At 36.2% G+C, this 72,089-nt stretch overlaps 4 protein-coding genes across 12 annotated transcripts; 2 read left to right on the top strand and 2 right to left on the bottom strand.

Annotated features, from left to right (window-relative positions):
- Window positions 1-6,706: 6,706 nt before the first annotated feature.
- On the top strand, window positions 6,707-10,773 carry LOC131151701 (probable protein phosphatase 2C 47). Its single transcript, XM_058103065.1, has 3 exons — window positions 6,707-7,115; window positions 8,786-9,219; window positions 9,875-10,773. Exons 1-3 carry the CDS (start codon window positions 6,945-6,947, stop codon window positions 10,437-10,439), a joined length of 1,170 nt encoding a protein of 389 aa, XP_057959048.1. The 5' UTR covers window positions 6,707-6,944; the 3' UTR covers window positions 10,440-10,773.
- A 1,270-nt stretch (window positions 10,774-12,043) lies between these two features.
- On the top strand, window positions 12,044-16,270 carry LOC131151702 (dihydrolipoyl dehydrogenase 1, mitochondrial). Its single transcript, XM_058103067.1, has 2 exons — window positions 12,044-12,452; window positions 14,799-16,270. Exons 1-2 carry the CDS (start codon window positions 12,180-12,182, stop codon window positions 16,047-16,049), a joined length of 1,524 nt encoding a protein of 507 aa, XP_057959050.1. The 5' UTR covers window positions 12,044-12,179; the 3' UTR covers window positions 16,050-16,270.
- A 722-nt stretch (window positions 16,271-16,992) lies between these two features.
- Window positions 16,993-30,557, bottom strand: LOC131151703 (uncharacterized). Of its 9 annotated transcripts, none has more exons than XM_058103069.1 (8): window positions 30,383-30,556; window positions 29,921-30,062; window positions 28,515-28,568; window positions 28,239-28,397; window positions 18,484-18,570; window positions 18,199-18,323; window positions 17,926-18,108; window positions 16,993-17,821 (listed from the first exon to the last, which is right to left on the bottom strand). In XM_058103069.1, exons 4-8 carry the CDS (start codon window positions 28,267-28,269, stop codon window positions 17,453-17,455), a joined length of 795 nt encoding a protein of 264 aa, XP_057959052.1. In that variant the 5' UTR covers window positions 28,270-28,397; window positions 28,515-28,568; window positions 29,921-30,062; window positions 30,383-30,556; the 3' UTR covers window positions 16,993-17,452. The 9 variants fall into 9 exon arrangements, with proteins under 9 accessions (XP_057959052.1, XP_057959053.1, XP_057959058.1 ...); XM_058103070.1 differs by having other exon boundaries at window positions 28,489-28,568; XM_058103075.1 differs by lacking the exon at window positions 29,921-30,062.
- Window positions 30,558-32,572: 2,015 nt separating this feature from the next.
- On the bottom strand, window positions 32,573-53,163 carry LOC131151704 (stress-response A/B barrel domain-containing protein HS1). Its single transcript, XM_058103079.1, has 2 exons — window positions 52,905-53,163; window positions 32,573-33,048 (listed from the first exon to the last, which is right to left on the bottom strand). The coding sequence occupies exons 1-2, from the start codon at window positions 53,042-53,044 to the stop codon at window positions 32,859-32,861; spliced, it is 330 nt and encodes a 109-aa protein (XP_057959062.1). The 5' UTR covers window positions 53,045-53,163; the 3' UTR covers window positions 32,573-32,858.
- Between the last annotated feature and the right edge of the window lie 18,926 nt (window positions 53,164-72,089).

The following is a 72,089-nucleotide window of genomic DNA, read 5'->3' on the forward strand; positions in this document are numbered from 1 at the left end:
TTAAAAAAAATATATGTGAAAAAGGAGCATGTCGTTACATTTACATTCAACTGTACATGTTTCTTAGTTACCCAACATTTTAAACCATAAAGCATAACTGGTCTTATAATCATCTTATCGAACTTTCCTTTTAATTTTAAGGACATTCTACGATCATGTAACACACCAGACTCACTTCTCCATTTTACCCAATTTGTTTTAATTTTATGTACTATGTGACGCCCCGAACTCGAGAGTTGGCCTGCAGTGTTAATTAAAAATAAAAACTCTCTAATACCATAAATACCACAACCCGTCATAACAAGGGAAAACCGGGTGATCCTGTTAATACTGAAAATAAACCATACAGTAGAAGGAAAACACCTCAATTACATTACCAGAGTTCTAAGTGTTCCCAAGTACACTTATACAACTATCTGTCAATATACTACAACCCAAAAATGACAAACATAATTGCTGGTGTCTCACTAGCTCTATCTACCACTCTCAAAAGTCTACTCCCAGCCCCGTAGTAAGCTAGGCATTGTTTCCTATAGGACTTGAAAATGAGATGGATAATAGGGTGAGACACTTCTCAGTAAGATGGAGTAAATTATTATCAGTGTGTGGTCAGCATGAGTTTTCGTGTGAACATACTTCTTTCATTATTTGACTGTATCTGAAATGGCATTTAAAAATGTACTGAACTGTATATATGAAAATACATAAAGTCTGAATAATATACTGTTGGCTCAATATAGTTTATTCATAGTAAATTTGCCCATATATGCATAAAAGAAATATCATGTACTGTAAAACTAGCATCGTCATGCTTTCTCATCGATATGCTTTCCTAATGACATGTTCCCCCCCTCCCCCCATGACGGGTTATGTGACTCGAAAGCTGGAATTAGCATATGGTCGGTCGACCATTACTAAGCCAGAAAAAGGTAGTAAGTATGATTGTGCCTACCCTATACTCGGAACTGCATCGGGAGGGGTCCCCCCGAATTACCTCGGGAGTAATTCTATACTCAAACCACAAATCAACTATCCAACATCATACTTTCATCCCGGTGTGATTGCACTCACTAGCAAAAACATAACTACGGTACCGTACTTATCATAACATTTGATCTCTCAGGGTTCTTAAATCATATATGACAATTTACATAATAAAATTGTAATTATGAATTCATTTTCATATACTGTATAAAACATCAGTTGATCATTATTCTGAAAAATAACTGTCATACACTGTCACGGTATAAAACCAGCATATCATAACTCAGTATTCAGCCGTCATAACAAATCTCGGCTTATAGCCGCCATATCACATCTTGGCTTATAGCCGTCATATCATACTATATCATAACTGTATAAACATTCTGTTCATTTATGCCATTTTAAACCGTTCTCATGCCACACAATTTTTATCTGATAAATTATAAATATAAATAACAATATGGGAAACATACAAGTTACTGAAAATAAAGGTATGAGCATCTTCAGGGTTTAATTTAACTCAAACTATATATTTTACTAAAAATAGGAGATGTTCAGCCCATTCACGTTAGTTTTCCCCAAAAACATATAAAAGTCAAAACAACCATTTTCATATGTCTGGTTTGTTCAGAAAATCATATATACTGTTTCTGTACACACATACTTCAATTCAAATGATTCATATTTCAAAAATAACTGACATAACCTAATCTCCTTACCTGTTTCCCGAAGAAACTGCCTAAAACCTTCAAAACACAAAACCCTAGCCACTCGAATATGCCGAAGATCAACGGCCTACGTGTTGATAGGAGGGGGAGAGAAGATCGAGGAGCACGAGTGATCCGGGAGACTTAGAAGGGAGAGAGTGATGAGAGAGAGAGAGTGAGAGCTTCTGAAAACCCTAGGTTAGAGAGAGAGAGAGAGAGAGAGAGAGAGAGAGAATATGGAATGAAAAAAATAATATAAGAAGTTAACTTATAGACTCTGCCCCCACAGGAAACCGTCAACGGTTTGGCTACTTGCCAAACCAAAAACGCCCTTATATGCTCTTGATAGTTTGCCTTGTAGGAAAATCGTCGATGGTTTTTCTGAGTCTCTCCTAACAAATGACAGTTTGGTCTTAGTCAAACCCTCTTTCCTTCATTTTCTTTTCTTCTCTTTTTTTTTTATTTATTTCTTTCATTTTCTTGGTTCGGGTTACTACATACTACCTATTCTTCAATTTCTCTTTTAATTTACATGTTAAATTCAAGATATCTAAATCTATTAGTGTTATTAATCGTTTGATTATCATATTTTATCAAACAATTTATAATTATTCATGTTCGTGATCCATTAATGTTGGAGAGAATATGTAACACTCCGACCCCGAGGGGCCTGGGATATTAACTTTTTACTACTGATTTACAGCGGAAGCAAATAAACTCAATTATTATTAAACTAGAGCGCTAATTATCCATATTACAATCATTTATTTCAAAAGAAGAATAATTACATAAGCATAAATATCCGGCATCATACTAATATTTCTAAATAATCTTTATTTTTCTATCCCCACCCGTATGCTTGCTAAGCCTGATTTCCAACATGTTCTTCAGAGTTATCTGAAATAAAAATATAATTGGAGTGAGACGACGCTCAGTAAGTAAATAAGATTATTATTAGTGTGTGGCCAAAATGAGCTTTTAAAGAATTTCGTAAAATAATATTTAATGCTATAACTTCAAGACTGCTTTTAGAATAAATATAGATTTAAAAATTTCTGCATAAAACTTTTGTCATCAATTTCAACAGTAAATTTTTACAATCATATACTATAACTGCTAAATTAAACTTTTAACTTTAAAACTGTAAAAATATTTAATGATAAACATATATATACTTTTCCTTATACGTTTTCCTTAGATCGTCATTTAAGCACCAAAATGATCCTTTTCACGTAAACTTACACTTTTCCTTCAAATCATCAGTAACTTTGTACACGTAATTAAATATGTATAAACATATATTATAAAAACCACTCTTAGGCTTGTTTGCCGTAAGTCATGTTTACCCCTATGACTGGGTTGTGCGGTCCGAAGACTGGACTTAGCTGGCTGGCCGACCAAACTAAATCAACGTACGTAAACTTTAAGTGAGATTTTCCTTATTAAGTCCTGATCCGGAACCAGGTGTGCACTCAGGAGAAATCCACTAACATAAATAACCACTCTGTAAATAGCGTGGGTGCACTCTGATCCGTATAAACTTTAAACTGCGGTATCGAGCATCTGTAACTTTGAACTTTCGTTGCCATAAGGGGTTTTAAAATCATCTTATTATAATTTATGCAATTTAAAATAATATCGTGAAAATCTCATCTTTACTCATATTTTCATAAAAAATGTAACGTAGAAATAAACTCATGCCACACAATTTTTATGTTAAAAATATATATAATTTTATTTTTGAATAGAAATAAATGCTGAAAATTTACCCGAGGGGATTTGAACATTTCTTAACCCAAAAATAGATGCAAGTATATTAAAAATAGAATTGGTATAATTAAATACGCGTAAAAATAAACTTATGGAAATTTTGTGGAACTAATTAACATAATTGAAATTTACTTATAAAATAAACTCGGGTATGAATTTTAAATAAAAAAAAACTAACATAATCAAAATTTACTTACCTTCTTCTTTTACCGTGTGTTACGAACACAATAACTATCTTTAAGAAATGAGATCGGAAAGAGTGGGTGAGTGAGAACTTACTCAAAATTCTCTCTCCACCACAAATTCTTTCACTCACTAATCCTTCTCTTCTTTAGAAAATTGTTGTGAAAAATGAAGGTTGAGAGCTCCCTATTTATAAGAAAATTTTGGGGAAGAAATGGAATTTATGAAAGTGTGGGGAGATGGGTAAAATTATAATTTTTTTTTTTTTAAATTAAAGAATGGGCAAGGGATGGGCAAAGTATGGGTTGAGTATGGGATGGGGATGGAGGCCATGTGGGAGTGCTTGCCACCATTCCCACTAAATAATTTTTTAATTAATTACTTACCTAATTAATTAATCAATTACTTAATTTATTATTTTATTATTTTATTATTTTTTTTTTTCTAATCATTATTATCATTATTATTATCATTGTTATTAATTTTAAACTACTTTTAGTATTTATTTATTTTATTATTTATTTTTGAATAAGAATTAAATTTAAATTTTGAAAACTCATGTGGGCCCCACACAACTTCGAGACCCGAATGGATCCTACGTAACTCGAATAACTCTTATATGATTTTATGCATCCTACATAGCTTTGAGACTTGTGTAAACCTCCATACGGCTTCGGGACTCATGTGGGCCCCACACAGTCTTGTGGGCCCCGCATAGGATACCTATATTATTATTATTTTATTATATATTTCTTCAAATTATATTAATTAAAACATTATTTTATGTACTTATTTACGTATATAAACAGTGTCTTGTGGGCCCCACATATGATACCTATATTATTATCATCTTATTATGTATTTCTACAAATTATGTCTGTTAAAACACTATGTTATGTATATATACTTATTTACGTGTACAAACAGTGTTTATCCTGTTTATCCTATGAAATTTCATTTTGACCAGGCCGACCTCCAGGAAACGACTGAGCCGCAATGGTCTCTGAGCACTCACTAAGATAAGGTCTTTCTTAGGCATCAAACATGGAATCAAGGATCCTACAGAAAAACACTTCTATATTGATATTAACTTAATGACTATTTTTATTATTTTATGATTATTGTACTTTAATCATATATTTATATTTTTGGGTCATCACAAAATAGATCCATTTTAGTTACAAAAATTAAAAATCGATATATAAAATTAATAAGTTGTATAAAATTTTAAAAAAATTATCACACATGTTAGGTGCCATCACACACATAACTCATTTGACATTTGGAATCGAAGTCAAAGTTGACTTAGAAACTCTTAAACATAATAAGATTGTATCATATTGGAAGTCAAGCAATTTAATATGCACTCAAATTGGATTCAATTGACAGTTTCATCAAAATTGCGTGTGAAATAAGGAGTCAAAATTAATCTTGTATTTTGATTTGGCCCAACCCAACTCAACCCTTTTCATTAGTATTGGATAAGGTCGAATATTTTATTTATTTCAGAACTTTTAGGCCATTAGGCTACTTTCTTAAAAAAAAAAAGATTAATTTGGAAGAAATATTTATAAGGAGGAATATTTTGCTTACCTATTAAGAAACTTTAAAAAAGACTTGTGAAAAAACTTCCCTTCTTTAGAAAAATGATAGTGAAAGAGTAATTATCGAATGATTTTTTTTTTTTCATATACAATGAGAATACTTCGTGATATTTACAATGTATTTTTATTGATTACCTCATTATTTTTATAAGTAAAAAAAGAAAAAAATTAAATAATAATTATTTGAGATCATCTTTACTGTAAGCAAATCTTATACTGTTATATTTCAACTTTTACATTATACAAAATCATAATTATAGATCCGATATATTAAGACTTAATATATAGATTCTGAGTAATAATTAGATCACAATACTAACATATTTCAGTGGATATGATTTAGATGATGCGGTAGCACTATCTCATTCAATGGATATAAACGAATATCAGTGTTTAGTAAAAATAATACAATATTAGCATTAACATTATTGTCCTAAATAAGTAAGGGATTTTTCACATATAAAAATATTCTTGTGTTGGTGGGGTTTGTTTTTTAGATAATACTAATTCAGCCCAATGAAATTGATACACAAAATATCTTACCATTTATGTTTTGATTGTATACGAGTTAATTTTTTCATAATAATAAATTCTATATACCTTACTTGGTGTTTTGCAAAATATTTTTGGTTGTCCTCTAGTAATAGCGTCTAGAATTTCATTAATGATGGTAATAAAAAGCTTATAACATTCTTTGAACATGCATAATACCAATCCGAAGTATTTTGTTCCACATGATATTTTAATGACTAGCCAAAACTAGCATGCTTCTGCGAATATTTAGAATTTGCAGGCTAATTTTGACAAAGTAAAATAAATAAATAAATATGCTATAGGTTATATATAATATTATATTACATATATATATATATATATATTTATATTTTTATGTTTTAATTATATTTTTATCTTCAATTACAAAATACAAACTTGTGCAAAATTATTTTTTAGATTGTTGCTCAATTTAGCTTAATTTTCAAATGTATATATTAATTTTCAACATAACAATCTTATTATTTTTAAGAAATTAAGTTATATTTAGTTTACAAAACGCATATTCTCAAGAATAAATTATTTTTAATAGGTTCATTACAATTATTTATATAAAAAATTAGGTTGTTAATATAAAATAAATAATAAAATAAAATATTTTATGAGTCTATAATTAGGAATAGTAAAAAATAATTATTCCTAAATTTCATCATAAAGATGTCTATTCATTTTTTTATTAAATGTTAAAGAAAATACTTAATCATATATATGGAATAGTTATTCCTTTAATTTTTAAAATATAAATTATATTCTATCATATTTCAAAAAAGGGAGAGGTTATGATTTTAAAATAATAAATTTAAAAGAAATACTTTTAAAAATAAAGGGGGAAACTATTAATATTAGAAACTTTGGGAAAAGTTTTTGCAATTTCCCTATAATATTATATTTCATATATATATATGCGTGTGGCGTGTGCCTCTGCGTAGTATCATCTACTTTCAAGTTTCAACACTGCCAAAATATTTTCGTTCTCAGAGATTTCAATCGGAGACAGATAGAAAATCCCTGATCTGTGATTTGTTCCGGTTCATCATTTGTCGCATATAAACCTTAATTCTTCAATAGTAACCCCAATTTTCCTATTCTGAAGCCCTAGGTTTCGTCTAGAAGAGGATCAGATTTCGTTCCTTCGTTCGTGGTGATGATCGTCAGTCAAGAGATGGTGGTAGCTGAGACCGAAATCATCTGTCCCCAGAGCATCGCCGTCTTGGACGTTCCTTATCTCTGCGCCGCCAAGGGAAACAATCTTCAGATCGAAGACATATTAGAAAAACCGGAGTCGGTCGCAGTTGAAACGTCGTGTTTCGAATCGGTAAGGTCTTTGTGCATATGGGTTTTTATTTAGTTTACTTGTTTAGCTTTGTGATGATTTAAGTTTTGCATAGAAGCTTTCTTAATTTGTTTTGTTATTTTTTTGGGGGAATTGATGAGTTTTCTACTGGAATTTGTCTTCTATGGTTTTTTCTTTCTTTGAGACTGTATTTTGAATATTGTGTTTATTTTATATCCTTTTCATTTATGACAACTTTGATTGTCCATACGAATCACACCTATTATCCGTGCTTTTTTCTGTAAAAGAAATTATCTTGATTTCAATTTTGTGTTATTTTCTTTATTTCTGCTCTATTGTCTTTGCTGAGAAGAAATGTAAATCACGGAACAAGATTACAGCTGTTGTTGTTGTTGTTTTTTTTTTTTTTCGGTTGGTTTCCACATTTGTTGAACTATTAGAATTTATTGATTTGATTTATACGATTCTTATGAATTTCATGGCATATGTTTTTTTTTTTTTTAAATAATAACTTTGAATGTTTTTATACTTGTGACCTATGTGGTCACGCTGTAATTTGCAAACCTTTCTGGGGATACTATTTATCATGTTTGGAGAGCAAGAAATTCTCTCCTATATGATCAAGAGCCTTTTGTTGTTGATGATATGGTTTGGAACATCCTCTTTGGCTCTTTGCTGTCAAGAGTAGGTTTTTGAAGGCTTTTGACAGGTTTGATTTTGCATCTTGATCTGTCTTGTTTCCATTTCGTGCTTTGATAAGCCTCTTTTTGCTGCCTTGTACACTTTCCTCATTTGCTTAATATATTATTTTCTTACTATAAAAAAAATTGAATGTTTATAGGTGTGATCTTTGTTGTTTTCCTGTGGAAGATCCTTGAATTTTGGTTTCAATTTTATGCGATTTTATTTCTTTGTGCTTTTTTTTTTGGTCTTTGCTGAAAAAGAATGTTGGTCATAGAACATGATTGAAGCTTTTAGTTTCATTTTTTGCTGTGTTTTCATGTTTGTTGAACTATTAGGATTTATCGATTTATAAGATTCTTACTGGTAGGTGGTGACTGCCTTTTATGACATGATGAAACATGCAGTGTGTGCATGTGTGTGTGTGTGAGAGTGTGTGTGTGTGTGTGTGTGTGTCTGTGAGAGTGAGAGAGAGAGAGGAGGATGGGTGTTTAATTGCCTTATTGTGATTAAACATGTTGAAGCTAGATTATGGTTTATAAATAAGGGATTTGCGACCACAATAACAATGACAACAACAACCAGGTATTAAATACAACTAGGTGGGGCTGGCTATATAAATCTTTTTTAGATTTATTTGCATTCACATATTTTGAGATTCAAAAATTTAATTTATTCTCTGGGGAGAATGCCAAAGTCGCACAATGAATGGCGTGCAGGTTTTGTGTCTCAATTTATGATAAGAAAAACAAGGAATTCATCAATAGAAATGGTTAAAATACCTAAATATGATGAGAAAATTATGAAGGCTCTGTCTCTGCTGTGATTAATAATGAAATGATTGTGTTTCCTGATTTATGGTAAATTGAATAAATCTATCGTTTATCCTGATGCTTTTAATATTTCTCTTTAACTTTAATTTCAATTACATCTTGTTTGTGTACTTCCCTTTGTTGAGGTGGTGGTTGCTGCAGATGATCTTACCATCGGTAATATTATTTTTTTATCAGGTTGTGAGTTGCACAGATATCAGAAAAGATACTGTTTTTGAGTTCAAGACAATTGAGTTTGTCCCGAAAATTCGCTCTGGTAGCTATGCTGACATTGGATCCCGACCATCTATGGATGATGAACACATTCGGATTGATGATCTTTCTGCCCAACTGGGAACCCACTTTAGATGTCCTTGGCCCAGTGCCTTCTATGGGGTGTTTGATGGTCATGGGGGTCCTGAAGCAGCAGCTTACATTAGAAGAAATGCAATGAAATTATTCTTTGAAGATGCTGTTCTTCCTCAGAGTTTTGATATCAATGATCTTTTCTTGCAAGAGTTGGGAAATTCTCATCGCAAAGCATTTCTACAGGCTGACCTTGCCTTGGCCGATGAATGCACTGTTAGTAGTTCATGTGGAACAACAGCACTGACTGCCCTAGTTCTCGGAAGGTATGCCAAGATTCATTGCATTAGCTGTATTTTGTTTTAGAACTTTCAGAGTTAGCGTTTGCCTCTGTTTATTGTTTATTTTATATTATTTCCGCTTTGTCTGTTAGCCTGAAGAGAGAAGAAAAGAAACATAGTGCCTTCCTCACCTGTTTGATCAAATAACTAGAGAGAAATGAAGAAAAAAGAGACTAATTCTCTCCTTTGTTGTTTGGATGACTGTCGAGAGAGGAAGGGAAAGGATTTGATATTATCTCACAAAATTCCCCTCTCATTTTATTTATTTTTCTTATTTTTAGTTTTATGTTGGATGGGGTGTTCATTATATGTAAAAAATTATTATAAAGGTAACCCATTTTCCGTCCAAACTTCCTATTTTCAAAGAGATTCAAAAAGGGTGTAATGGGGGTTTTTAATCTCCCTCTATTTCTTTTCATTTTTCTCTCCCTCTCTTTATCTTGCAACGTCAGCATGTAGAGGGAGGGAGAGAGTTCAATTAGTTATCCCTTTTTCTCCAAATCAATAATTCCAGGATTTAGTGGTTTTAAGATGTTTACATTAACTATGTCAGAAACCAGGATTTAGGCCACTAGATATTCCTTACGTTTATCTGCTTCATATCATATTCCTTATGCTCATCTCTTTTGTGTCTTTGTAGTCTCCTACTGGTTGCCAACGTAGGTGATTGCCGAGCAGTTCTCTGTAGGAAAGGACAGGCACTCGAGATGTCGCAAGACCACAGACCTTCTTACCCACCAGAGTGCAAGCGAGTTGAGGAATTAGGCGCTCATATCGATGATGGCTATCTCAATGGTTGCCTCGCTGTGACCCGATCCCTTGGAGACTGGGAGATGAAATTTCCTCGGGGGTCTGCATCGCCCCTCATTGCAGATCCAGAACTCCGACAGGTTGTTCTGACAGAGGACGATGAGTTTCTGATAATTGGTTGTGATGGGATATGGGATGTGATGTCCAATCAGCATGCAGTGAGCCTAGTTCGGCGCGGGCTGAGGCTGCATGGCGACCCCCACCAATCTGCTAGGGAGCTTGTCATGGAAGCCCTACGCCTCAATACATCAGACAACCTCACCGCAATAGTTATCTGCCTTTCTTCCCCTGATCATGGTGAGCGAGTTTCTTCCCAGCGGCGGCCAAGGTTGAGGTGCTGCAGTCTCTCAGATGAGGCCCGAAACAAGCTCAAAAGATTTCTCGAGGGTAACTGACTTTTTCCCCCTTCCATCCAAACAAAAAGGGGGGAGGAAATAGGGTAAAGATTAAACTGAGGATAATCTTGAGTGTATATAGCAATTGGCATCATTCCGTTTGGGAAAATTTAGTTTGGCAACCTGTTTTTGTGGCTGCTTCAGATGGATAAGAGGGTAGGGGTGGGTAGATTAGGAAAAAGTTTATAGGGTGGGGATGGGGTGGTGTAGAAGATGGGAGCCTTTGGTTTTTTGGGTGTACTGCGAATGTGATAAGTGGTAGGCTTTGTGTGTACCACACACCTATTAATTTAAAGGTGAAATGAGATTTATTGTTGTTGTTGTGTCACCAAAATGTGTCAATCGCCCATTGGGTATTTTGTTTTCTTGTGTGATTGGAGAGTTTAAACTTTGGATTTGTATATATGTACATAAACCAAATATAAAACTATGCTGTACTTTTATTTAAATTCATGCAAACACATGTTCAAAACTCAAGTTATGTTTTTAAACACAAATTTTTCATGTATTTGGGAGCTTGGAATATGATCTTGAACGTTGATGTTTGAATTTTAATATAGTTCAACTTTTATACCAACACAAATTTAAATTTTCAAACCTAATGCCTATGAATTTATGATGTCATGCCTACATTAGAGATGACATATTTTCTCTTTTTTTTCTTTGGTAACTCGAGCTGGTGTCTGTGAATGAACCTGGTCACATCTGAAGCGGCTGGAGTGATAGTGTAGAAAGCGCTATTTGGGGAGGAAGAAGGATGGCTCCATTTTCTGGGATTTGTATGTAATCTGTCAATTTAAAGCTTTGTATTCTGTGGTTCTCATTGGCATCTCGTGAACAACAACAAAAAAAAAAAGGCATTCTTGCAATTATAGATCTTGTTTATTTATTTATTCATTTGGGTAAAGGAAGTGCACAAAGCTCAATGAATTTATTTATGTACCAATTCAGATCTTTGTAATAATAATAATAACAATAATGCCCTTTTGAAAGGTATAATAATAGAAAGGTGTTCAAAAGGTAAACTCAAGGTTCTACTAATTAAATGATCGTATTTAAGTCTTTGTTATATTTTTTAATTTTAATTAATATCTTTGTGTTTAAGTGAAGAAAGATATAGGGAAGAGCTTATTATTCCGATAAAGTAGTCAAATGATCAAAGGGGTTTCGGACAATAATAATGGTTAATAAATGATGGACCTGTTCTTTCTCACCAAGGATTCAATTGAGCGAGTACAAATGGATACACCAATAAATTATTCTTTATTTAATTTTCTCATTCAATAATTAAATATACACCCCAATAGGTCAAAACTTGGCATTTTACCTTTGATAAAAAAATCAACGGCCTTGATTACATCTCATAGCGAAGACTTATTTTCTCATTTGAGAATATCACATTATCACAACTACACAATTGTATTCTTGATCCTTAAATTATCATTGAACTCACGGTTTAATCCTGAAAAATTAAATTTATTGTGCTAGAAGATTTAAATCATACATGATTCATCACAATAATTTAACCTATTTTTAACCAATAATAATAACAATAATAATTTGAAATTAATTTTTTATATAAAAAATGGATATAATAAAGCCACCTCTTTGGACCATACTCCAATTCCCTTCTTCATTGAGAGGCGCTGTGTCCCATAGACCAACGGAGGAAAGCAAGGGAGAACAGCAGAGAAGAGAAAAGCACCAAATCAAACAAGGGTTTTGCTCTGCTTGTTCGCCATGGCGATGGCAAGCTTTGCCAGACGAAAGGCTACAGCCCTCTTCTCCAAGAACCTCTATGGTTCTTCTGATGCTCTCAGATTCTCTTTCTCGCTGACTAGGGGTTTCGCCTCCTCGGGATCCGAGGAGAACGACGTCGTCGTGATCGGAGGCGGTCCCGGCGGCTATGTCGCCGCCATCAAGGCTGCTCAGCTCGGCCTCAAGACCACTTGCGTCGAGAAGCGCGGCACTCTTGGCGGCACGTGCCTCAACGTCGGCTGCATCCCTTCTAAGGTACCATTAGGGTGTCTGATTCGCCTTTGGTTTTTCAAATATCCTTTTCGATCTACTCGACATTCTAGTAATTGAATTATTAGGGAAGGTTGTATTTTTTGTGGTGTTTGTTTTGCAAAGGTCTGGTTGGATCTGAAGTTAATCGCTTGCCTCTCATTGAAGATGTTTGTTTCGTTGTGTATATATTACAATGGTGAATAGATTTTGGAGTTCATATTATTGAATTTGTGGGTTGTTTATGCTGATTTTATTCTTCTTACCATTTTTTGGTTTTGGTTGGTACTAATTTTGTATTGATGAAGGAAATGAAGAATCATCTTGTGTGCTAAATTGATTTCATTCTCATATAAGCTGCCACTTTATTTTGTTTTGGTGTACTCCATTTATTATGTAATTTGAGAATGAAATCAATATGGTACACAACCAAACAAAGACTTGCACAAGATGAACATCCTCATTTCCTTCATCTTTCAAGGTCAATGGTAGATGAATAAGGGTAGAATCATTGCCAAAATTAGATTCCATTGAATGATCCTGACACTTCATTCAGCTGGAGAGAAGTGGAGAAACGAAACTTAAACGAGAGAAAGAAGAGAGAAAAGAAATTAGCTTCTCTCCATTCCAGTTGGTTCTCTGGGAGAGAATGGAGAGAAATCTTGGGAGAGGAAGCAAAAGTCAATTATTGATTACAAATCACAAGAATACTCCCAACAGGACTACTTTTTAAAATCATTGGAGGGTGTTTTATCTTTTTGTATAATTTTTTGACTTTATTCTCTTAGGGGGCCTCCTTTTCTTTCTTCCACTTTCTTCTCCTCACTATGTTTCAACCAAATGAGAAAAATGGAGAAAATTCCATTTCTTTTTTCTCCTCTTTTTTATACATTTCCTGAACGAAACTAGATGGTTGTTTATTTATGTTGCTTCTTGGAAACAGTAGTGCTTCCTCGTTGATAAAGTTACCCTTCTGTGGCTGCATATTAGGCACTGAAAATTTTTTAAGAAGATATATGTTCTTAGATTTGTAAACAAATTGCTATTAGAACTTTTTTGGACTTGTGCATTGCCGTCAACTTGTTTACCAGAAAATATCATGTTATTCAACTCTATTTGGTGCTGGAAAATGGCAGAAACTGGAAATATGACATCCAGTTTCCCTTCCAGGTATGATTTAGTGACCAGTTTGGACAATTTATATGAGAACCAACTAGCTCTAGTCAAATTATCTCTAAGCAGGAGTTTGTGCAAAATATTGGTCCCACACGTAGTACAGTAGCAACCCAATGACCTTTCCTAGTGCTGCTAAGCTTTGTGAGTATTGATACTGCTAGCTTGTTCCTCAAGCCTGGTAACTAGTAGCAATTTGGGCATGAATGTTGATATGGTAGACAGCCCTTCTTGTAGGCCTCATTTCCTAGTGAAGCATTTCATCCTGTTCTACTAAATGCTTTTTAAGAAGAGTGTTGTTGATTTTGTGAGGGTCTTACTGGGTTTCTGTTGCATATAATTGTTACTTTTTTTTAGTTGTTGCTCCTATAGTTGAGAAGGGATTTTAGTTGAGAGGGGATATGGATTCAATATCTATGAAATGTAAAGAATTTGCCATTTTGTTTTTACTTTAAGCCTTTTGCTGATATACTTTACTTATTGCATGCTTTTAGTAATATAAGTTTTTTGTTTAATTAATAGTGTACTTTTAAATTAGATATTTTTATAAGTAGTCGTACTTTTTTCTTTGCACTTTTGGGTATATTGTTTGTTTAATCCCAAAGCAGAAGGATATGCCTTGATTATGAGTTGAATGGGTTGATTTTTAAGTTTTGACCTATAGTTGGAATCATTTTTAAATAAATAAAAAATTCAGTTGGAAATTCAATAACACTACTTGGAATGAATAGAATTATGAGTGAATTTAACTGAATTTTTTTGCTTGGTAATGCTAATAAAAGAATATGTTTACTTGTTTTCGTATTTTATCCACTATTTAAAAGAACATTGAAAAGAGAATTTATAAATCTTGGGCAATAATGATATTTGTTTATCATTCTCATATATTTTTTCCCAATCCGACTATTTTTGCTTGGATTTGTAGCAGAATGTCTTTTTTTAAGAATTGTGATTCTAATTAACCCTTTTTTCTTTGGCATATCAAGCACCGGGTTTAACCAAAAATGAGAATTACACGGCTGGATGTGTAAATCCCTCCATTCCAAGCTGTGCTTTAATGTTCATCTAATAGATAATTAGCCGCTTGCGTATTCTTTGGGATTGCTTTAATAAATAATGCTTATGCTGTGATATTTATTGCATGCGCAATGTATGCTTAATTTTGTTCTTTAAGTTCAGGCGCTTCTTCATTCCTCCCACTTGTACCATGAAGCTAAGCATTCATTTGCCAGCCATGGAGTGAAGTTTCCTTCTGTTGAGGTTGATCTACCTGCTATGATGGCTCAAAAAGATAAAGCTGTAGCAAATCTAACACGGGGTATTGAAGGTCTCTTCAAGAAAAACAAAGTGAATTATGTAAAAGGCTACGGCAAGTTTGTCTCCCCCTCCGAAGTTTCTGTTGACACCCTTGATGGTGGGAACACTGTTGTGAAAGGCAAGAACATCATAATTGCTACTGGATCTGATGTCAAGTCTCTACCTGGCATTACCATTGATGAGAAAAAAATTGTATCATCAACTGGAGCTTTGGCTTTGACAGAAATTCCCAAGAAACTTGTCGTCATTGGCGCAGGCTATATTGGCCTGGAGATGGGTTCGGTCTGGTGTCGACTTGGCTCAGAAGTCACTGTCGTTGAATTTGCATCAGACATTGTTCCAACCATGGATGGTGAAATCCGTAAGCAATTTCAACGATCCCTTGAAAAGCAAAAAATGAAGTTCATGCTCAAAACGAAGGTTGTAGGGGTCGATACCTCTGGAGATGGTGTGAAGTTGACCCTCGAACCAGCAGCTGGTGGTGACCAGAGCACACTTGAAGCTGATGTTGTTCTTGTTTCAGCTGGTAGGAGTCCGTTCACAAACGGACTTGGGCTGGACAAGATTGGGGTTGAAACTGATAAGATTGGACGGATTCCGGTTGATAAACGATTTTCTACTAATGTGCAGGGTGTTTACGCCATCGGGGACGTGATCCCTGGACCAATGCTAGCCCACAAGGCAGAAGAGGATGGGGTTGCTTGTGTGGAGTTCATTGCAGGCAAGGAAGGTCATGTGGACTACGATAAGGTGCCTGGGGTGGTTTATACGCATCCAGAGGTGGCATCTGTTGGAAAAACAGAGGAGCAAGTGAAAGAACTCGGGGTCAGTTATCGTGTTGGGAAGTTCCCTTTCTTGGCAAACAGCAGGGCCAAGGCCATCGATGATGCTGAAGGTTTGGTTAAGATAGTGGCTGAGAAGGAAACCGATGAGATCTTGGGAGTCCATATCATGGCACCCAATGCTGGAGAACTCATTCACGAGGCAGTTTTGGCATTGCAATATGGAGCATCGAGTGAGGATATTGCACGAACCTGCCATGCTCATCCAACAATGAGCGAAGCATTGAAAGAAGCTGCTATGGCCACATATGACAAGCCCATTCACATCTAGAATTGCTGGGTATTACTGTGTTATTCATGTTCTGATTTTTGTTTTAAGAATTTTGGAATGATCCCATTTCTTGCTCATCTTTCATCCAAGCAGATCAAGCGTTTTGAATAGGAACTTGCTGTTCATTTTTTCCCCTCATTCACAATGACAGAATAACTCTGTATGCTTCTTTTCTCATCTGCGTGTTTGTAAGCAATAATACATGAGGTAGGGTTTTACCATCCAGTGTTCCACTTCCTGCCTATTTTACACCTTTTAAGATGGTGTGTTTGCTTTTTTGTAAATGATGTGTAGGGCTGCAAAGCTCAAGTCTTGGCTGGGTAAGACTCAATCAAGTCTTGGCTGGGTAAGACTCAATTTGCGTGCTCATTTGCTTAAATACTCTATTTTTTTATTCTATTTTTAAGACTTGTTCAATGAACCAGCAGTGTGAATAAAATTAAACTCTCAATTCGTTTCCGCTCTTGAACAGTTTGTTTATACTCATTTTGGGCTCAAATTAGGCCCTTGTGAAGACCCAAATAGAGGTGATGATGAAGAGGCCAGTATGGAGCTTGCTTATTATTGCTCCTTGAGCTTGAGTTTTCCATTTCCAAATTTCCAATTCAACAAAATTTTGAAAGTCTATTTTGAGCTGCAAGATCAAGGTAAGAGTTGTTAGTCTATTCACCCTCTTGCTATTGCTATCGCTAGCAGGGCATGCAACACGATTGCATCACAATACCATTCAGCCGTATGTGTAACCAAAACTGGCTGAGGAGCTCAAGCAACTGGATCAATACTATAATTAACATGACAGACTTGACTGACACAGTCAAGACCCATATCTTAATCAAATTTACTTTTTTTTTCTTCTCTAATCTGGTTGTTATTTTAATAATAAATTACATACAATACATCAAATCGCCTTATTTGAACAAAATTAAATTCTTAATAATGTGACTAGAAAAAATAATTCATAAATAATTTTATTTTGGCATAAAAAAATAGCCTCAAATAAATGTTAGAATACTGCAACAGATAATTAGAAAAAATGCAAGAGCGCCGTATGAATGAGATTTATGCATTAGGAGACCTTGTTTTAGGTCTCAGGAAACAAGAGCCCCATAAATAAATCGACTTTAAAAGAGGACAAAAGTTTGATATTGGACAAAATAGCATTGCATCCTGCCTTCGCCTCTGTTATTTAAAGAAAAATTCCTCAAGCCATCTCCTATCCCAGCTGGCAACTTCATCGAATTATCACGTCCCCCACGAAAATGAAATTGAAATTGGTTTCCTTCCCTCTTAGCCTCATCTCCATTAACTTTCACCATCATCTTCCACTCCTTGATCTCAGCAGAGTTAATAACACTTCAAAATTAAGTGCAATTCAGTAAAACTTAGGCTGGCTCATTCTGTGGTCATGGCTCCTGCATATCTGGCCGCCTCCTGGCTTGCAATGCCAGTCGAGCATCTCTCTCCCGTTCAAATTCTCGATAATCTGTTCGCTGCAGGAATGATAACTTCTCCAAATACTGGTTTGAGCTTTTTTTGTAAGCATCCAACTCCTCTTCCAGTCCCTTGTTTTCATCCTTGAACTCCCCCCAGTCCTTTTTTGTCTTGTCAAGCACACTGAGCTTTGGTTTCTTCCTAATTTGTTCAAGAACTGCATCTACAGCTGAAGGTGGACCAGCAGCAGCCCTGGCCTTTTCGGATGCTTCCTTTGATTCTGCATCAACAAGCTTCTTCACTTCGATCTCTTCACCTGCAAAGTCCCGAACCTCAGTGACCTGCAACACAGGCAAATTACAAGTATAATTCTCATACCATTCAAATAAAAATACATAATTTTATAGTGCAGCAAATCCCTTGGGTAACAAGTAAAATAGAACACCTCGACTTTCCCCCTTCCAGAAGGGGCAGCAGCAGCATCCTTAACATTTGAGAGAGCAGCAGCAGCAAGTCTCTTGGTCTCGTCATTCGTGCCATTCTGATTCATGTGTGTGTTCTTGCGTGATCCATCTTGCACAAGGGATCCTGCATTTTTTGGCGCCAGTCCCAAATACGTCATCCAACCCTACAAAAGAATTTGAAAGATCAAAATAAAATCCAGCTAGCTATTGTCTAAATTGTCCCATTCAAAAATTGAGAACAGAAAAATCCTCACAGGGGAAGTTTTTTGTGAAGTTCTATTCACAATTGAAGTAGGCTTGCTTGAAAAGGATTTGGGAGCTTTGGTAGATATTCCTTTATTCATCTGTTCCCACATTGCATCTATCCGAGCTTTCCTTTCTGAAAGAGAAAAAAACACATTAGGCCTATGTGTCAAGTAAATTGCATATTATACACACCCTGATAGCACAAGTGGAAAAAAAAAAAAAAGCAATAGAGAGAGAGAAAGAATAGAAAAAATAAGTAATTATTGGACAAGAGAAACATCCTATATTCTCACCAGCTTCTTCAGCCTGTGCCTCCATGCTGGGAACAGAAGCAACTTCAGCAGAATCCACTGTTAACCCATCTTTTCTCCCCAAATCACCTGTAACAAAGACAAATCATTCACTGAAAGTAGGGATTGACTAGGGAAACAAACTGTAATAGCAACTAAAATTACCAACCAGAGTTTTGTAAGGTAAAGTAAGAACAAAAATGATAATCTCATTTGCATCCAGACCTACAGTGGAATGGTTACAATACTTTGGGCACATTTTGCCAGTTATCAGAGTTGCTACTCAGCACAGTTGGGAAAGCTGAAACATAAATTGGTGACTTAAAAAATTAATGCCATAGCAAGTGCAGAGGATAATCAAAACCAATCTCCATAGTTGATAATATGCAAATCTCAATTTCGGGGTTTAAACATGTAATGAGAAAATGATATCCAATCAATGTTTAATATAACTAATACGACAATATTACATCCTATTGAAATGTTCGTGGTAGTGCCTTCAAATTGTATCATATTTCTTCCTGTTCCATTCATATTCTTCTGTTAGTCTCACGGTCAACATTTCATTTTTTTTGGTTCATCAAAAACATAATTCATTATACAATTAACAACAGGTTGGTCAGCACTTCCAGGGTGCAGTAAAGTAACTGGGGCTCCATAGGCAGGAGCAAACGGCAAAATATGTGCACTTCACAAAAATTTATTCTTTTGCAAGCATGTGAACATGTCTTATTATCTAAATTTTTAAATTCTGTTTTTTTTACCATGTAACAATTTTTTCAATACTCATCAACGGCTGTCCTTCAGACCCTTTTCATTCTTCTAGAGGACTGGGCAAGGTGATCCCCTCTCCCCATTTTTCTTATGTTAGTAAGGGAAATAATGAGCCTTTTTTGAAAAGTGCCACTCAAGGAGGCATTTTTGAAGATCTCAGTATAGGGAAGAATGGGAGTGTTATTGAAGTTTCCCATCTTCTTTTCGTGGACGAAACCATCATTTTCTGTGAAGAGAATCCTCAGCAAATTCTTATCGGTAGATGCATTCTGTTTGGGTTTGAGGCAGTCTCAAGTTTGAAGGTGAATTTGGGTAAAAGCGAAAATATTCAAGTTGGGAACAGAATGGGGGGCCACTCCTTGCTGTTGGGTTGCAAACTAGAGGCTCTAACCCATTACCTACCTAGGTCTCCCTCTTGCAGCCAAATTGAAAGACAAGGAGTTTCGGATCCCATAATTGAAAGATTTGAGAAGAAGTTGAAGATTTGAGAAGAAGTCGGCAGGCTAGAAAAGGAACTAATTTGTCAAAAGATGGGAGACTTGCCCTTATCAAAAGCATCTTGACTACTCCCCAGTCTATTAGATGTCCCTCTTCCTTATCCCTTGCTCAGAAGTATTGAAGGAATTCAAAGGGATTCCAGAGTAGCTCTCTCAGGAGCTGGCTCTGAAGTGCAGTGATGGACATACGGACATTATGATATGGAATTAAATATTCATTTAAAGAACAAAAACTAAAAGTTTAAATATGGCTAACATTAGTACACTGAAATCAAAATCTTGCAGCAAATTCAGAAAATCAGGGCATCAGAAGACCAAATGAAGTCAAAACTGTCACATTGTGAGAGCCAAAAACACGGGATAGATGACATAGGATTCTTTCATTCATATATCTTTCAATCGATCTCAACTCTGAGGTCATAGCATAATTCTTGAAATAGTTCCTCTCCTCTGGCCCTAGCCTGGTTGCTCAGGTTGGGCACGCCCTTGATTCTATTCTTTCTTGTCCACATAGCTGGGTCCTTGAAATACTTAATCCCTTCCCAGCTATTGGTTCTCAATTGCTTGTCCAATCACTCTGCCTATAACAGATATCTCAAAGCTTGGCTAGCAAAGTGAATGATTGATTTGAACAGCTTATTCTCAAAATCCGAAAATGCCATAGCAAAACTAGATGCTCCTCAGGAAGAGTCACAATATCATGACATGGAGAGATTTCCTTGCTATCTTTTGTCAATTTCTTGGGTTATATCCAAATTCTCACTGGCTGAATGAAGTGGTACCAGTAGTGAGCCAGGCCTCCAAATAGGATTGAACCAGTCCATCCATGTGGGCCTGCTCATCCTATGACAATTCTCCCTTATTGAGAAAAACTTGAGCCTCTTGAGTTGGGGAAACGATAAAGGATACCATCACTAGAACAAGAATCAACACATTTTGTATGGAAGTTGCATGCCTGTGGTGCACTTCAACTTGAACCATTTGAACATCACAAGAAGGCATCATCAGCTTGCACTTTTTTCTTGTCAATTTAAAAATTATAACATGCGCTACAGAAAACATCCCTATTAATTGTCTTACAAATCGCTATATATGCCCAAAAACCATGCAAAAAATCTTTCAGGTAGCATGAACAATCACTCAATTTTTATTTCATGTTACTTTATTTGGGTTTTGGTGCGGGGAGAGGAGGACCACGAATTATCATACAAATAAATACAAGAGACAGAAAGAGGTCAATAAAGCACTACATAACAAAGTTCTCCTAACTCTTTTCACATCAACCAGTCTCAATTCCCTAAACAGCCCAAAGGCAGAACACTGGAAGAAGCCAAAAAAGAACCCTACTCCACACGAAATCTGAGGACATCGCGCGGCCATTGAAGATTCTAAAATTCTGTTCCAACCAAATACACCATACAACAGCAGTAGCAAACCCACAATGAATCTTCCCTTCCCACTGACCTTCAATGCCCATACTTTTGTAGGGGAAAACTTGCTTAGAAGAAAAGGACACACACAATGCTCACCATGCACACCAAAAGCTTGATCATAATATGCCATGGAAACAACAATTCAAAAACATACGTGCATTAGACTCACCATTCAGAGAAGTTAATACACCAGAGACAGAGCTGTAAAAAGGGTCTTCTGACTTGGAGCAAATAATTTGTGCTAGTTCTGTTATGGACTGCAGATCAAGACCTTGATTTTAGAAGGAACCTTAGCTTCCAAAATGAGTGTGTGAAAAATCCTAAGCCCCATTAAAATCACGGGTAAGAAGATCAAAAACAAAGGATTTACAGGAACACCACCCCAAGGTATCCAAAATCCAAGCCCTCTAGTAGAAAAATTAAAGAAACAGGAACCCCATCAATTGAACAAGGACCAGTTGTTTCCCTTTCACTTAGATTCTTCTAAATTACAAGTTCCAAGAAACAATCCCTTTCCGACATCCAGAAAATGGAGAAGTAGCAGCATTATGACAACTCAAAAAACCACAACTTTAAAAGGCTCAATCAAGGATTCTTATGCTTCTTGTTGTATTTTCTCTTCTCTTCAATAAAAATGTCTTCCTTTTATTTTATATATTTATTTATTTAAAAAAAAAAAGCACAATCAAGGCTCCCCTTGATGAGGCATGCTCACTAATTGAGGCATAGTGATGTAAGATGGAAAGCAGGTAATGGATGGATCATAGTTGACCCAATTCCAAGACCAATTTAAGAATAAGATTAAGGGATTGTTGGGTACCATACCCAGATGCTTTTAGTTAATTAGCAGTTATTTATGTGTTTAGTTTAATTTGTAGCAGACTTGTGCATATGTCAGGGTTTTTTTTTTTTTTTTGGTAATTTAAGTGTCTATTAGGAGCTTATTTGTAATTCTATGAAGTGGCGAATTCCCCCGACTCTGCGTCTGTCTTATTTTTTTTTCATGAAAGGTCACAAAAATGTAGCCTTTATGCTGTAAAAGTCCAGGATGCGTTGGCACCGTGCCACAACATGTTCAGGACTGTCCAATCTGTCTCTAAAAATTTTTAAAAAATTAAAATTGATTTCTGATATGAGTTGGACATGTATTGGGGTATGTCAGGCATTTGTCAATATCCAACACATGTCCAATAATAACAATCTGGCCTTGTAGAAATGTCAGTGTTTCCTAGGGGGATTAGAATTTGGGGTCTTTTAGGATTCTGAGCAAAAGTATAACTCCAATTTGTATCACTTTTGTGCCTAGGAAGAGACAGCCTGCCTTTAGAAGTGGCTGATTTTCAGCATATTAGCTTAGTTAGCAATGTGTATAGGATTATTGCTAAGGCCATAGTGGTTACACTGAGTTTTGTACTTCTCAGGCTCCAAGTGCTTTTGTGGGGGTTAGGCAGATTGTGGATGCCATTTTAGTAATAAATGAGATAGCAGAGGATGTTTGTAGGAGGAAAGTGAAGGAGGTTGCATTTAAACTGGACTTTGAAAAGGCCTATGATTGGGGTAGTTGGAATTTCTTGGATAAGATAGGAAGGGTTTTGGTTTAAGGTGGTGAGCTTGGATGAGGGGTAGTTTGTTCAATGCTTCTTTTTTAAGTCATTATTAATTGGGAACCTAAGTAGTGGTGTACGACTTTGAGGGGAGTTATTCCCATGATCTCCTTTATTGTTTGTTCTTGTGGTTCATAACTTTAGAATGGTGGAGGCTGTGGATATAGGGTTTGTAAGAGGGATTGGGGTGGGAGTGGGTGATGGACACTATTTTTTTCTTAGAACATCATCGTCTATTTTGAATGTGCTTGAGGCTGTGGATATAGGGTTTGTAAGAGGGATTGGGGTGGGAGTGGGTGATGGACACTATTTTTTTCTTAGAACATCATCGTCTATTTTGAATGTGTTTACTATTTTACAGTTTTTTTAATAGTGTGATTTAAAAGTAAACTTGGGGAAGAGTAGAATTGCATGTACTAATATAAGTGAGTCTAGATCTTCGGAGTTGGCGTCTTTAGCTGGGTGTGGCGTTCTAGATTGTCCAGTTGGCCTTTGACTTATTTAGGTGTTCCTTTGGGTGGTAATCCTAGATCTATTGGTTTTAGGGATCCTATGAGGGAGGTGTTGTCTGACAAGCAGTTTTTGTAAGGGAGAAGCTGTCTGAGCGTCAAGACAGGTGGAAAGGTGCCTTATTTTCTTTAGGAGGTCACATCATCCTCATCATGGCTTGTCTTTCTGGCACCCTTCTTTATTTATGGCCTATTTTCATAATCCCAATATGAGCAGCTAGGAGTATTGAAAGAGTCCAGAGAGAATTTTTTGGTCTGGGGTTGGGGAGAGGAACAATCATTTTCGTTAGTCGGGAGGTTGTTTGCAAGTTTAAGGGGGGTGGTTTAGGTCTTGGTAAGTTAGTGTCTTAAAACAACGCTTTAATGGGTAAATAGCTTTGGCAGTTTCCCTAAGAAGAGAATCTAACATGGTATCAAAGCTGGTACCAGGAGGTCCTGGGTTCTAATCTTGTTGCTGGCATTTATCGTGGTGTTTAAAAAATTATTGTGTTCCCCATCATAGGCGTTATTTATTGTGTGTTCATCTCTCCATGTGCTGTCGGGCTGCACATGTGGGGGAGTGTTAATGCTTGATATGCATTGTTGGCCCACAACCTAACAGCTAAAGCTTCTAGGTAAAGTGGTAATCTAACAGTTATTGTAAGTAAATCTGGAACGCAGATAAATTGGTGGGATACAAATTTGGGTGTATTGTGTCCTTCTGAGAATCCCTGGAGGCGTATACTGCAGATCTATTCTCTCTTTATTCCATACCATATTTGTTGTGGGTAACAGTTCACACATTCATTTTTAGGAATACATTTGGTTTAGTGAATCTTTGCTTTTCATTCCTTTTCCTCAACAGCATCACATTCCTTGTTGCATAATGGAGTTGTATCCTCCTTTCTGATTTCTAATGGGGATATATTTTCCCAAATTTCCATTTCATAGGTCTCTTAATAATAGGGAGGTGGAATAGGTTTCTTCTTTGTTGAGTTTATTGAAGGGTTGTCATCCTCCCAGGCAGGATTTTTGCTCATGGGTTCTAGATTCACCGCACCCCAGGGGTGGAGGGGTTAGTCTTGTAAGTGTTCTTTTGAACATCTGATTTGTGAAAACATGTCTTTTCCACTTCATGCCAAAGTCCCCTTAAAAATTAAGGCTTATTTAGTTGGTGGCTCTTAATAGAGTTAACACCAAGTCACCAACATCCTGTTGCAGAGTAGGAGCCATTCTAAGGCTTTGTCTCCAATGTGAGTACTCTTTGTTTTGGCAGTTAAGAATCTACATCTCATCTTTCTTTACATTATGCTTTCTCTCGGAGGGTTTGCCATAACTTGTTTGGTTTGTTTCGAGAGAGTTGGGTTTGTCCAAAATCAGTTGAGGATTTCTTGGCAATCTCCTCTATAGATTTGGTATTAAGTACAAATGCCTCAGCTTTGTGGAGGTGAGGGTAAATGTTCGTATCTTTACGAGAAAGAAGATGACATGCTCTATGCTCTGCAATAGGGTTCATTATTCAGCCTCACTTTGGTCTTTTACAACTATTTGTTTTAAAGGGGTGGGTTTTTATGGATTCACAACAATACTTGCAGGCCAGGTTATTATGATTGTAATTTTTCTTCTTTTTCCTTTTTTCTTCGAAGGAGGGTGTCTCTTTTTTCATTCTTGTACATTCTTTCACATCGTATGAAATTTTTTCTCTTTACATATATATATGGTCTATCACTCTTGACATATTGCTTGGCACGCACTCCTAATGTACCCTCAAGTCTGAATTTTTTTAAAAAACTTCTCAAAAAAGACCGGCCACATTTGAAGAGAAAAAAGCCAAATCATAATCTTCCTCCTCTCTCTAATTGTTGCCACTGCCTTTTTATAATTGAGCCCAAACCCACGGCCCCTCTGCCTGCTTTACGTGGACCCCCATCAACAAATGACAAACAACAACTCAGCAACTGGGCCACATCTATTATAAATTTTAAAATAAGCCCTTCCTCTCCTAATGGGCCCAGGAAACATTTCTATTATTCATCCACCCACTTAACTGCAACGCACTACTCCTAGGTCCAATCCAACAGTTTGATTAGATCCATCATCCATTAGTATTACCCATTAACCCTAAGCCTGATTAGATCCATTACCCATCAACCCTAGTGTATGTGCACCAGAAGTCCCAGTCAACCACTACTCTCTGGCCCAACCATCAACATCTTCTTTGATAGTTCAATCATAGGAAACCCTAGAACTGCATCTCGTCAAACCGCTACTGCGACCTTTTTCTCTTTAATCGCACTGAGCCACTGCTGCTGAACTGCCTTACTGACAGAAGCCTTCCTTGTTCCCAAACCTTGCACACTTGTAGCCATGAATAGACAACTGCAAAGAAAATCCTCCCTTAACAATCTCAATCCACTAACTCTTACCCCTTTTCATCTCCTCAATACTAGATCAGAGCCATTTGATTTGTTTCCCCCTACTAAATCTTGTAAAGTTTCCACGAAACTTCTTCAACTACCTCATTACAACCTTTCAGTAACAAAACTTGAAACCTACTCGTAAGTTTGGACTCGAAACTCAAGAAATCTATGAATCTGAGTCAGCCAAATCACCACAGTACAATCAAACGACCAAATTTCTTTCTCAGGACGAACCTGCTCAAATGAGTAACACACCAAGGTCAAACCCCATAAGATCTATCGTAACACCGACATAGGTGCTCATTACCCATTGATTTATCTTCAAGTTCTTCTTGATCAAAGCCACAAAACCTCCCGCCTCATCCTCTCTCGTCTCAGATCCAAGGATTACTTTCAATCTGTACCAATCATTGGAGATTCTTCTCCGTCATGGCCATCGTTCAATATCATGGTATATGAAGAAAGAAGATAGCATAGTGAGATAAGAGAGGCTGTTCAACTGCAACATACCAGGATTGCCCGGCAATGGAATCACTTAAAACTTCACTCAATCTACTCATTGCCAATTTTGCTCAAATTTTATAGGCACTTGCCGACAAACTAATGGATGGGCTGAAAATCGGTCACCTTAATAGATTTATCTTAGGCTGCAACTCTAGAGTAAAGCAAAAGAATACTAACACGTCAATCATCTGCCTTCCACAAGAGGCAGCAACTAATATGATGGTACCTCACCTGCTCAAATTACCACCCATTCAGATATCATCCACCCCACAAATGCACAGCCAGGGGGGAAAACACACACACACACACTAACGTGACAAAGCTTAATGTCAAATGACTTCTCCTTCTCTACAATCTACCACTTGGCTCAAACCTCATTACAAGGAGTTAGTGATCCACGCAGTCAAGTTGCCACCTTGAGAACCCTAAATGAACTTAATTATTATTCTTTAAGAGGTCAATGACATCTTCTCTCCTCTCAAAATTCCATCGCCCATTATAATTTGAAAAATAAATCCAAAATATCATTTTGTTATATGAAAGAAGAAGATATATTAAGAGAGACAGAGAGAAATTACAACATAGGCGAGGAGATGAAATCCTAAAAAAAAATAATAATAAACAAAATAAAAAAATAAAAAAAAATAAAAACTACACAAAAATAAACCAAAAACCATCTTTAAATCCTTCCCATAATTCACCAAAAACTTCAAATTTGCTAATTCCCTCTTACCCTTCTTAACCTTAAATTTACCACCATTTCTCCGAATTTTGTTTCCTCTATAACCTGACATGCATAAACCCAATTCATCCAACAAATGCTGAGCTTGAAGATTTTTCCCAGAAAACTCCTCAATAGGAGAGGGCAAAATTCCATCCTCGCCCAACTGCTTTTCATCCATACATCATTTTCAAAAATACTAATTCCCTCCAATCCTTCCAACGGAGGAGGTGGCACATACATTAAATCCCCACACGTATCACATGAATTTAAAACCTAACCATATTGTTCTCGAGTCTCATCCAAAAACAAAATAAATGCAAAATATCATTATCCCTATGCACTCTCTCAAAACACCTTCATCCTTCCAAAGTCATAATTACTAAGGAAAAAAAAAGCCTCCTGAAAAAACATTGCCTCCATACTTGGAACTGGCTCTTAACACCTATGGCCTTATTGATGATTATGGAATTAGCCCAACACCATCAATTCAACATTGTAGATACACCAGTCCTCACAAAACCAAATACATTCAGTGTTCAATACTATTAATTTACCCCCTATATCAAATATTTAAGCTCATTTGGAGAAATAATATGTCTCATATTAGTTAATTTATTACTATAGCATAAATTAAAATTTGAGATGATGAACCCAAAGTAGTCAACATGTGCATCAAAAGATCCTTCAATTTTTACCCAAAAAAAGGCCTTTTGAGTTTCTTTAACATGAGTACACAACCCAATAACTGTTCTAATTAAGTTGCCTGAGATGTTGATTGAAAAACAGGCACAAAAAAAAGTTACAATAAATGTTTCAACAAACAGGACCTGTCTCACACAAAGGGATTCAAACTATAATTTTCAAATGAGAATGAAAAAAAATAAAAAAATTATAGGCTTTCAGATAGAGAACATAAAAGGGGCAAAAAATGTATGTGTTAAACAATATGCTACTATACTTGGGGAATGAACTGCCCAAGAAGGATGTACATGCTCAATAATGTGAGTGTAGGGAAGGTTTATGTTTGATCATGCGCTACCCATATCCTACAGGCCATGTGGCCTCAGAAACTATCCTATTTAACAAAAACATACAGAAGTAAAATGCTCTAACATGATATGTGCCACCAAGAACAATGGAACTTTTAAATTACCTGAACATTACAGTACAACAAAAATAATCCCACTGTGTGCAATTAATGGAACCAAAAAAAAGTTCAAATACTAATATCAAACACATTAATCCCTCCCCTCACTCCCAACTCCTAAAATATAAAGGAAGAAAAAAGGAAGGAAATGAAAACAAAAGCAATACCTGAGGGTCCAGGTACCCTCGAAGTGGCCATCAATAGTGTTTTAACTTTCACAAACCAGACCTAGGTCTTGTTGGGTCCCCAGTTGCAAATGGAGAGTAGCTGATAAAATGGAGCTAATTCAAGTGGTTGCAAAAAAAAAATTCACCCCTATGACATAGCTGTTGAAAAGAGAAGGCATCTGGTAAGTGTATGGTGAACAAGCTTATAAATATATTAAAAAGTCTTAAATGACCAAAATTGATATATTACTTCAATACTTCCAAAGAGCTCCTTACATTGCATCTATGTGTGTATGTGAGAGACGGATAGAGAGAGCAAATACATCTCCACTGATAAGAGAGTACATCTCCGTTAGTAAGAAATATTAATAATTGCATGTCAATCAAATTCTCACACATTAATACTATTCACCAGGTACATGTAGAATATATCTTCATTTTTATTTTTTAATAAAATTAATTTAAATTTTGCATTTTATTTATTTTTATTTATTTTATAATTTAACCATAATTCTTTTCTTTGATTCTAATATTTACTCCCTAGGTTAATGAGCAACAGTAAATTTTTTTTAAAATAATATGGAAAATACTGAATAGAAGAAACTTACACTACCAAAATATGAAAAGAACTAAAGGAAGTTATGTAGATCTTACAATTTTGGCATTTCAACAATATGTGCATCATGCATTTTATTATTATTATTATTTATTTTTTTGTTGAATGCCATATGTTTTAATGACATCAACTGAGAAAGAAGAAAATATAGGACTGGCTCCACATAAAAGGACTGTAAAATCCTATTTGAATCAGAAGCCTGAAGCATAAGCAAAGTTATTTTGTCTACTTCATACTAATGCAAGACAGCTGACTTGATCCAGAGTCAATGATAGAACAAACTCAGAAATTGTAAGAAAGAATATAGGTAGTCATTAGGATCGTAGAGGAGAATACAGGTAGTTGTGGAATACACAATATCATCATATATTGTCATTTTCATTACTATTCAACCAATATTTTGTATGGATAAAGGTAGTCATTTGCTTTACTATTCAACCAATATTTTGTATGGATATTTTAGGGTGAATAAACAGAGACACACAAAAGAGGGTTAGTTATGAATTAGTTTTGAGGTTTTTGTGTGTTACAAGTAGGTATGAGTTAATGATGGGATAAATGATATTTTTCTATATTGCCATTAGCTGTGCTCTTCATCCAAAAATTCTGCAGGGCCATTTTAGGATAACAAAAGGCAAAACTCGGACACCAAAGTGGAGGGATTTCTGTATATGTAGATTAACTGTATATAAACTCTATCCATAATTGTGTTACTGACATTCTCAATATCAGCAGAACTATCTTCATCTTCAAATCCATGGTTATCACTTTGACAAAACTTGGGTTTGAATACTACCGCTGCATTTGGGAGCAATTCTTGCCTTGGACTTGAATTTGTGTGGAGTTGGACAAAACTCAATACAATTTTGTATTGCATTTCAACCAAATCCACACATCCTAATCCAAGACCTCTCCCAAACATAGGGGTAGTGTTTTTTAAAGATCACGTGACCTTGCAAAACCATTTGGCTTATTTATTGACAAAAACTAAATCAAATGCAAACAGACGAAATTTGTAAATGGAATTAGAAATGTTGGGGAAAAATTTTCACATGGAAAACCTTACAGAAAAATTGTCATTGAGGATGCCAAGGATGAAACCATATTCTATCTCGAAGCTTAATACTTTCTGCTATCTTGTTAGGTAATTTGGGAAGAGTGAACCCTCTGGAGTAGATCGTCACTTTCCTAAGCTCTCGTTGCATGAACTGCATAGTACGGAAGCTAGGGTATTGGAACGAAAAACACTATTTTATTTTATTTTATATTATTTTAAAATTTTGTCAAACAAGTATCTAAGATTACTATTCCACAAAGCTCGTTCTTCGCAGAGATATCACCGAAATTACCGAGAAGGGTAAAAACATAAACAAAAAAAACAAAAACAAAAACCAAAAAAAAAAAACCCAAACCGCAAGCAGATCAAAAAGAAAGTCGAAAAAAAAGATTAAAACTCAAAATAAATGCCAATTGCAGATGAAATTTAGAAGCAGAGTCCAAAAGAGTGCCAGAGAGAGAAAGAGATTACCTTCGCGGGAGAAGTACCCTTTCAGCTCGTCGGATGAGGACGCCGAAAGAACAAGCGGGAGCGATCAAGGGAATAAACAAGAAGAGAGAGAGAGAGAGAGAGAGAGAGAGAGAGAGCTGCGTGGTTTCAGAGCTCAGATTTCAGAAGGAAAGGGTAAAAGTGTCCACGCGTGCCACTCTAATTTTTAACCTTTTAAGTTTTGAGTACCCAACGGCTGTGGGCCAAACGGCCTGCCTGAACCCAGTTTGCTGCACTTCTGGTTTGGGCCCTGGACTGAACTTCAACAGATATTTACCTTCGCTAGAGCCCGGCCCACAGAAAGATCATCAAGATTTTTTTTTTCCCCTTTGTATAGGAATTATTCAGACGATTATTGGTTAAAAAATTATTTAGTGACCACCAATCATTATAAAATATCAAACACTATTTTTGAAAAATATTCCTTAAGCCAAATTTTTTTATTCTAAAGCAGTGTTTGGAAGCATAGATTTCAGGTAGATTTAAATTTATTTAGATATAAAAGAAATTCAGTACAATTTTATATTGTAATTGTCACAATTCATACAAATTAAATTTACGATCCTAAATTCATACTCACAGACATTAGGTAAATAAATTCAAGATAACAATTTTCACAAGTTTGTGATTTGAGACAGATGGGGTAATAACAAGGATGATGTTTTTCCATCCTAAATGCTATTACACTTGGACTAAAAAAAATCGACCTCAAATCTGCATTTGAAAACAAATAAATGCATAAATACATTTTTGGGTATATGTTCATATTACGGACGCACATGCTTTTATTTTACATTTTTTTTTTTAAACGAAGCCCTTTAGACAGCTATATTTTTATTAAAATTTAATAGGTGCAAAGACAATAGATCATAGTTCGGATATTTTTTTTTGCTACAATTTGGTGTTCTCTAATCTTCTATGCTAAGCAAATTACAAATTGTTGGTAGGTTGGTATTACCATATTAATTTTGGATGTTTCGAATTAATATATATATATATATATATATATATGTAATATACTAGTTTTAACGTTTTTAAAAATATTAACTACTGCTTTAACGGTTTCGTAATTATAATGCTGGAAGTTATACCTAATTTTACCTAAATAAACAGTGATCTAGTTCACTTTAAGATATGTCTTTTTCTTTTTCGAAATATTCTACTATTTCTTGCAATTCATGTTTTGTTGGGTAACTAAATGACAATAGATCTAGTGTTTGTAAGTGCACACAAAACCGCCCCAGTTTGAATAGTCCTGGAGGTCATGCGCACAACGACTATATACACTGAAAAATATTCTCCATAGGTGTAAAAGAGTGGTACTATTAGGCCTCAACTTCTGAAAAGTATTTATATTAACTTAATTTTATTAGTAAAAATTTATTTTCTTTCTCTTATATTTCCAACACAGATTAGTTACACACACCAATATTAAGGGTTGTGCAGAAATAATAACCCTAGACTTTGTATGGAAAAAATATGAAGCATTACAATTTACAATGAGTGGAAGCAACATTGCTTCCACTCCAATCTCAGAAAAATGCAATAGACATTGATCACTTGCGTAGTTGTATTCAAACTCGAGATGGGGCAAGAAGTGCAATTTCCTATTTTGATTTTCAAAATTTTCTTGCAGCCCATTCTATGTATAAGTGCATCCTCTAGGGCTTTAGAGCATAGTATAAAGTATGGAGAAACACATTGGAACTCCTCAGTATTTGCTCGACCAATGTCAGAGATTTGGCTGTTCATGGAAGACTACATTGAGAGGATGTGCAAGGGACTTTGCGCTGAGTACTAGAGCTTGACATCCACCCAAAAGTTTCTTTGAACAAATTAAATTCTATGTCTTCTTATTTAGCTTATTGCTCTTCTTTTTATGTGTGAATTCTTTGGGTAGATTGAGCTGAATAGAATCAGTAACAATGACAAATGTGCAAATCCAGTAATTCAGTCATCAAAAATAGCCATTCAATTATTTTCAGGTTCTAGATAGATTCGATATGACTTCTCTTTTTTTAATTCAGCTATTATTTTCCTGCTTCAATGCTATTTTCTCATTCAAAGTACTAAAGACATCAACTCTTGACTGAGTACCCTTTCTCCTTCAAGTACTACTGACTAATGATCCAAACAACCAAAATTGCAATATCAATAGGACACAATAGAGAATGGTCCACACCCTGTAGATTTATTCAGTAATCGTCAAGTAACTTCTACAAACACCAGTACACAGCTGAGAAATACAACTTACAAATGCATTTATGACGGCATCAAGAATGCATTTTTTCTAAAAGCACACAACAAGCAGCAACTTCCCATGAAAGAGAAAATTGCAAGACAACAAATAACCATAGCAAACTCCATTCAGAAATGAAACACTTGAGACAACAGATGATTGCCATCGGTCTATCAGCTCAAAGGTGCACGGTGGTGGGTTTGTAGTCAATAACGATGATCAAAGGTGCACAGTGGTGGGTTTGTAGTCAATAACGATGATCTTATCCGTGATGGCCAGGAATTTATTTGCGAATTCAACATGGGCAGGATGACCTACATACTCTGCAACACCTTCAACATTCTCAAAGGTTGACTCAAATACATGTGTGAAACCTTGCTGCCGATTCTCAATGCTCACATCCTTGCCCCTGTTGCAGATTGAGACGAGACAAGAATTTTAAAAAGCAAATTCTGAAATTAGATGAAGAACTTTTTTTATTAAAAGAAGTAGAAAGGAAAATTTGACTTAAAAGGGAAAAGAGGCCAGATCAGCTCAATTGACAGTGCATTAAAACCATGGCTCTACTATAATGTCAAGAATAACCCGACCTCAAAGCTTAAGCATTTAGGTTATGGACCGACAGTATATATCAAACCTTAAGAATTAATAAGACAACATGAGAGCCAGAATGATTCAATTTATTCCAAATAATTTTCATGTGTTGAAGCAAGTCTTAATAAGACAACTAAAGTCCCCTGCGAGGCATCCCCTAGTGGTTAGAATTTGGGACTTCCAGGTCTCAGGTTTGATTCCAGAGGGGTGGAAGGGGCATGGGGGTAAGGCATGGGCTACCTCCAATTGTGTAGCCGAAGCTCAGTGCAGGTCTCTAATGGTTCAAAAATAAATAAATAAGATACGTTTTGCCAGCATTCTAGAATACTTTGTACCAAACTATAAAAATGATTCAAAACGTAGTCTCAGTGACTTCTACTCTCTAAAGATAACAATGTTGACACAACTCCTGCAAAATGGGGTACCATCGTACCACCAAATTTCTGAATTGTCACAAACTGAACAATCAAATTAAAAAATGAAAGTGGCATTTGGCCATAGTTGCCTCAAAACACAACATTCACAACAATAAATATTATAATTTTCCTGAATATGATAAAAATAAGTTTTAATTTCTTATCTAAACAGAATTTGATAGAATAACATACAATAACTAGTCTATATACTTCTGTTTATAGCACTGGATGAACTCATTGCAAGACTTTTCACTAGAATATCAAAATCATGCACGTGGGGGTGGGGCTGCAGGGAATTATAAAAACAAAAAGGTAGGCTATAATAATTCTTATGTCAAGAACTTAAGAATTTCCAAAATAGGGCTGTTTGAAGCAAAGACACTGGATTCTGATACAGCAAAGCAATAAATATTTTATGAACTTGGAATGCTCACTATGCTCCTATACAATGTTGAGAAATTGCGAAATGTGAATAGTTTTCTTCATTGCAGATGTAAGTCTAGTTTGAACCAAGATGAGCAGATCCAAAGGCATTAATTTTTATGAAAGAGACTATCCAATCATTGGTCCTCAAAGGAAAAAAATAATGTAGAAAGATATACAAACTAAAGTCTAGAACTTCCTTTTGTCCCCAAAAATTCCAGTCAGTGCAAAATTATTTGACACAGGTGGTCAGCATAACCTATACAACTTTAAAAAGGAAAAGAGCCGACACGCATGTTCACATGATTGTGAAAGGTGTGTATTTTGGGGTAGAAGAAATGACACCTTCTTTGGTGAGTGCATCTCTTAAATCCCAGCCTTCCCCATTAGATTTCACAGTCCATACCTCTCATGTACCGAAAAACAGAAGGCAAGTGACGCATCTGGTGATCTATCCACTTTTCAGTCTGTTTGGGAAGTGAAAAATGTTCTTCACTTTCTTTTCATCACTAGGGATTCACCTTGTATGAATATTTCATTGCCTATATGTCAGTATAGAGGGTCTCATAGATACTCTAAGAACAATGGTGCAATATTGTATTGAGTTTTGTCCGAATCCAATACATGAAATCTATACTCCCAAACACAACTAAGGTTCACATAGTTTGGCTTAAAAGTATGCATTCATGCGAAGGAAGAGACAAATTTCTGCAAATCGTATCTGAAGAGGTACAAATGGAAATTGATTTCAATAAACTATCAAAAGTTAAACTCAATATAGAAAGCCCTACAAACAAAGCACATTCTGCCCCACCACAAAATTAAAATTTATGCTATTTAGTATACAATTTATGTGCCTTGCACGTGTCTATTACTAATTTTAGAAAATGCAAAAGAAGTTTTGAATTAGTTCTACCAAAGTACTTCGGGACATCAAGGGTACATTTGGGAGGGCGAATTTAGGGTTTTGAATTTGAACAAAATGACATAAAAATACATAAACTGTCGAAAAATTTTGTAGTACAAATTTATATTAATTTTGGAGAAACAGCAAAAAAAAATGAGTTACAATAAACAAGATTGCGTCTGAGCCAAGATTTATATATCCAGCTAAACTCCAGCCTTGCTTCAATTCTACCCCAATGAGTTGATAACAGCACCATAGAGCAGAGAAAATTGAAGACTTAAATTGAAGATATTGGAGTAATAGTTCATAATTAGTGGTATATATGTCGAATTCAAATGGTATTTTAGACTGAACAAACATACGAGCTCAAAATGCAGACAAAGGTATCAATATTGAGTCACAATATCCAAGATTGTGATTGACCCCAAGATTTAGATATCCACCTAGAAGAAAGTAAAAGAGAGAGAACTATACATGAGGAAGTGAATATCACTTGGTGTTTTTAACTTACAACTTTGAGATGTGTATATAGCTATACAAGAGAGTGAGGTTATCCTAACATTCCAATGTGAGACTAAAAACTATACACTATGTTCAATACTCCCCCTCAAGCTGAAACAAAGATGTTGACAAGTCGAAGCTTGGAGAGAGCAATCTGTAATAAACCTGGGCCAACAGACTTTGTGAAGACATCAACAACCTGGCCTTTGGACGAGATAAAGTGGGGAGAGATAATCTCAGAACGAACTTTTTCCCTGATGAAGTGAATATCCACCTCAATATGCTTGGTCCTCTCATGCAGAACTGAATCAAAAGAATGACATATAGCAAACTTCTTGTCACAAAACAACAAAGAAGAGTGTCGCGGGAAAGCCAATCTCAAATAGGAGAGAGCTTAGCCATAGGATCTCACAAGTACCTTGTGCCATAGCACGATACTCAGCCTCAGCAGAAGAACGTGAAACCACCGTCTGCTTCTTACTCTTCAAAGAAAGAAGATGATCACCCTTGAAAGTACAAATACCTAACGTAGATCATCTGTGACGCCCCGATTTTCATACCATTTTTTTTTCATTTTTGTCTCCAATGAATAATAAATATTAATCAAACATTTTTCATGTCAAAAATTGTGATACCATTCTAACATAACCTGACCCGAAATGGGTACCAGGTAAACAGTCTATCTCATACAAACAAACCTAACAGCGGAAGTCAATTTTTACAAATCATCCAGAATACAAATAACCAGAATTCTATACATCCATACATATCCCAAAAATCCATAACGTACCCTAAGAGAGTACACAAACATATCATCAACACAAAACACTTACCCCATCTATCAGGGTACCAGCTCCCCTCTCTCTCGGAGCTCTATCTACTGGTTTGTCACAGTTTCCTAAAATGTTTAGATATTTGGATGAGACACCTCTCAGTAAGACGGAATAAATTATTCATAGTGTGTAGCAGTATGAGTATAATTATATCATAATATACTCATTTAAGTGATTACATCATCTGAGAAAATATACCTATATGTACTCATAATCATATAGATATAAAATATAATTTCATAAGTTATGTTACCATTTATTATACTTACACATATACAACCAATATTTTATCAGCGAAAGTTCCTGAGAATAGGGGAGATTACATGCCCATACATGTAGCACTCATCTGCTCTAATATCGTTTGTAACCTTGCCCATTTAACTTGGGTGCGGCTACAACTGATACTTATCAGGGAACTCACCTTACTCAGTAAACCCTCAAGCGGAGGGTTTTACTTCGCCCTAATTATTTATACAATTAAACTCACACTCTTTCATTTCTCATTTTCATTTCACAAACTAGCTCGTAAGTGTCCACCAGTAACAAATACACATTCTATCTGTAACTCATGGCTGCCCAGAGGATATTCACATCGTCATGCTTCCCCCCATGATCGGGTTGTGCGGCCCGAAGGCTATACCTAACCATGGTTGGCCTACCCGATTAGATCAAAACAGGGAAACTATCTGTCTGTAGTACGATTGGCCTGCCCACTCCTGATCCAGACGCCAAGAGGCAAAACTACCCTTCTCACTGGCTCAATCGACTGCCATATTTCAAATATCATATCATCATCATTCAGTATATAAAACATAATTGGTTTCCATTACCATCATTTCTGCATCAAACATTTCAACATATATATCATAGTCTCTTTATTCTCAGTGCAAATCACATAACCCAGTTTCAAACACATTTCCAGCATAAATCACGTGCCACACAATTTTATTTGATATTCATATCATAATAATCTCAAGCAAAATATCATATTCTCTTTTTCACATATTTATTCAACCATTAATTTTTAAAAATAACTATTATAATTTATTCCCCTTACTTGCTTAATGAGAGGCTTGCTAAAATCCCTAAATCCACGCCCGCGATGCGTTTGGAACTCAAAACCCTGAAATCACATTTTCCCCAATTCAATTAACTCAACTCCGGAATTACAATTATTTTAACATTTCCTAGGCCCCACTCCCAATACTAATTAAACTTTAAAAATAATTAATGGATATAATTCCACTATCCTTACCCTAACTTTAGAGTGGTGTCTAAGAAACCCAAATTAAAAATCTACTTCGATTAAAATGACGGGGATCGGAGCTAGGACCCCGTGGTGGTATCTGATTGTTGATTTGGCGAAAAATTTAAGGAAAAATTGAGAGAGTGAGAGTTTACCTTACGCCAAGAGTAGTGCCTACAACGCTCCAATGACAAATCCACTCCAGTTAAAATGTCGGTGGCGAAGAATGGAACCCAGGGGCATTTTCCGTTCTCCGATCGGCGCATGTTTGGCCAAGGAAATTGAGGAGAGCGAAAGGGAAGGCATGAGGAGAGAGAAGGAAAGTTGGGACGGAGAGAGAGAGAGAGAGCGTGCTGGAGAGAGGCGCAATTTGTAGTCCATATATATATACTTTAACCATTATAATAATATTATATTATATACTTATATATATGTATATCACTTATCCTTATCTATATTTATGCATATATATAACCATCATATTACTTAATTTAATTAATTCAATTTAATAATGCTTAATTAATTAATTAATTATTAATCTTAATTAATTTTTATTTTTTTTTACATTTCCATGCATATTATTTTTGAGGTCGTTACATTCTCCCCTTTTTAAAAAAATTCATCCTCGAAATTTGTTAAATACCACCCCAAGTAAAATTCATCGCTAATCTAACAAGTTTTGAGTTAATCTTTTAAACAACTCTATTAGAACTGGTAACTAACCTAAATCGTTGAATTATACATCTTGTCCTAATACACCTTGCTTTAGCACCAACACTCAACAACTTCAATTTTCATCTCCAGTCTTCCAAAGATCTAACACCAACATAACCTTAGAAGAATCAATAGATAACTATACTTTGATTATGACATGACCCAAAAATTTTGTATTAGCATATAACTGATGCTCTCATAATGTTTGTAAAATTAATCACAAATGTTGTTCATGCTCTTCTTAAGCCTTTGAATACCCCCAAAAATCATCCATAAAATTATAATGAATTGATCCAAGTATGGTTGAATAACTTGATTCATTATATCTATGAAAATGCAAGGTGCATTGGTAACCCCAATTGGTAACACTAGAAACTTATAACGATCTTACTGTGTACTCAATATTGTCTTTGAGATGTATAATTCCCAAATCTTAATTAGTGATAATTTAATTGCAAATCAACCTTCAAAAATTTTGGGATTTTACCAATTAATCAAATAATCTACCAATCCCTGGAAGTCGATACCAATTTTTTTTTTAATGTAATGTAATTCAACTTCCAATAATTAATGCATAGCATCAAGGCCCCATTATGTTTCTTAGTGAATAACACAGGTGCAACCTATGATGATATACTAAGTCAAAAAAATTCCTTGTTGAGGAAATCTTCTAGTTGCACCCTAGGTTGCCTTAGTCCAGTTAATGTCATTCTATATGAAGCAGTCGACATAGGCTTCGTTTCTAGCACCAAATCAATATTAAATTCAATCTCCTCTTTGGAGGTAACCCCGATATATCATCTGGGAAGAATATCTAAAAATTCATCACCTATGAGTAAAGTTTGGAATTCGTTAACTCATATATTTCTTTCATTGTTGTTACAACCCTAGACATATGCCCAAATTCTATCCTTGCACAAGCTCTCAAGATGTCAAATATGAGAGATTGTTAGTTGGAAGAAAACCATTACTCCATTTGGATCTCTGAGTACTACTTTCTTTTGAAAACAATCAACTAGGCATATGATAAATAGATAACCACCAATGGTTAGCCTCATCTTTAAATAGAGAACTTGCAATGATGACTCATACTCATCAAGGACCATACCTGCTAGGACATCTCAAACCAGGATGTGTAATCATTTGCCTGTCAGATCAAATATATAAAAGGCACTTCAAAACTCTCATCATAACTTCGTAATTCGTTTGAGTAAAAATTATATGAGTTTCTAAACATTCCCTCGAATTCTAATCATCCAATTCCTTTTCAATGTCAAACTAATGCACAGGCTTACGCTTTTAAATCAAGTAAAGTCTCATTTTCCTACCAAATTGGTTTTTAGATTTTTTTTTTTTTCTTACTTTAAACAGTTTTTAAGGCTCAACTTCTAACCTATGGGGGCACACATTGAATATCAAAACATAGTTGGAAAATATCCTCAATGAAAAACATGAATTGCAATTATGGCAAGTCTAAGTTCTGATATACCGACTTCAAATCAACCATGATCTTGCTCCAATGACTGGACAAATATGCAATAAACACGTGTCTTTGTTTCTTTTTTTTTTTCTTTGGTATAGAATACAATACTAATGAAATTGTTTAGTCAGCTATGATCAGTGATTGGACATTGTCTAGTAGCATAAATCTTGTATGAAGTGATATTCATTTGTGCTAGAGAGTTGCTAATGGTAGAAGGATTAGATTCTGAAGATGGCTTTAAAAGCCACAATCAATTGCAGACAGCAACAGAAGATTTCACATTAAATTATATACAAATCAAATCCCAACCGAGCCGATGCCTAAGCGGTTAAATTGGTGTTCCATTGCCAAGTAGGATTCGAACAGGATAGAGCAAAAAGATTAAGCTCCAGGTCCTAGCATGTATGGTTTTCCTTCTGGATAGCAGATTGCTCAAGGTCTGAGTATCATTATGATTTTTTTCTTCTAAGTTACTAAAGATGATTCTGTTATGTGTTATTTGGTCCACAGGATCCTTCGGAATACTTGGCAATGTGATGCCCATGACATATTATTCTCATGTTTGTTTTCAAGTTAGGGTGATAACATCACTTCCCAGGGAATAAAGAATTTTCACAAAACATAGGAGTCAAGTTGTTGCCCACTTAGTATCTTACATTATTATGGGCACCTTAATTTTAGGATTAAACTATCCCCACTATTTTGGCTGACTTATGGAAATATGAAAATATGTAGTTGATGCACATTCTCATCGACCTATCTTTCTTTTTCACAAACAATATCAGCACTCCCCAGGGTGACACGCTGGGCCTGATAGACCCCTTATCTAATAATTCTATTAACTGTTCCTTTAACTTTTTAATTCTGCTGGTATCATTCTATACGGCGCTTTAGAAATCGACACTGTCCCCGGAACTAGATCAATAGCAAATTCTACCTCACGATCAGGAGGTAGTATCGACAAATTCTCAGAAAATATATCAGGAAAATCCCTCACTACCGGGATATCCTCTAACCTCAACTCCTCTTCTGATACTAATATCCCTGACAACCCTCTAGCAACAAGCTCCTCGCCTGAATGGCAAATAACATCTGTGGTGGGGTGCACACACATGACTCCAAAATCTGTACTCCTGTCCTCCTAGAGGTTTGAATACCACCTCTCTCTGATAACAGTCTATACTGGCATAGTTAATAGCTAGCCAGTCCATCCCCAAAATTACCTCGAACTCATGCATATCTAAAATCATCAGGTCAGCTATTAACGACCTCCCCTAAATAAAAACTGGACAGTTCCTAAGTACCTTCCTACACAACACTACTACCACAGTTGGCGTAGATACTGACAAACTGATATCTAATGGCTGAGTTTCTATCCCACAAAATTTAACAAATTCTCGGGCGATAAAAGAATGAGTCGCCCCTGAATCAAACAAGGCAGTAGCTTTAAATGACAATATTGAAACAGTACCTGTCACGACATCTCCTGCCGCCTCAGCATCTTCTAGCATCAAAGCATGGACTCGTGCTAGGGCGGTATTCCTCTACTGACCGCCTCAAAGTGCCTAGTGACCTCCTCCATACAGTCTAGGAGCAGGCACAATTGCTGGCGGTGCTCGGCAATCTCTCGCCATGTGGCCAGGCTTATAGCACCAATAACATATCACCTCCCTGACCCGACACTCTCCTGGGTGTCTCCTGTAGCATCTGGGACAGAGAGGGAGCATCTGCCTGCCCTGTACTACTTGGTCTCCCATCACTTGTCTCTGACCTACACTACCACCACGTCTTCTCCAAGGCCCCTGACTAGTACCTGCCTGAAATTCAAGAGGCATAGATCTCTTCCTTTGGTTCAGGTTCATAAACTCCTCCGCCTAGGCATTTCTGGTAGGAGAGTGAATGTATCGATCATAGAAAATTTCCTTTAAACGGTACCATATCAGGGTTGCTGGTTCCGGACTTTGTTCTTCAAGTAACTTTACCGACATCAACCAACGCTTGGCCTACTCAGTCATTTTCAAAACAGCATACAAAATTTTCTACTCGTCTGCACAACAAAGATTTGTCAATATATCTTCCATCTCTTGGATCCATTCCTTCGCAATGATCTGATTAGCTCTCCCCGTAAAAGTCGGGGGATTCATGTAGATAAATTGCTTGACAGTGCAGCCCGCGTCAGCTGGTGGGCAGTTCTGTCCCCCATAGTTCCACACAATCCCTGCCATGACCTGTTGGCCTACACTACGCAGCACCTATTCAAAGTCACTGCCACCTATGCTAGAAGCCCCCACATTGCCACTACTTCCAGTATTTGCGTTATTATTCCCGGGGTCCATCCTGAAAATAGAACTGAAACAATCTTAAATTTCCGATACCTTAACGTAACTGATACAATTTTAATTTCCGATACCTTAACGTAACTGATACAATTTTCTTACTAAGAAAACGGTTAAACATCCACATTTCCAAGGTAAGTCTGAACGCACCACTTAGTCTCAAAACCTCATCTATCCTCCTTCTTATATGCCTTAAGCCATTTTAAGGACCAAACCCTAAATCCACAGAAATTATGACCTACCCAACCAACTAATATCTCAAGTTCTAGTCTCTCTCCTCAGAAACAAAAATTGTCAAGGGGTTCGCTGAAATTTCCCTAGAAATATAACAAAATAGTCTAAAGACCCTAACTTCATAACATAACTAGTACATTTATCCAACTAAGAATCGTAAAATATCCTTTTACCACCAATCGACTTAACATCCTTATTCCCAATTTAAGATTCAGTCTTACCCCTCAAAAACAAGAACCGGCAATAGTTTACTATGACTTTCCTGAGATCGTCACCCCAGAAAAAACTACAAAAACAATCACTGAATATCCCACCTCCAGGCTGCAAAATAAAACCGTAAATTCCCAATCTCCTCCTCTAACAATAACTGACTCATATTTCAATCTACCCATCTCCTATTCTCCTCACAATTCATTCCTATACTCTAGTATTGTATTCCATTGTTTACTAAAGTCTACACAACCTAGCAACCTAAACTCTGATACCAAACTATGACGCCCTGATTTTGATACCATTTTTTTTTTCATTTTCGTCTCAAATAAATAATAAATATTAATCAAACATTTGTCATGTCAAAAATTCTGATACCATTCTAACATAACCCGACCCGAAATGGGTACTGGGTAAACAGTCTACCTCATACAAACAAACCTAACAGCGAAAGTCAATATTTACAAATCATCCAGAATACAAATAACCAGAGTTCTATACATCCATACATATCCCAAAAATCCATAACGTACCCTAGGGGATTACACAAACATATCTCCAACACAACACTTACCCCGTCTACCAGGTTACCAGCTCCCCTCTATCTCGGAACTCTCTGTCACAGTTTCCTGAAATGTTTAGATATTTGGGTGAAGCACCTCTCAAAAAGACAGAATAAATTATTCACAGTGTGTGGCAGTATGAGTTTAGTTATATCATAATATACTCATTTAAGTGATTACATCATCTGAAAAAATACACCGATATGTACTCATAATCATATAGATATAAAATATAATTTCATAAGTTATGTTACCATCTCTTATACTTACACATATACAACCAATATTTATCAGCGAAAGTTACCGAGGATGAGGGAGATTACACGCCCATACATGTAGTGACCCTCTGCTTTAATATCGTCTGCAACCTTGTCCAATTAACTCGGGTGCAACTACAACTGATACTTATTAAGGCACTCACTTTACTCAATAAACCCTCAGGCGGAGAGTTTTACTTCGTCCTAATTATTTATGCAATTAAACTCACAATATTTCTTTTCTCATTTTCATTTCACAAACTAGCTCATGAGTGTCCACCAATAACAAATACACATTCTACCTATAACTCATGGCGGCCCTGAGAATATTCACATAGTCATGCTTCCCCCCATGACCGGGTTGTGTGACCCGAAGACTGAACCTAACCGCAATTGGCCTACCCAATTAGATCAAAATAGGAAAACTGTCTGTCTGTAGTACAATTAGCCTACCCACTCCTGGTCTGGACGCCAGGTGGCAAAACTACCCTTCTTACTGGCTCAATCGACTACCACGCCACACTCTCCACGAGACCGTGTGATTGCACTAACACCTCGCTAGCAACAGTACCATGCTCTCTATCCAACTCCAGTCCATCAGGGTTCTCATTTCCACATTTCAGTATTCGCATTTCAGTTTTCACATTTCAGTATATTGGTACATATCATCACATCAGAAATATTCTCACCATTTTCTGTTACATTCCCATCATATCAGTACACATTCCATCTCATAATAGTATATATCTCATTTCACATATTTCAACATTTCTCAATAAAGCATATTGATATTTCTTATTTCCTCGTTTATTATAGAAAACATTTCTATATATATATATATACTATTCCATCATTTTCCAATAAAATACACATTGGTATATCACAATTCATCGTTCTCAATAAAACAATTCTGTATTCCACTTTTCATCATTTCCCATATTTCAAATCTCATATCATCACCATTCAGTATATAAAACATAATTGGTTTCCATACCTTCATTTCTGCATCAAACATTTCAACATATATATCATAGTCTCTTTATTCTCAGTGCAAATGACATAACCCAGTTTCAAACACATTCCAGTATAAATCATATGCCACACAATTTTATTTGATATTCGTATCATAATAATCTCAAGCAAAATATCATATTCTCTTTTTCGCATATTTATTCAACCAGTAATTTTCAAAAATAACTGTTATAATTTATTCCCCTTACCTGCTTAATGAGAGGCCTGCTAAAATCCCTAAATCCACGCCCGCAGCATTCAAAACTCAAAACCCCAAAATCACATTTTTCCCAATTCAATTAACTCAACCCCGAAATTACAATTATTTTAACATTTCCTAATCCCCCACTCCCAATACTAATTAAACTTTAAAAATAATTAATGGATATAATTCCACTATCCTTACCCTAACCTTGGAGTGGTGCCTAAGAAATCCAAATTAAAAATCTGCTTTGATTAAAATGACGAGGATCGGAGCTAGGACCCCATGATAGTGTCTGATTGTTGATTTGACTAAAAATTTAAGGAAAAATTGAGAGAGTGAGAGTTTACCTTACCCAAGGAGTGGTGCCTACAATGCTCCTACAACAAATCCACTCTGATTAAAATATCGGTGGCGGAGAATGGAACCTAGGAGTATTTTTCGTTCTCCGATCAGTGCACGTTTGGCCTAGAAAATCGAGGAAAGAGAGAGAAGGAAGGCGTGAGGAGAGAGAAGGAGAGTTGGGACGAAAAGAGAAAGCACTGGAGAGAGGCGCAATCTGTAGTCCAGATTGAATTGGAATCTAAAAAGCTTCTTAAAGAAGCTTTAGATTACATTATATATATATATATATATATATAGTAATATTATATTATAGACTAATCTATATATATATATATATATATATATATCACTTATCCTTATCTATATTTATGCATATATATAACCATCATATTACTTAATTTAATTAATTCAATTTAATAATATTTAATTAATTAATTATTAATCTTAATTAATTTTTAAATTTTTTTTTTTTACATTTCCATGCATATTATTTTTGGGGTCGTTACATCGTCTGTCAATCTTGGACCCAGCATAGTCAGCATCAGTAAACACAGAAAGACCTGGTTGTATTCCAGATAAATAAAATAATCCCAATCCAGGTGAGGTCTTCACATACCGTAAGATGTGATGGATGGCATCAAGATGTGAAGTCCGCGGAGAATGCATGAACTGACTTTCTAGGTTCACTGCATAGGCCAAATCAGGCCGAGTGTTGGTCAAATAGATGAGGCGACCAACAAGTCTTTGATACACCGAAGGGTCTGTCAATAGATCACTAGACTCTGCAGAAAGGGAAATATTAGGATCCAAGGGAAGCAGGCCGACATCCCAACATATCAGTGTCCATAAGGAGATCTAGGACATATTTCCTCCAAAAGAGAAAAATGCCCTTGTGGGAGCGTGCTACCTCAATGCCCAATAAATATGCCCTAGATCTCCTTATAGACACTGGAAGGTTGGGATGTCAGCCTGCTTCTACACTCTGATACCATATTTGTCAATAAAGGTGACATAATATTGATGCCAAGTGCGTGAGAAGACAAAGGAGGGACCCCAGAAATCACTATGAACAATATCAAAAGTTGCAAAAGAACGGTGCATGCGAGACGGATAATATAACGAACATGCTTAGATAATTCGCAAGTAGCACACTAAAAATTAAAATTCTTGCAAGTTTTATTAAATTCTGGAAACAGCCAACACAAATATTTAAAATTTGAATGTCCCAAACGGGCATGCCACAAATCCAAGGTTTTTAAAGAGAAAACAGAGGAAACATCAGAAGGCAAAACAGATGCCTGAAAGCTAGAAGAGGATGCAGGACAGGAAGGTGGATCGCCAAAGTAGTAGAGTCCGTCCCTTTCAAAGCCCCTGCCAAAAATCTTCCTCGAACTCAGAACCTGCAAGTAACAAGAGTTGGGTAAGAAAATCACAACACAGTTATATTGTTTGGCAATACGGCTAACAGATAACAAGTTATAGGAAAATTGTGAAACATAATCAACAGGGAATAAAGATAGAGTCGAGGATAAACTGGCAGTGCCTTAGGTATGAATGGAACGAGAGGTACCATCGGCAATGCGGACAGTACGAACCAACAAAGGGACAGGGGATGTAATAAAAGATGTCTCACGAGTCAAATGGTTGTTTGCCCCTAAGTCCGATATCCAAATGGGTGTGCCACCGGCCGTGCCAGACTTACTTAAAAAGGCAGTAGGGTTACCTGTAGCAAAGGTAGCTATAGAAGAGGATGTAGTTGGTGCAGCAAAGGTAAGGAGGCTAATATGAGACTGAAGCTGAGTAAGCTGAGCCTAGAAGCTGAGAGAAATCTGGAGCAGCAGCAAGTGCAAGAGTAAGAGAAGAAGCCGGAACTGCAGGAAGAGATTCTGCAACAACTCCAATGTTAGAAGGTGCCCGACCTTTGCCACGGCCACGGCCACGACCACGAGAGGCCTATTTGGAGCAATGCTCCTACAACTCAAGGTGGAGAATGAAGCAGTGCTTTATTCTGTTAGCAGTGCTAGCAGAATCGAGTCTTGCGGTCAACAGACCCAGTACTAGTAGGGGCTGCAAGGGCAACCCGCTCAGGCACACTAGAAGAAGCAAATCCACGAAGAACGTCGTCGCCAATCATCACCATCAATCATTGCAAATGCCTCATACAAAGAGGGCATCGGGGATGTGTTCAAAATCTGAGTCCAGAGTGATTCGAACTCAGGTTTTAAACCCATCAAGAACTGATAGGTACGCCGACGATCCTGGCGCTTTGCCTCAATAACTGCTACCTCAGTAGGAAACTCAGAAAGAGGCTCATACTAGGCAAGCTCCTCTCACCGAAACTAGAGATAGCAGAAGAAGTTAGTCACAGATAAATCCAAAGAAGCCTAGGTCTCTTGGTGGAGCTCCCGATAAAGCTCAAAAAACTGAGCCTCACACTTTGTGTGGACAAACATTTTGGTCAAGGCAGATCAAAGGCTATGAATAGTATCGTGAAACATGAACATCCAGTAGAGGCGGTCTTCCATAGAAGCAAATATCCAACCCATGATGACACAGTTGTCAAAGGACCACTGTCGATGAGCTAGATCAGTATTAGCAAGACAAAACTTCAATCCTTACAACCACTCAAACTTGCCACGACCCCCAAGATATAAGTGAAGGGACTATGACCAGGCATGAAAGTCACCACCATTCAGAAGAATGCTGGTGACCTTCTGAACAGGAGCAGTCTGAGCCAGAGATAAGTCAAGGCATGGAAGGTTCAGAGAATAAGAGGTGGATTTATTGTCCTTAGTAGGCATATCACCGTCTTTAGTAGCCATTGTAAATAAGAGAAATAGGCTACAAAAGTATCAACGTGACAAAGTGTCATGAGCTAAGCTTGTTCAGGGCATTATGCTTGCCTGTGACCGCTTATCTCGTGTGCTTAGGATGGGTTTCCATCATGTAAATACTAGTGTAGGGTTATTTTCTGCTAGTAGAGTCTTTGTAAGCCAAATAAGGCAATATGACTCCTCGATCACTTTGATGTTTCCTAGTGCCAGGATGATAATTACATAAAAACCTCTTTAGGGGAGGGTGAGTGTTCATCAGTCATTGTAAAACTCACTAGCAATTGTCAACATGCTTAGCCTACTTGCCTCCCTTGCTAAGTACACCATGTCAACGAAGGATTTGTTAATGAATTACGTTTGCTTCAATGTTTATGGCTTGCTTGCCACGGCTTTCATGAATTGATTATTGTTTCCGCTGCTATCTGAATGAAAGTTAATGAAAGTGCTTCGTGGATGAATGTTGGTAAACAATGGGCTGGCTAGTTAAGCAAGATGGCTTTAGCTAGCGCCGCACGGCCCTTCACAACGGTGTGAAAATAGTCGGATCATGACATTTGGTATTAGAGCCAAGTCGGTGACACTTGGTGAGAGCCCAAGGTTGAGTTGCTACGTGAATTCGATTGCCTTCGTTGTTGGATTTGGGAAGCTTTGGTATGTGACCATGGCACCAAACACTGCTGAGAGGATCAGCGTGCTGGAAGCACAGGTTGAGACAACAACCAACACTATGGCCGCGGAGGTGGCCCAGATGAGAGAACTTGTTGATGAGGTGATGGGATCACAAAAACATCAAGTAGGTTTGATAAGCGACTTGTCAGAGGACTTTCGCCACACAGTTGAAACTTTGCAGGCCCAGATCTAATGGCAGATCTGGATGCAAAGATGAATGTGATGGTTCTTGCTATGGGAAACTCCAACACTCCGGGAGTTAACAAGACCAAGGTGCCAGAACCCAGGACGTATGGGGGTGTCCGAGATGCCAAGAAGTTAGAGAACTTCTTGTTTGATGTGGAGCAATACTTTCGCGTTGTGAGGATGGCCTTAGAACAGGCAAAGGAGGATACTGCGACCATGTACTTGATTGGTGATGCCAAACTGTAGTGGCATACCAAGTACAAAGAAATTGAAAATGGAAGCTGTATAATTGATAGTTTGGCAAACTTGAAGAAAGAGCTCAAAGCCCAATTCTTTCCTGAGAATGTTGAGTATAATGCAAGGAGAAAACTGAGAGATCTCAAGCATACGGGGTCAATCAGCGAATATGTGAAACAATTTTCTACTTTAATGTTGGATATCCAGGATATTTCGGAGAAGGACAAGTTGTTCTATTTTCTAAAGGGGATGAAACCATGGGCAAGAACTGAACTTCAGAGGCAAAGGGCTCAAGACTTGTCAACTGCACAAGCGGCTGCAAAACGCTTGACTAACTACGCTGGTGATGATACCGCTTCGTCAAAACGGTTTGGCGGAGAGGGAAATAGTGGAAAGTCTTTCAAGAATGGCAAACCCAAGAGTGGGGGAGCCGACTCTAAATCATCAACCTCAAAGGAAGCTTCGTCTTCTCAAGGGTTCAACACACCCAATGGAAAGGGGAAGAGTAAAATTCCGTGCTACTTGTGTAGTGGACCTCATAGAGTTTTTGAGTGCCCTCACAAAGCATCACTTAATGCTTTACAGGCTTCCATTGCAAAGCAGGCAGTGGAAGACGATGGGGAAGAGGATGATGCCTTGAGGGTGGGTTCAGTGCGGTTGGTGAACACATTGGAAAAGCAGGCAAAACACCGAAAGTTACACAAGCAAAAGGGTTAATGTTTGTGGACTTCAGGATAAATGGGAAGAGTACTCGCGCTATGGTGGATACGGGGCTACTCATAATTTTGTTTCGCAGTTGGAAGCATAGAGACTCAACTTATCCTTAGAGAAGGATACAAAACGCATGAAAGCAGTTAACTCTGTAGCCCAGCCTACTCTGGGAGTAGCCAAGCAAGTGGCTATAAAGCTTGGACAATGGGAAGGTCATGCGAGTTTCACAACGGTGCCATTGGATGACTTTCCAGTCATTCTAGGAATGGAGTTCCTAAGGGAGACGAGGGCAGTGCTGATGCCTTCGACTGGTTCCCTATGTCTGGGAGATCACTCATGCATGGTGCAAGTCGTTGCAACGAAAGGAGACGACGGGAAGTCCCTTTCAGCCATACAACTCAATGATGGATTGGGTCAAGATGAGCAGACATGTCTAACCACGGTGGTGGTAGACAAAGAAGTAGGTCAAGAGCTAGAGCCTACGACCATCCAAGCGGTGTTGGATGAGTATAAGGAGGTGTTGCCGGATAGGCTGCCTCACAATTTGCTTTCACGACAGACTGTGTAGCATGAGATCGAGTTGTTATTAGGAGTGAAACCACCTGCTAAAGGGCCATGTCGGATTGCGCCTCGAGAGATAGTAGAGTTGGGGAAGCAACTTGATGAATTGGAAGCGTGATGTGTTCACCCTTCCAAAACACCGTTGGGAGCATCGGTGTTGTTTCACAGACAAAACATGAAGAGCATCTACGGAAGGTATTCGACAAGATGAGGGAAAACAGTCTGGATGTGAAGAAGGAGAATTTTTCTTTCGCTCAGCAGAGCAACAAATTCCTTGGTTAAGTAGTTGAACAAGGTTGTATCTAGAGGGGTATGGAGAAGGTAAGGATGATTCAAGAATAAAAGATCCCCATGACAGTGAAGGAGTTGCATTCTTTTCTTGACCTTACTAGATACTGCAGAAAGTTCGTAAAGGGGTATTCGCGGAGAATGACTCCAATGACAAGACTACTAGGGAGGTATTATTGGCCGCACACGCGGAATGATGTGGTTGATTATACCAAGACTTGTCTCACTTGCCAACAAGACAAGGGGGAGCGGAAGAAGTATGGTACTTTCATGGCCGCACCAAAGTACTGTTTGGCAAAGGAGACGACACAATTGTTCCTTGTGACTGTTGTGAAACATTGGGGTGTTCCCCAAGTTATTATTTGTGACCAAGATTTAATGTTCACTGACAACTTCTTGACAGAGTTTTTCAGGATATTTAGGTCACATCTTGACATCTCTTCGAGTCATCACCGACAGACAGACGGACAGATGAAGAGATTCAGAGAGCTACTAGATGAGTACTTGTGCCATTGTGTCAATGACAACCAGAAGAATGGTGTGCAACTACTTGATGTGGGTCCATTCTGTGGCAATGCTCAAAGGCGCTCAACAACCAACAAGAGCCCTTTTGAGCTTGTTACAGGCTAGCTGCCGCTGTTACCTCACACAGTGGGCGAACCGTACCGACAAAAGAGTCCCAGGGCGTACATCTTCACCAGTGAAGGAAGACAGAATGCAGAGTTTGATCAAGCCTATCTGGAGAAAGCTTCTGAGCATATGAAGAAGTGGGCAGATAAGAGGAGAAGACCGCAGTTTCATGTCAGCTACCTCAAGCCGCTCAACGCCAATGACCTGAGCAGAAGTCAGTTCAACAGAACAGAGTTGAAGATAGTGCAACCTGACAGACATGATGTTGAAGAGATCCTTGCAGACAGAAAGTTTATATCCTCAAGGAAGAAGCGGCAGAAGTTCCTAGTGAAGTGGAAATGCCTTGATGACAAATAAATCAGCTGGATTTCCGCAGAAGATATTCAACCGTTCGTGGACAAATTTGAAGTGTACCTACCACCAAAAGTCTACGAGGACGTCGACCGCATTAGTGGGGGAGAATGTCACGAGCTAAGCTTGTTCAGGGCATTATGTTTGCCTGTGACCGCTTATCTCGTGTGCTTAGGATGGGTTTCCATCATGTAAATATTAGTGTAGGATTATTTTCTTCTAGTAGAGTCTTTGTAAGCCAAATAAGGCAGTATGACTCCTCGATCACTTTGATGTTTCCTAGTGTCAGGATGATAATTACATAAAAACCTCTTTAGGGGAGAGTGAGTGTTCATCAGTCATTGTAAAACTCATTAGCAATTGTCAACATGCTTAGCCTACTTGCCTCCCTTGCTAAGTACACCATGTCAACAGAGGATTTGTTAATGAATTACGTCTGCTTCAATGTTTATGGCTTGCTTGCCACTGCTTTCATAAATTGATTATTGTTTCCGCTGCTATCTGAATGAATGTTAATGAAAGTGCTTCGTGGATGAATGTTGGTAAACGATAGGCTGGCTAGTTAAGCAAGAGTGTTTTAACTAGCGCCGCATAGCCCTTCACAACGGTGTGAAAATAGTCGGACCGTGATACAAAGCCACGCAAGTCGCCGGAAGAGTGGTCGGAAAAATGTCGAAAAGTGGCCAAAAAAAATGCCAAGAAGTCTCCGAAAGCCAACGGAGTCACCGGTAAAGACGTCGGAAGGCACTGGGAAAGTCATTGGAAGTTGCCGAAAAAGTTGACGAAGTCACCGGGGGAAGTCGCCGAAAAAAGGTTATCAGAAAGTGACTATATGAAATGATGCACCGGGAAAAATAGTAGGGAAGTCACCGGAAAGGTTGCCGGAAGTCCCAGGAAAAAGGACGTTGGAAGCCGCCGAAGTCATAGAGAAATTTGTCGGAAAGTTGCCGAAAAAGTCAATAGAGTCACCGGAAAATAGTAGACTGAGTTTTTTTATGTACAAAATCCACTAAAAGTGGCAAGTACAGAGCATACGACTCAACCTACTACCAATAAAATTTTGTAATGCACAAGCTTCACGTATGTGACAAGTGTAGAGCACACGGCTCAATTGAGAACCTGGACCTTAAACAAGGAACCCAACCTTACTCTGATACCAAGAAGAAAATAAAAGAGAGATAACTATAAAGGAGGAAGTGAATATCAGTTGGTGTTCTTAAGTTACAACTTTGAGATGTGTATATAGAGATAAAAGAGTAAGGTTATCCTAACATTCCAATGTGGGGCTAAAAACTATATACTATGTTCAATACAGCTAAACCCCAAATCTGCTACAAGTCTACCCTAATGAGTTGATAACAAAGTCAAATCCATACGGTATTTCAGATTGAAAAAGCAGACGAGATCAAAATGCAAACAAAGGATTAAATAGCTCAACAATTCATTTTTCTTAAACGACCAGAGTAACGTAATAGAAACCCTGTATCGGAAACACCAGAGAGAAAGAGAGGAGAGGAGTTTACCAGTGGAAAGCCTTCATGGGCGAGATGAGATTAACGAGGTTGGCGTAGCCCTTGATGAGTTCGTCGATCAGATCAGGGGAAGTTCCATCCTTGAACTTAGCCAGCAGAATGTGCTTCACAACTCCCTTCGCTTCCTCCATCCCCCTTCTTCCTCTTCTTCTTCTTCTTCTTCTTCACGAGTTCAGGGTTCTTATAGCACTATGCGTGCTGCTTGCTCCCAAATTGCCTTTTCCAAAAAGTGTTTTCTAAGGTAAATTATACTTTAATCGCCCATTAGTATGCTATTTTGTCCTTTTCCTCATTATTTTTATTTTATATTTATTTTGGATCTAATTTTAATATATTGATAATTTACTATTCTTTGAAAATAAAAATAAAAATAACATAAAATAAAAAGTCTTATTATTGTATTAATGTTGCATATTTTTTTACTCTTTTCCCCCATCAAAAATATAAATATTCTTTTTTTTTTTTTTTTTTTTTTGTACGACCCGGGTATCCGCCTACCGTCAACGACGTCCGTTTTACGGTCCGTCGCACCAGCCAGCGACTAATCCCACGCCCCGTGGATCCGGCCCCACATCACCACGAGGAGGGTAAACCAGGAGCCCAGGGGCTGAATCGAACCCGGGAGGCTCATTGCTGATCTCGTGAGAGGCACACCCGTAGTTCGCTCAACCACCTGAGCTACGCCCTGGGGGCAAAAAAAAAATATATAAATATTCTTTCATATACATGTGAGGGTACAATAACAATCTTTTCAAATGACTATTTAGATTTTTATGAAATTAAATATTGAGTGGAGCATTTGTTTGTATGTATCGTATAAGTTTTATAATACAAAAATATATTCTCACGATACATACATGTTATTCTCAAAAATTAAATTTTCGAGAAGACAATTAATATTTAGTGTTATATGTGTTTTGATAATATTAAGATATACTTCGTTTTAGTTGCATTACGTAAATAGTGTGTTTTCTTTTTCTATATATTTTAATTTGTTTGATTTGAAAAATATATAATAAAATTATATTAAATTTTGTCTAAATCACTCAAATGTAAATTTAAAACCTAAAATTTTTGCTTTCAAATGCACAATTTGCCAGAAGTTTTGTTAAATTATTTGGCGATTTTTTTTTTTCAGGATATGATAAGAATAATTGATGAGGATATTATTTGTCACACTTTTTAAGGTTTTAGTAGTCACTTAATGAGAACACATTTAGTTTCCTAAAGAAATAAAAGGGTTGTAATCATCGAAAAAAAAATACATATAGCTCCCCCATAAAAATTTAACCCTATTTTAAGAGAGCTTTTGATAAATAAATAAAAACAGTTAATTGTCATCTATGGATGATATAATAGTAAATAATCTGCATATTTTTTAGTTTACAAGGAATTGCACTTATTTATCATTCATTTTGGCTAAAGTTTAGTTGGTGAATCAATTTGTTCGATGTAAGAGATAAATAAATAAAAACTTCCAACTGTACAAAATGAAAGAATAATTTTAGAAAATCTCTATTTCCAGAGTTAAGTTTGGGTGTGAGATGCATATAAAGCCGCTATGAGCTAAATTAATAGCCAAAATCCAACCACCAGAGAATAAGTTAGATAAAAAAACAATTGAGTGTTAACAAAAGCCTCTTAGTTCAACAAAATCCCATATAATTGTGCTTCGCTATATAGATTCAAAATTAAGTGTTGAACATATATCATGCTTCTAGAAGCAATGCTTGTAAAGATCCGGAAATTTAAAATGATTAAAATAATTTAGAAATAAATAAAATAACAAATAAATAAATAAAAGGAATGACGTAGGAAAAAAAATTAAAAAAAATTAATTAAGTAACTAAATTATTAGTTGTTAAATTAAATATTATCACATTGGATTTAAAAAATAATAATAATATCTTATTTTAATAATAATAATAATGATAATATATATATATAAAGTAATCTCAAGAAGATAAGAAAAGAAGAAAGAAGAAGAAGAAAGAAGAAGCATAGAAGCAGCACGCGGCCTCCCACCCTCCTGAAAAATTTTATTTCTCCGACACGCCAGCCACTTCCATCTCCGCCTCTCTCCTTCTCTCAATTTCTCGGTGAATTGGCAGCGGATTGTGAAACGGAAGGTGCCGTTGGAATCCTGATTCCGCTGCCGACATTTCTACTAAAGCAGATTGGTCGTGGGAATGACTTTGGCACTGCTCCTAGGGAAAGGTAATTTTTCCCCATTTTCTCAATTTTACTTTAAATCTGCTGTTAAATCGGCGAACGGGTACCACCACGTGGTCCTAGTCGTCGTCGTCATCGTCATTTTGACATAGGTAATTTTTCAATTAGAATTTTCTAAGCCCTACTCCAAAGCGAGAGTGGGATTTGAGAAATTTGGCAAATTAGTTAAATATGCGGGTATAACTGTAAATTGAAAATTATGACCCTAGAAAATATTTAAATAGTATGTTATTTAGAAATAATTTAAATGAGATTAGGGTTTTTAAATCAGGGCTCGGGTAAGCGTCGCGGGTGTAATTTTGGGCCCCGCAGGCATAATTTAGAAAATTAAGTGGGAGTGTTAAATATTAGTTTAAATGTTAATTTGAAATGTGTGGAGTCTAGGGAAGGCTAGATGGTAGTATTTTGGGGATTTGAATTAATTAATTTGGGAAATTTGGTAATTTGGTTATATTTAAGGATATATTTAATTATTTAGAATTTATGAGTCTAGAAATTATTAAAATAATATTTTATTCAGGAATAATTTATTGGAATTAGGAATTTAATTTTAGGATTTGGGTGAATGCCACAGGCATCTTTTCGGGGTCCCTATTGGCATAATTCAAGAAACAAGGTAAGGGAGAAATTTATATATTAAATCAGGTTTTTCATGAATTATAAATGAACATGTGTTATTTATGTATATATATTTTTTTTGTGTGGGTTTAAAATGCCAGCCATGAAACTTATGTTTTCTGAGCCTAGGATTGTCGATATAGTTATATATGTGTGAAAGTAAACAAACGAAAGTGAAATGAATTTTCTAAGGAATTATGTAAGAAATGAAGTGTATTTCGAGCATATAGATGTTAAATGTGGGTTGGCTTATTTTATGAGAAATATGTATGAATTTTACTACTAAATTGTGTGGCATGAGAATCTGTGCAAATTATATGTTAAATGTATGAGATGCAGACTAAGTAAGTAAAACAATGAGAATAAAATATGATATGGACAATGTTGCATGTGTATGTTAAATGCAACCATGTAAATGTAAGACAACTGAAAGAAAGCCATGTTAGCAGATCTAGCACACTTTTGTGTAGACTAACTGATGACAGCTAAAAGGAGCTGTGTTAGCAGATTTAGCACGTTTCTACGTAGACTAACTGATGATGGCTAAAGACCAACTGTAGTATGAAGTAATGAAATGAAATGTTATGCAATGAAATAACTGATGAAATGGCAATGAAATGAAATGACAAAGGCAAATGATGTAAAAGGGAAAAAGTCACTTAAAGTGAAACAAAATGCAAAGTTAAGTTATAAACAGGAATGAATGTGCATGAATGTATAATGACAGAACAGAATGATGTATTATGATAATAGAAGTATGTATGTATGTAGAACATGTTATGATTGGGCGAGGCATACTCTTCACCTGAGGGCTTGTTGAGTAAGGCGAGTGCACTAGTAGCTTCAGATGTGGCAGTAACTGCATAACACACTAGGGCAGAGGGAACCTACTTGTATAAGCGGGTAGGATTCCCTATCCTTAGGGCCTTTGTCGGTAAACTATTGTTGAACTGTGTGAGTACGAGATTAATCTACCACTTAAGGACTTACTGAATAAGGTGAGTGCTCTGATATGTCTGAATTGTGACCTTAGGGTTACCTAAGTATCAGAGTAAAGGGGTGCTACTTGTATGAGCGGGTAACCACCCCTATCCTTGGGTAATCTCGTGGGTTAAATATTTGCATGTGATTGTTTAGATTCAGAAAACGATTTCAATATTATATGATGATTTGCAAATGAAATAAAAATGATATCTATCTATCTCATGTTGGCCACACGTTGTTTTAATATGTATATTTCTTCCCTTACTAAGATGTGTCTCACCCGAATATGATTATTTCTTTTTCAGGACATCCTCGAGGTCGAGCTTAGGGAGCTCGAGGGTATTTAGTATTTTGAGGGACTTAAAGAGAAAGGGTATAATTTCAAAACACTTTGAGGGAATGTAAATATTTATGTTTTAAGTTTTTATGTTTTAATCCTGTTGAGAACAGGATGGTTGTGAAAATACTGAAATACTTTTGGAGATGTATGTATATATGGGAATGCAGGTGTTGGATGGATACTTTGGATTATAGATAGAAATTAGTAAACTCTGGTATTGTCTTATATGGAGATTTTGTTTATGTTTTTCGTTGTGTATGTTAAGTTAATTATGGATTATCAAGAATTTTATCCGGTATAACGCACCGGACCCGGGTTTAAAGGGTTCGGGGCGTTACAATACTAATTTATTATCTTATATTTCATAGTATTATAAAAGCTTTGGGCTCCTTCCTACTTTAATTGAACGATTAAAATTGTTAGGAAAATTGTGTTGGTCTTTTGTAAAAAATGAGCTATTGTGGTGAATCTATAATTTGTGATCATTGGGGCTGCGATTTTTGTGCATATTTTTTAACAATCCCCCAAATTTTGCTTATTTGGGCTTAGAGCCCATGTAGTAGGATGTTGTGTGAGTACAATCCTAAAGAACATCTGCTCTGTTTGGTTTGGGGAATGAAATTGAAGAAGGAAAGAAATCAAGAGATGAATGGAATTAAAATAGGAATAAAATTGTTTTTTGAATGCAATTACTACATTTGGTTAATAACATTGAAATGATTGAATGATAGTAGAAACTAGTTCAATTTCTTTTCAACATTTGGTGTTCTTCAATGAATTTTATAATGGGATGAAAAATAGTAATTTTTTATTAAAAAGCCCTAATGCATAATTATTTAATTTTATACTATTTTTTATTTTATAATAGTATTTTTTATTATTTTTAATAAAATGTTTCATTGTATAACGCCCCAAAAAATTATATGCTTGGGAGTGTAAAAATTAAAATTAAAAAAATTAATTAATTAAAAAATAAAAATTAATTAATTCTTAATTCTTAATTAATTAATATAATATAATAATAATATAATATAATATGATAATATTATATATTATATATATAGGGTACTTGAAGGTTCACGATGTAACATGAACCTTCAAAAATCAAAATCCCTATAACGCCCCAAAAAATTTTATGCATAGAAGTATAAAAATAATAATAATAATAATTATTATTATTATTATTATTAATTATTAATTATTAATTTATTATCATTATTAAACTAGATTAATTAAATATTATTAAATTAAATAATATGATGATTATATATATATATATATATATATATATATATATATATATATGTTAAAGGAATAGGATGCTTCCTTAGTAAGCATTCCACGGGAATTGCAGAGGTAGTCATCTCTCTCTCTCCTCCATCAACATACTCTCTCTCATCGATTTTCTCGATCAAACATGCGCCGATCGGATAACGGAAAATACCCCTAGGCTCCATTATTCGACACCGACATTTTAACTAGAATAGATTTGTCATAAGAGCGTCGTAGATACCACTCATCACTCATGGGATAAGGTAATATCTTTCTTTCTCCACAATCTCTCTCAAATCTCCAGTCAAATTGACTATAAGACATTACCACAGGGTCCTAGGTTCGATCCTCGTCACTTTAGTTGAAACAGATTTTGATTTAAGGATCTTAGCCACGACTTTAAGGCTAAGGTGATGAGTACAAATTATGTCAATTATTTTAGAAATTCAACCAATTAAATTATAATATGTGATTATTAAATTGGAGTATTTGATTATATCAGATTATTAAGAAATATATTGGAATTAGATTAAACTGTAGGGATTTGATCATATTGGTATTTTTTAATATGATAGAAATTAAATTTGAATATGGAAAGTGGTTCGAACCTGCGTTTTTATAATTTAATCGGTTAATAAGAGCGTGTGAGCTTAAGAATAATAAGATAATTGTAATTCTGGGGTTGAGTTGACTGAATAGGGGAAATGTGGTTTTAGGGTTTTGAGCTCCGAAAGCCGCGGGTGTGAAATTAGGAATTTTAGCAGGCCACTCAGTAAATCAAGTAAGGGAAATAAATTATAACAGTAGTTTTTGGGGAATTAAATGGTTGATTAAAATATGTGAAATGTGAATATGGTAAGTAGTTTTGGCAATTAAGATATGGATATTTTCCCTATGAATAATATATTATGATTATCCGTTAAAAACTGTGTGGCATGAGGAATAATGAAATGACTGTTTTATACTGGGAACACAATGAAATGGAATGTGTAGATGTATTATATGATTATGTTTTTATACATAAATGATAATGTGAGATATACTGAGTATTTTATATGGATATGAATATATAAAAAACTCTAATATGTTTTATTTAGATATGAGATTTATATAGATGTGGTTTTTGCAGAGATATGATAAAATGTAAATACAGATATGTTTTACTGGGAAAATGATGATGAATGGTGATACACGGATATGTTTATACAGAGATATAATAAAATGTGTTATACAGATATGTTTTACTGAAGGGAAAATATACATGATATAAAGATATATTTGTATAGAGATGTTTTATACAAAAATATTGGATTGAGTCATATACTATGATGAAGAAGATGAAATAGAAAATGATGAGAATATTACTCATATGATGAGATGCACAAACATAATGAAATGTGAATACAAAAATGTGAAAATGAGAATCCTGATGGACCATAGTATACAGAGCACGGTACCGTTGCTAGCATTGTTTTAGTGTAACCACACGTCTGGTACAGAGTGTGGCGAGACATTCGATTGGGTTTGAGAAGAGTTGTATTACCCCCTGGGGTTCGAACCAAGATTGGGTAGGCCAATCGTACTACAGACGCGTTCCCTGTTTTGATATAACCAGGTAGACCAATCATGGTTAGGTCCAACCTTCATGCCATACAACCCGGTCATGTGGAGTGAATACATGAAGATTTGAATATCCTCAAGGTAGCCATAAGTTACAGAAGCGACATGTGTTATATACTGGTAGATGCTCATGAGTTAGAAAATGTTATGAAAAGTAAAAAGTAAAATGAACAGTCATGGGTTACAGACGCGTCATGGTGGTGGATACCTATAGGCTAGAAAATGTGAATATGAATATAAGAAATGAAACAATGTGAAATTGATATGAGAAATGAACAGCCGTGGGTTACAGACGCGACGTGCTATATGCTGGTGGACACCCATAGGCTAGGAAATGTGAATATGAATATGGGACATGAAAGAATATGAACAAGATTATGAGGAATGAGAAAGTATGTAAAAGAAATGAGAATAAATGAGTATGCGTATGATATGAGATTTGAAAGCACATGAATAAGATTTGCGAAAATGAAAATATATGTATATTATTATGAAAATGATATTAAAGCTTTTGAAAATATGTTTCATATACATATATGATTATGAGTACATATCTGTATATTTTTCCCAGCTGATATACTTATTTAAATGGATGTGTATAATATATCGAAACTCAGGTGCCACACACTGTCAATAATTTATTCCGTCTTACTTAGAAGTGTCTCACCCAGAATCTAAATATTTTAGGAGATTAAGACAGATCAGTAGAGAGAGCTCTGAGATAGAGAGGAACTGGCACCTTGATAGATAGGGTAAGTGTTTTGAGTTGGGAAATGTGATTTGTGAAATTCCCTAGTATATATGAGTGGATTCTTAGATTTGTATATGTGTATGTATAGATTGGTGGTACGCTGGTATTATATTGTATTTGGGTGGTATTATATATTGGGCTCAGTTATGATATGTTTTCCGCTACATGAGTATTGTGATTCTAGATGGACTAATCACCCGGTACCCCACTTCGGGTCGGGTCATATTGACATATGGTATTAGAGATGTTTGTGATATTGATTAATTATTGTTGTTTATTAGAAAAAAAAAATAATGGTAGAAAAATTAGGTCGTCACAATCCCCCCCTAATTCACGCCACTCACTTTCTCTCTCCTCGATTTTTTAGCGAAACATGCGTCGATTAAAAAACGAAAAATATCCTTGGGTTCTAAATTCAACCACTAACATTTTAAGTGGAGTGGATTCATCATTTGGGCGTCATAGGCACCACTCTTGGGATAAGGTATAAGGAGAATGGATTTTGTCATACATATTTTAAAATATTCCCGATTAAATTTGAATATATGAATTTAATTATATTTATATGATTTAAATATATGTCTAGGTTTGGGGATATTTTGGAATTAGATTAAACTGTGGGGATTTGATCATATTGGTATTTTTAAATATGTTATAAATTAAATTTAAACATGAGAAGTGGATCATACTCGCGTTTTTTTTAGAATTTAATCGATTAACGGGAGCATGTGAGACTAGGAATGTTAGGATAGTCATTATCGTGGGGTTTAGCTAATTAAACTAGGGTATGTGAATACAAGAATTTGTGTGAATGCTGCAAACGCTACTTTAGGATCCTTGCAGGCATTTCTCTAAGAAACAGGTAAGGGGAATAGGTTATGTAAGGGATTTTTGAAAATATTAGATAAATGTTTTTCTAATTATATATGCATGTGAGAAATGATATTTTATTACAACAAAATCTATATTTCTCTGGGTTGATATAATATTATAATTTATTAGACAAAATTTGTGTGACATGAGGATAATGTTTTTATGGATTGGATAAATATGATGATTTTACCAATTACTATATGATGGCGGTATTGCCAAGTATGATAGGTGATTTATAGTGAAACTAAGAGTGATGATTTTATACCGAAATGTGTTTTAACTAGTTATTGATTTATACTGAAATTGAAAATGATGGTTTTATAATAAGATATGTTTTAACTGGTTGCTGATTTATACTGAAACTGAGAATAATGGTTTTTTATTGAGATATGTTTTAAGTGGTTACTCATTTATACTAGAATTGAGAACGATGGTTTTATACGAGATGAGATTTAACTGGCTATTTACTTATTTATGAAAAATGAGATTTTGATACTGTTGTTGACTCACTCGAAAAATGAGCAGCTTGGAAGTTATCCCAAGTATAGGAATTCTGTCGTGTAATATTTAACTCAAATGTCAGATCGTCTCCTTAGGGAATGCAATTCAACTCCAAATTTTACGTAGTTCCAATCAAAAATAAGAAACAAAAGTCATTGAACACAATTCAAATTCGGGTCTTCTGGTTTGTTTGAGATTTTCTTTGACGAATTAAAATAACGTGCAATTTAAATTCTAAATCCTAACATGCACTAAATTAACACTGAGAAACGGAAATCCTACATTTAAAATTCCAGACAAAAGGCTAAAGATCAAAACTTTACTACACAATTTAAGCATGCAACTCTTAAAAAAACTCAATCGAACACAAACTCAAATAAAAATTAAATTTCAATGCAATCAATATGCGAACCAAAATTAACTCTTCAATTATAATGGAATTAAAATAAATAGGACCAACAAGACTAAAATCCTTAAGAAGTTTCTTTTTTCTTTTCCTTTTTTTTAAGAGACCAAATCAGACCTTAACAATGAACAATAAATCAAACAAAAATTAATTATAACAATAATATTAAACAAGAGGAGAAAGTAGATAAATAAACTTTAATAATAATAACCCAACAAAAAATTTAAAACATCAAAACTTCAATAGAAATTTTACTGAAATTTAACAATATTCATTCAAATATTTAAAAGAAAAAATAAAGAAAGAGAGAGGGAAAGAAAGAAAGAGAGAGAGAGAGTATAAAAAAAAAAAAAAAAAGCAGCTGGTTGTATATGTTGAAGCAGGGCAGCAGCAGTTTGAAGGCTTTGATTTGAGGGAGCTTCAGTTCGGGTAGAAGCAAGACAGCATGTAGAGACCCGAAAAATTATAGTAATTAAATAATAAAATAAGAGAGGAAAAGGAGATTTAAAAGGGGGGAAAAGTAGGGTTCGTCAATGAACCCTCCAGCTTCATCGACAAACTCCCTATTGGATTCGTCGCACGCCACGTGTCTCGTCGACTTAAGGTTACCGAGAGAAGTAATTACAGGGCTTGAAATTCATCAACCAAGGTTGTGAGTTCGTCTACGAAATCTCTTCTTGGCTTCGTCGACGAAGTGACGTGTCTCGTTGATGAAGGCAAGGTGTATAAGTAGGCCAAATTCGGATTTTTAACAAACAAAATTCATTTTTACTGTAACATCCCTAAATTTCTTAACATAAAATGTCACATAATAGATCAAATGGTCAACCCGAACCCGTGGGTAGTGGGGACACTTGTCAAACACAGCAGAAAACCTAGCAGCAGTAAACATAAAATCTCAAACATCCAATCATAAAACATAATACTAGAGCTTTCTATAACATTATAAAACTGTACTTCTATACATCCTCATATACATTAATATATCTTTAGGGTCGAACACAAAATAACTCTGACCCTATTACAAAATCTTACCCTTCTCATAGGATAATCTCACTAGCTCAACAGCGGCCTTGACCCGCCAGTCTCTCAGGGGCTCCTGAAAAATTAATTAAGTTTGGGGGTGAGACACTTCTCAGTAAGGGAAAATAAACTAAATACAGCTGTGTGGCAACATGAATATTTAATGCAATTATACGTATACAGTACATTTTAGATTTCGTAAAAGTTCATCATATCATACTGAATAATCACATGCTTTCATATTTTCTAGTAAGTCATATCTTACATAAAACATCTGTTATACCGGTAATATTGAAAACATATACCTAGGATGAATAGCTAGCTGGTGTCATGTATTATCCCTCATGACGGGTTGTGCAGCCTGAAAGCGGGACTCGACAATGGCTGGCCGACCACTGCCAAGTCAAATGTGTCTGTAAGTACGATGAGCCTGCCACACCCTGGTCCGGACTGCCAGGTGGACGTCCACACTCTATTGAAAGCCACATCGACTATCCATCTCCCATTTCCCATCCCCTCGTGGGATGGTTAGCACTAATCTGATGTAGATATCTGATCTACAATATAGCTATGGTACCGAGCTTCTGAACTGAACTAAAGTAATATCCTGATTGTGATAACATATAATACATGATCATATATATAACATCATTACAGTCTCGTGCCGAAAATATAGTAATTACGGTCTCGTGCCAAAATCATACATAAATACGGCCTCACGCCGATATCATAAATACGGCCTCGTGCGGATAACATAAATACGACCTTGTGCCGATAACATATATACGGCCTCGTTTCGATAACATGAATACGGTCTCGTACCGATAACATAAATACATGGCCTCGTGCCGATAATATAAATACATGGTCTCGCGCCAAAATCATTTCAGGTATATATATTTTGAAAATAAATCATTTATCATATAATCGTCAAAATCATCACAACATAACTTATCTTTTCATAATACCTGAAACCATGCTTTGTTCTTAAAATATTTCACATCCTAATACATTTCACATAAAAAAATATTCATGCCACACATATGCTGTTAAAAGTCATACTTCATATTCTAAAATCGTGATTTTCCGGCATCTCATACATACATATATATTTTAATCATCATAGCAGTATTTTCCCAATCGCACATTTCATTAATAATAAACAATATAGCATATGCTTTTCTGAAAATAAATTTACTCATAATTAATAATAATTTGCATGAAAAATAACTGCTTTAGTTTATTCCCTTACCTGACTACTGAGAAATTCGTTAGGACCCAAATCCTACGCCCTTGGCGCCCAAAATTTAATTCTTGCAATTTACATTTTCCCTATATTAATTAATCTATTTCTCCAAAATAATACTCATCTAGCCTTCTCTAGGCTCCATATACCTCAGATTAATATTTAAACTATTATTTAACATCCTTACTTAATTTTTCAAATTTTGCCTGCGGGTCTCAAAATTACACCCGCGGCGCTCACCCGGGCCCTAAATTTCAGAAATCCTACTTCAGTCCCAGATGCTTATTATTTTAGAATTTCTAAATTAATGCTAATTAATTAAAAATAAGCCTCTTAATAACCCTTGTACCCCAAATTTGGGGTTTTGTCCTGACACCCCCACGAGAATTTCGTCCCACTAGACTTGTAGAGAATCATCCCTAGATTCTCGTGGTGGTGTCCGTTCGTCAATTGGGCTTATATTTTGCAAGAAATTAAAGAAAAAGGGAAAAATGACTTATCCCAAGGAATACGCTTACGCCGCTCCTACCACCGATTTGCTCCGGTAGAAATGACGGCAGCAGCGAATGGAGTCCAGTAGTATCTTCAGATTTTCGATCGGGCAAAAATCTGCCACGAAATCGAGAAGAGAGGGAGAGAGAACGTGAGGAGAGAGAGAGAGAGAGAGTTCAGAAGCTGCAGAATAGAAAAGAAAAGAAAAAGAAGAAGAAGAAAGGTGGGGGGGGTGCTGCGTAGGAATTATCTTGAAGGCACCTGAAGCTTCTTTGCTTCAAGCTTTAGGTGCTTTAACATATATAATAATAATAATAATAATAAATTAATATTAATAATAATATATTTTATTAATAAAATAAAAATTAATTTTAATTATTATTTTTTTCCTTTTTTTTTTTTGAAATCATTCCACTAATCTTTTATATCTCTTTTTGGGGTTTTTACATTTACAGTTCCTCTCCCTCTCTAACACGGTTCCTCTGACTTCTCTCTAAGATTCCGGCTCCGTCTCTCCTTGGTTTGACGATCAGAAGCTACCACAGTGATCCTAAGGAGATTCTCTACAATATAGTCGGAGCAAAATGTTGATTTGAGAAGTTTGGGAACCATCCCAAAACAAGGGTAAGTGTATTATTTGAGTATTTTTAGTATTACCCAGTTCATTTGAGGTCAGATTCTGTATTATATGCGAATATACTGGAGTTTTGTGAAGTAAAATCAGGGTATTATAGTTTCAGGAATAGGGTGTTTTGGGACCCTGTAGGCAAGGGTTGAGGACCCCAGTGGGTGGTGTTTCAAGAGCGCAGGTAAAATAATATATGGATTATAGTTTCGGAATTGAGTATATGTGGATTTTAGGAAGTATGTATGCGATAATTATTTAGGTGAATTCAGTTGTTTGATTGGGAAATTATATGTGTATTATCTCAGGATGTTGAAATTATAAATGCCATACGTGTGAGACTATAAATAGCAGCTAATGTTTAAATAGTCAGGTAAGGAAAATATGCTATGCTATGAAATTTTAGTATGGTTTCAGTATAAATTATATGTCATACTAGATTATTATTCAGACCATAAAATATTAGTATAACAGAAAATACAGTTTCCTGAGCATGTGAATCTTATTATTTAATTGTGTGGCATGAGTTTGGAACAAATTAGTACAGTATTTATACAGTTTACAAATACCATGTTTTACAGTATACTAGACAGAAAATATCATGGAATATATATATGTTCTATAAAATGATGAATTTTTGGTATACATACAGATATAAATTTTACATGATATTCAAAATACCATGATTTATATATTTTCCATGATACCATGATTTACAGTATGTGTATAGAAATATATATATTTACAGCATTTTCAGAATACCATGATTTCAGTCAGATATTCAGATATACAGATATTAAATATTCAGTTAGTTATTCAGATTACCATATCAGTTTTACAGTGTTTTTGGTATTTCAAAATCATGGTAAAACAGTGTTATATATATATATATATATCAATTACATATGTATATGGTATCAGACCCTGATGGACCAGATTCAGACAGTAGAGCACGATACCATAGCTATTTTCAGTTCAGAGTGCAACCACATAACTCAGATAGTATGTGGATATTCAGCAGTTGATCATGCCTATGTTGTGGACAGGCTCCTGGTCAGTTAGGGTTGAAGAGGTCGATCTGACTTTCGGAGTTCAGTTGACTTATTCTTGTTGGCCAACCAGGATAGGTCCCGCCTTCGGACCACACCACCCTGTCATGAGGGGTTAAATCATGACTTTCAGTTATCCATCAAGGGAAAATTTCTCAGCTATTATATATATGTATATTCAGATTTACAGAAATCGTAGACATACCTATAAATACTAAAAGTATTTTTAATAGAATATTAAGAAAATCAGTTTATTTTAAGCAGCATAGGTATAAGCTATATTGTAATATTTATATGTGTTTTCTTAGACTCAATTATTTATGGTATTTCTAAATTAGATTTTACAAGTATGTAAACTCACATACCACACACTAGCAATAGCATGTTTCATCTTACTGAGTGTTGTCTCATCCCATTGATTTAACATTTTTCTGGTGATCCAGTTAGGCGAGCATATCAGGCTCGCAAATAGAGGGACTACAGTACTGCCCTGTCTGTAGGGTGAGTATTTTAGGAAGTCATTTTTGAGTAGTCCCTAGGTCCAGAAGAGGGTATTTTGGGAATGGTTGTGTATGCTTATTTTGGGAAATATTCTAATACTCTGGTATTGTATATATATCGATATGGTTGTATGTATTTTATTTCCCACTGTTTAGGTAGTTATTGTGTCTCAGGTTCCACGGGTCCTATATGGACCGTGATGATGGTGGTATGATTATAATAAAAGTTATCAGGATAGCGAGATTTCACAGTATATATATTTAATAAGGAAAGAAAAAGAATGGTATGAAAAATCAGGTCATTACAGTTTTGTATCGAAATCTAGGTTGTTAGGTTTTGTAGACTTTAGAGTGCAGTGGAAGCAATATCGGAGTATAGGAAAGGATTTGAGGTTTTGTTCTGTAATTTAGGTACAGGATTTCCGTGGTGGTTTTTGTGTTTTTCCTGAGGTGACAATTTCAGGAAAGTCATAGTAAACTATTGTCAGGTCATGTGTTTAGGTTACAGGATTTGATTTTGAATTAAGATTAGGGAGGATAGTTAATAATGAATATGAGATTTTAGTTGAATGAAATAAATAAGTTATGTGTGGGAGATAGGGTCCTTAAATAGTGCTCTTTGTCTTTTCAGGGTGGATCCAGGGAGTAGTGGTACGAATTTTGGGGGTGATGGAGCAGGACCTTCCAGTATGGGAGGTGGAGATACCGATGCGGTATTACGCAGCGTCACCCAGCAGGTGATGGTTTAGATGGCCAAGAGCTTGAGGGAGCGTAGTTGTATGATCGAGCAATTTACGCGGATGAAACCCCCATCTTTTGCTAGAGATGTTGACCCGATTGTGGCTAAAAATTGGATCCAAGACATTGAGGAGACGTTAGTCGTGCTACCATATACATACGAACAGAAAGTAGTATTTGCGACGTTCAAATTGACAAAAGAGGCAAAAACCTGATGGAGATTAGTGCTATTGATTGAGGAGCAGAGGCCAGATCTAGTACCGGTGATGTGGAGTCGATTCAAGGAGCTGTTCTTCAAGCGATATTTCCCTGCTATCGTTCGGAGTGCAAAATTAGCAGAGTTTATGCACTTAGTTCAGGGGAAGATGACAGTATCACAGTACGCAACTCGATTTGTTGAGTTGTCTCGGTTTGCCCCACATTTGGCACCAGACGAAGAGAAGAAGACGAGGAAGTTTGAAAAAGGCTTGAGGCAGAACTTGTTTGAGCGGGTTATTGGTTTTTGGGCTCAGACATTCGCGGAGGTTGTAGATAAGGCTACAGTTATTGAGAGTGGCATGCAAAGAGGCATCGCAACTTAGAGTTGGAGAAAGAGGTCTGCGCCTCAAGGATTTCTGGTGGGTTCTAGTCGGGGCCCATGGAGAGGAGACCGTTATAGGGGAGGTCAGAGGCAGATGACTGGACCTTGTGAGAATCAGGGTGTGTAGACCTACCTTGTGTGTCAGATGTGTAGGAGGCGACATTTGGGAGAGTACCGGGCTGGAAGAGACGTTTGTTATCAGTGTGAGAGACCTGACCACATGGCACGAGCATGCCCATGACCACCGATCCAAGTCCCAGCTCCTAGACCCTACCGAGGAGGTTACTAGACACCTCCGGGAGGCCAGCCGAGGAATGTAGCCCCGACGAGGGTATATGCGTTAACACCAAATAATAATAACATTTTGGAAAAACTAAATAATAAGTTGATATAAATATATATATACACATAATCTTTTTAAATACTTTTAAAATCCCTAGCATAACATATTTCACTTACCTATATGTTTGTGAGGCTGGCCTCCACTTAACACTCCACTCTCGCACCCTCGTGTACCAACCTCAAATACCTGCATTTTATATACACATATTCTCCAGTAAATCAATACTCTCATAATTCTTGAAATTGCCTATTCATAAATCTTTTAAACCATAATTTACTTGGGTTCCCGAACAGATACTTGTTGGGGTTCTCAACCCATGACTATAGAGCCCAAAGCACCCTATTCCTGAAAATATGATACCCCAAATTTATTCCACAAAACACCAGTATATTCTCATTATATACAAAATCTGATCTCAAATAATACTGGTAATACTGAAAATACTTAAAAATCTACTTACACTAATTTTGGGATGATTCCCAAATTGCTCAAATTGAATTTTCGCTCCAATTAGGTTGTAGAGAATCTCCCTATGATCATCGTGGTAGATTTTGATCATCAAATCGAGGAGAGACGGAGCCAAAATCTTAGAAAGAAGTTAGAGAAACCATTTTAGAGAGAGAAAGAGAGAGAGAAGAGTTATAAAATGAATTTTCTCGTCAAAAATTCGTTTTGGGCTATATATAAAAATGTTGTCCATGTGGCCTCATTGACAAGCCACGTCACCTCATCGATGAGTTCATGAAGACAGTTCATCAACGAAGATAGTGCCTTCGTCGATGAATTTTAGGACCTGAAAAACAGTCTCTCGGTAAATTCTTGTTGACGAGCCCAAGAAGACGAGCATTCGTCGACGAGGCCTTGTTATATCCCTTTTTAATTTTCTTTTCCCTTCTCTTTTCTTTATTATTTAAATTAATAATTATCCGGGTTATTACATATCCTCTAATCTCAACCCCCCTTCTGGTGACCCCCTCGGGGTGTCTGATTACCTCCTCAGTACTGATGTTGTGGAGGTGGATAGTTCAATGTCGCGCGGCAGTCCCACGCCATATATCTAGTCCCACCGCACCAATAGCAGACAACAGATCCTCCCCTGCACTTGCCCCAATGTCTCTAATAGCATCTGGAACAAATAGGATGTTGCGAACTCCCCTGATGGGCTTGAGATCCTGTATCCTGTCGCTAGCCCGAAAAAATTACTAGGTCGCCTCCATGAGCCCTAACTAGTGTTGGTCTGAAACCCCTGAGGCAAAAGCCTCTTAAATCTAGTGTGCGGCTTTCTCTTTCTTTTGAATACTGGCCTCAACTTCCATGACTCTGTCTACCATCTCAGAGAAACTCTGAGTCAACAATGCCACCACATGTGCGTGTATTCCCTGCCTCAGACCTCTCTAGAACATTCGAGCTTTCCTGGGCTCATCTGGAACCATATGAGGAGTGAAAAAGAATAGTTCCATGAACCTGGCCGCATATTGTTGTACAATCATGGGTCCCTGGGTTGGATACAGGAACTTCTGAGCCTTCACCTCTTAGGTGGCAGTAGGGAAGTATTTGTTGAAGAAGACCTCCCTGAAATGGCTTCAGGTGATATATGTATGCCATGGACATTGTTCCTCAACCATCTTCGTCAATCTCCACCACATTTTTGCTTCCCCCACTAATTTATAGGTGGCATACCACACCTTCTGCTTCTCCGCGCACTCCAGCACACCTAGTAGTTTCTCTATCTCTTGAACCCAATCTTCAGATGCGATCGAGTTTGCCCCTCCTACAAAAGCTGGTGGATTCGTCCGAGTAAACTACTGAAAAGTGCGGTCTTGACAAACTGGTGGCTGATCCTGCACCCTAGAGTCCCTCTGGTTCTCCTTTCCTAGCCTGTCGTGCTATACTTCATAGCATTGTCAAAGCATCGACATCATCCTCACTAGAAGTATCCACGTGATTATTCCCTCCAGCTATGATGTCATTTCCCCTAGAATCCATCCTGAAGTTAGGATAGAAACCAACTTAGAAACTCCTTATTTATCATAATTGAAGCAAGTATGAGATGAAGAAACTACTAATACGTATGAATTCTCAGTTTAAAGATTCATTCCCCTAGTTCTATCACAAATTAACAAGATATCAGTCTCCAACATAACATTGACTCCACACACACACTCGACCGCCCTAACGTCCCAACCTAAATTTTTGAGCTCTAGTCTCTCAACCTAGAAACGAAACCATCAATGGATTTACCATGGTTTTCCTAAAATCTTCATTACAAGAAAAATATAGAAAATCGTCAAGGATCTCCACCTCCAAGCTTCCAGACCAAAACCCAACCTAATCTACCCACTCTCATCCTTATCCCACCTCAACCTATACTTTGGTAATTATCAACCATCAAAGTCTGCAGAACCTATAAAACCTAAGCTCTGATGCCACCTGTAACGCCCTGACCCTTCACGTGGGGCTCGGGGTGTTACTTTAGTGATGTATGTGTACCTGATACCAAACTCATCTTATAAATGCAGCGAAAATAAAAAAATACAATCTCCAAAAATCCATTACCAGAGTTTTATACCACCTTTATATACAAAAGGTTTCAAAATCCTTATTACAAACCAACATACTATACTTATACAAAAACCAATTCAAACTACACTCACTACATACAAAAAACTATACTACCGTCTCAGCCCCTCTAGCTTGCTAAGAACGTTTCCCGAAATTTCCTGAAAAGATAGTTTGTAAAGTAGGGGTGAGGCACAGCTCAGTAAGGGAAAGACTAAGTTAATGTCAGTGTGTGGCCAACATGCATTTAGTGTATAGAAAATAACTAGTTCACTAAGTAGATAAACACATTTATGAAATCATTCTTATTTTACACTCATACACACGATTAGCCGAGGATAGGGAAGATTACCTGCCCATACAAGTAGCTTCCCTCTACTCTAATACCATTACTGCTACTAGGACGCTTTCTTTTCTCAGCAAG

The sequence above is a fragment of the Malania oleifera genome, chromosome 3 (genome assembly GCF_029873635.1).
Source record: "Malania oleifera isolate guangnan ecotype guangnan chromosome 3, ASM2987363v1, whole genome shotgun sequence".
Taxonomy (NCBI): Eukaryota; Viridiplantae; Streptophyta; class Magnoliopsida; order Santalales; family Ximeniaceae; genus Malania; species Malania oleifera.

Bases quoted from the DNA above. Each gene is read 5' to 3' on its own strand.
- LOC131151701 (XM_058103065.1), top strand. From the start codon at position 6,945: ATGATCGTCAGTCAAGAGATGGTGGTAGCTGAGACCGAAATCATCTGT. The intron at 7,116-8,785 runs GTAAGGTCTTTG...TTTTTTTATCAG, and splicing joins AAACGTCGTGTTTCGAATCG to GTTGTGAGTTGCACAGATAT. The intron at 9,220-9,874 runs GTATGCCAAGAT...GTGTCTTTGTAG, and splicing joins ACTGCCCTAGTTCTCGGAAG to TCTCCTACTGGTTGCCAACG.
- LOC131151702 (XM_058103067.1), top strand. From the start codon at position 12,180: ATGGCGATGGCAAGCTTTGCCAGACGAAAGGCTACAGCCCTCTTCTCC. The intron at 12,453-14,798 runs GTACCATTAGGG...CTTTAAGTTCAG, and splicing joins TCGGCTGCATCCCTTCTAAG to GCGCTTCTTCATTCCTCCCA.
- LOC131151703 (XM_058103068.1), bottom strand. From the start codon at position 18,739: ATGTGCCCAAAGTATTGTAACCATTCCACTGTAG. The intron at 18,109-18,198 runs GTGAGGATTTTT...ATTCTTTTGTAG, and splicing joins CTTCACAAAAAACTTCCCCT to GGTTGGATGACGTATTTGGG. The intron at 17,822-17,925 runs GTGTTCTATTTT...CCTGTGTTGCAG, and splicing joins CTGGAAGGGGGAAAGTCGAG to GTCACTGAGGTTCGGGACTT.
- LOC131151704 (XM_058103079.1), bottom strand. From the start codon at position 53,044: ATGGAGGAAGCGAAGGGAGTTGTGAAGCACATTCTGCTGGCTAAGTTC. The intron at 33,049-52,904 runs GTAAACTCCTCT...AATCTGCAACAG, and splicing joins CCCATGAAGGCTTTCCACTG to GGGCAAGGATGTGAGCATTG.